Genomic DNA, 72,089 nt, shown 5'->3' with positions numbered 1-72,089 from the left:
GATTCAAATCTGATTGATTAAATGTCACTTATCAATTCTAGATTCAAGATCATAAGAATTGTAACAAAGAAGTTTTCAAGCTTTAATTCCTATGATTACATTTTCATGTTAATCATAGATATCAAGTGAGATTTAAACTATTTCCCAATAGATTTGAATCCTTGTGATGAAGAACGAAAACTCTCTCTTAGAACAACAATGCATAGATTTATAAGAAGAGAAACATCATTGATTCATTAGAATTTCACAGAGCTCCTTCCCTTAATGGAGAGAATTTAGCTACTCATGCTACAGAGCTAGAATTCAAAATAAAGAAGAGAATGTATCCAGAATGCCCCTAACAAAGTGATCTCTTTGGCCTTTTATACTACTAACCTAATTAATTAACTAAAATTGAAATTCAAATTCACTTCAAATTACATTCAAATTTACTCTTGCTTTTGTGGTGATTCCTCTTTAGTTGGATCTTCATTCCTTGTGTACTATGGGCTTTATTCTCTCTTGGACATTTTGATGCACATTGAAGGAGTATTTGACATGACTTTCAAGTGAAGCACATTTCAGATGTGGAAGGAGTGACATGGGCATGGTTTAGAAGTGAGCCACGTTTGCACGCCTTCAATATAACCAAAATAGCATAGCCTCTGGAGTTTGGCCTAGCGTAGCTCTCAAGTGAAGTTTGCGTGAGGAACGTCCTTGGGAGCAAACAATGCATGAAGAGTAGGAGAGCTGGCGTGAGTGGTCTCCTGGGCTAGTGACGCCTTCGAGCATGCCTTGGAGAAGGTTGTGCAAGCTTGATTCAAGCGTTTGGAATGCTCCTTGGGGCATGTGAAATGCCTCATGAGAAGCCAAATTGGAGCCCTTTTAGTGCCATGCTTGTAGCGTTTAGAAAGCTCATCCTAGGCGTGCAAAATGCTTCATGAATGGCCTTCCGAGAGGTATCCTTGTTTGGGTGTTTGGGACTTTATTCTCTAGGCATGTGGAACGCCCTTTTTGTAGCAAATTGAAGTACCTGGGTCTTGGCCCAATGTGACTCTAACGTGAAGCATGTGAGGATGTGAGAAACACTTTCGATGAGCTTCATGAAGGGGTGTGAGTGGTGTTGGGAGCATCTGGGACGCCTTCGAGCAAGCATGATGCAAGGGTTAGCAACCTTTGAAGAGACGTGAGTGACTCTATTGGAGGAAGGGACATTTTTGATGGAATGGCAAGGAAGCGTGAGTGGTATCCTTGGAGAGAGACGCCTTCGAGCACACCAACAAGGAAAGTCTGCATGGGCGTTCAAACGTTCTCTCTAGGCGTTTGGAACGCTCATTAGCAACTAAAAATGAAGTCTTGGAAGTGGGCTTGGCGTGTCATGGGAGTGAACGATGTGAGGCATGTTCTTGGGAGGTGAGCTAAGCTTTCAATGGCGTGAGTGGTGTCCCTAGGATAGTGACGCCTTCGAGCCTGCTAGTGAAAGAGGGTTGCAATAGGCATTTGGAACTCCACTTGAAGCGTGCAAAACATCCATGCTTGAAGTTTTGGTCTAGCATGAAAGTGTCCTCATTTAGAGCGTTTGGAACTCCCCTTTTTAGGCGTGCAAAACACTTTATTGGTTGCTCCCTAGGAGGTTGAATTGGTGGAGTTTGGAATTCCATCTCTAAAGTGCACAACGCCCTTCTTGCCTGGTTCCTTTATTTATGCTTTTTCTCCTCTTTTTTACCCTTTTTCTACAATAATCACTAAACCAAATCATTTCAAAGTAATATTCAATTTAAGCATGAAAACACCACATTATTAAGCAGGATTTATTAACTTTCTATATAGAATAACAAAGAAAAAGTAACTATTATGCACACGCATCAGGCTGGAGACCTCCAACACCCGACACATCAAATGGTCGAGGTATACAAATAAAAGCTCAACCTACTTTCTTCCCTTTAGGACAGGTCAAGCTTGGGGGCTATGATTCGTACGTCATACCTCGACCACAAACTGCTATAAACTCGGACATGAAAGCCATGACTCATGTAACAAACCAAATTGAGGTAACGGTAGAATTACAAAACTGATACGGCAAGAAAGGCGGAACCTATTGAGAATATCGACAGAGTTCGAATCAAGCATAACGGGCTCTTACTCTTTATACGGAGGGAGAAACAACGTGAAAGGAGAAGCTCCAGAAAAAAATCATACATTCAAACTTCTTATTTACTTATAGTTTGTTTTTTCATTAAGATTACTTCACTAATTTGAGTGCCGGAGTACCTTTTGCAAGTATTTTCGCTCGTTGTGTTCTACTTGAAGCCGACGAATAGTTCTTTCGACGGATCAACCCGCTACTCTAAGAAGGTGCTATAACTTAGTGGAATCTTCACACACAGAACACTATATACACATAACAAAAAGTTTAGAAAAAATATATGTACACCAAGATTTTCTAAATTCATATTATATATATAGTAACTAAAATTATATATGAAACTAGTTTTAAGAAGAATATTAAAAAGGAAATTAAAATTTCAATTTTCAGTGTATTAAATAAATGAAATTCCTCTTAATTGCTACTTACGTCATCATAGTGTGATGAAGTTTCATATTAGTTAAGCATAATGTCATTTAGGTGTGGGTCCCATTTGGTTTGTGGGTTGCAAGGTTAGTAATCAGTCGTCCCCGCCCCCACTCATATCACAATTTTTTCAACTATTTATTGTGTTCTTGATTTTGAATATGAATTTAGACTTGAATTATGGGTTTTACTTTGAAAAGTCAGTAGGATCAATAAATAACGACAGCTATGGCCCTAATGTGGTGACTTGCATCCACTCTCATGATGATCTCTTCTCCGTATAAAAATTTGAGTTGTTTTAAAATTTGAATTCTCAATTTTAAACTCTAAATTTTAATTATTAATTTTAAATTTATCAAAAATTAAAATTAAAAATATAATTTTATAATAAAAAATTTTGATAAATATTAATTAACTAAAACAATTTTCTATAGTTATTTTTTAATATTTAAAAAAATTAATAACAATAATTAAGAATAAGTACAAGTAAGTTACAACTTTAATAATCGAATTGAAATATTAAGATTACTTGTTTATTCTACTCTTCACACTTTAATAAATAATAAAAAATATATCTACATTAAAATTTAATTATTAAATTAATAATTATATATTAGATATAAATATATATTATTTAATTTATTTTTAATATATTTTTTATTTAATATATATTTTATATTAATAACTAATTAACTAATAATTAATTTTTAATTTATACATATGATTGATAAATAATATGTACGCTAATATTTTTCTAGAATAACGAGCCCGATTATTTGTATTTTTTTTTTTACTCAATGGAATTTATAAAAGTCAGGTGTGCTACATTGTGTTGAATTGACTTGCTGAATGTATGGATAAGTGATCTGCAAATTCAAATCCGGATAAGGAAAGTCACTCTAGTAATAATTATAAGTTACTGATGAGTATGGATAACGGATAGGTTCGGATTAAATGTCAAATCTTTATAGTTCTCTATCTTTGGAAATTTTAACAGATATTATCACAAAGAAATTTTATTTATAATATTAATGTAATTTATATTATTTGATATAATATATAAAATTAAAATTGAGATTTTTAGATGGAATTTAAACTGAGTAATATCTTATGTGTACGTAGTGGAGATTCTGTAAAATATTCAAAAAGCTTATTGAGCTGAAATTTTAAAATGTATTCTTATTTTAAGGGAAGCTATGTTAAAATTTTTAGAAAAACTAGTTAAAACACACTAAAAAATAAAATCAAGACACAATAAATAAAGCATAGCTTTAGTGACCAAAACAAATAAAGTATAGCTTTTTGGAATTCGTAGGTATCATTGAATTATGGCGGTTAGAAACAAGAGACTGAGAGAGTAATCTGAAAAGTATATTATTGAGTGTGTGATGAAAGATACAATATATAAGGGGTATTTATAGGTACTAGATGAATCAAAGTAATAAAGGCATAGAATCCTATAATTAATATACAGATATACTATATAAATATAGACGATACTAATTGATCTAAATTGATTCTAATGATTCTCTAACATCCCCCCTCAAACTCAAGTGGGAGCTAAGGATACCAACTTGAGTTTGGATAACAAAGTCCGGAAACGAGTCGGGTGATGAGCTTTCATGAAGATATCAGCAGTCTGATCTAGTGTTCCAACAGCAATGAGACGAACAGCATCAATAAGGATACGTTGCCGAACAAAGTGACAATCAATCTCAATGTGTTTGGTGCGTTCATGTAACACATCATTATGGGCAATCTGAATAGCACTACGGTTATCACAAAAAAACATCAGTAGGGGACGACTGAGGAGCACCCAGATCTTCGAGAAGCCAACGAACCAAGATAACCTCACTAGTGATGTCAGCGAGAGCACGATACTCAGCTTCTGTGCTTGAGCGAACAGTGAACATTTGCTTCTTAGCACGCTAAGAAATGAGAGCGTCGCCAAGGAACAAACAGTAACCAGTAGTAGAACGACGATCAGTGGGATCACCAGCCCAATCAGCATCAGAGTATGCCTAAAAGGTCAAAGAGAAATGGGCAGAAAAATAAAGGCCATGAAATAGAGTGCCTTTGACTTAGCGAAGAATGCGAAGAAATGCCGCATAGTGAGTAGTACGAGGAGCTGACAAGAACTGGCTGAAGACATGAATTGGATAGGCAATGTCTGGTCGGGTGACAGTCAAGTAGACGAGACCTCCAACTAACTGTCGATAGAGAGTCGGATTATCCAAAACAGTGCCATCCATAGGGGTAAATCGAACATTAGGCTCAATAGGAGTAAACTCAGTGCGACTATCTGTAATCCCAGCGCGAGCAAGAAGATCAGAAGCATACTTAGCCTGAGAGAGATAGATGCCATTGGTGCACGAAATTGTGATTCACACTTTTCACAACTCCGCACAACTAACCAGCAAGTGCACTGGGTCATCCAAGTAATACCTTACGTGAGTACGGGTCGATCCCACGGAGATTGTCGGCTTGAAGCAAGCTATGGTCATCTTGTAAATCTTAGTACGGCGGATTCAAATGGTTATGAGGTTTTGATAATTAAAAGATAAATAAAACATAAAATAAGATAAAGGTACTTATGTAATTCATGGGTGGGAATTTCAGATAAGTGTTTGGAGATGCTTTGTTGCTTCTGAACCTCTGCTTTTCTATTGTCTTCTTCCAACCATGCGTACTCCCTTCCATGGCAAGCTGTATGATCCTCTTGGATGAAACATACCAGGTACGGTCTCTGCACGGCTAATCAACTGTCGGATTTCTCGTCTAGGATGAAAAATACCAGGTACAGCTACCACACGGCTAATCATCTGTCGGTTCCCGCTAGCGTCGGAATAGGACCCTTGTCCTTTTGCACACTGTCACTGCGCCCAACATTCGCAAGTTTGAAGCTCGTCACAGTCACCCCTTCCCAGATCCTACTCGGAATACCACAAACAAGGTTTAGACTTTCCGGATCTCAGGATGGCTGCCAATGGTTCTAGCCTATACCACGAAGATCCTAATCTCACGGACTCGGTCCGTGTATTAGAGACCCAAGAGAATATACTCCAGCTGTCGTCCAATGACTACGTTGAACATCATGTAGACTGCTTTGTGGTTGTCAAGCACGCAGATCTTGGCTAAGCGAGTAACGAAGATAGTGGGTGATTGTCACGGGTCACCCCTTCATTCTGACTTAACTGAATTAAGTACAAGAGTATATCTTGGAGAAGAAGTAGGTGTGAATTGAAAGAAAAACAATAGTACTTGCATTAATTCATGAAGAACAGCAGAGCTCCACACCTTAATCTATGAGGTGTAGAAACTCCACCGTAGAAAGTACATAAGAGAGAAAGGTCTAGGAATGGACGTGTGGCCAGCCTCCAAGTCCAAGGATGATAATATCATAATCCTAATACAATAGTAAAAAGTGCTATTTATACTAAACTAGTTACTAGGGATTACAGAAAATGAATAACTAAGTGCAGATAGTGCAGAAATCCACTTCCGAGGCCCACTTGGTGTGTGCTTGGGCTGAGCATTGAAGCTTTCACGTGCATAGGCCACTCTTGGAGTTAAACACCAACTTGGGTGCCAATTTGGGCGTTTAACTCCAGTTTTGGTGCCAGTTCCGGCGTTTTACTCCAGAAAAGGGTCTCAGGTGGGCGTTTAGACGCCAGTTTGGGCCATCAAATCTCGGGCAAAGTATGGACTATTATATATTGCTGGAAAGCGCAAGATGTCTACTTTCCAAAACAATTAAGAGCGCGCCAATTGGGCTTCTGCAGCTCCAAAAAATTTACTTCGAGTGAAGGAGGGTCAAAATCCAACAGCATCTACAGTCCTTTTTCAGCCTCTGAATCAGATTTTTGCTCAGGTCCCTCAATTTCAGCCAGAAAATATCTGAAATCATAGAAAAATACACAAACTCATATTAAAGTCCATAAATTTGATTTTTGCATAAAAACTAATAAAAATATAATAAAAAGTAACTAAAACATACTAAAAACTATGTAAAAATAATGCGAAAAAGGGTATAAATTATCCGCTCATCACAACACCAAACTTAAATTGTTGCTTGTCCCCAAGAAACTAAAAACAAAATAGGATAAAAAGAAGAGAAAATACAGTAAATCTCAAAAATATCAATGAAAATTAGTTTCAATTAGATGAGCGGGACTAGTAGCTTTTTGTTTCTGAACAGTTTTGGCATCTCACTTTATCCTTTGAAGTTCAGAATGATTGGCATCCATAGGAACTTAGAATTCAGATAGTGTTATTGATTCTCCTAGTTCAGTATGTTGATTCTTGAACACAGCTACTTTATGAGTCTTGGCCGTGTCCCTAAGCATTTTGTTTTCCAGTATTACCACCGGATACATAAATGCCACAAACACATAACTAGGTGAACCTTTTTAGATTGTGACTCAGCTTTGCTAGAGTCCCCAGTTAGAGGTGCCCAGAGCTCTTAAGCACACTCTTTTTGCTTTGGACCACGACTTTAACTGCTCAGTCTCAAGTTTTTCACTTGACACCTTCACGCCACAAGCACATGGTTAGGGACAGCTTGATTTAGCCGCTTAGGCCAGGATTTTATTCCTTTGGGCCCTCCTATCCACTGATGCTCAAAACCTTGGATCCTTTTTACCCTTGCCTTTTGGTTTAAAGGGTTACTAGCTTTTTCTGCTTGCTTTTTCTTTTTCTTTCTTTTTTTCGCCATTTTTTTCGCAAGCTTTTGCTATTCACTGCTTTTTCTTGCTTCAAGAATCAATTTTTTGATTTTTTAGATTATCAATAACATTTCTCTTTTTTCAATATTCTTTCAAGAGCCAACAATTTTAACATTCATAAACTTCACTATAAAAAATATGCACTGTTCAAGTATTCATTCAAAAAACAAAAAGTATTGCCACCACATCAAACTAATTAGACTAATCTCAAGATAAATTTCGAAATTCATGTATTTCTTATTCTTTTGCAAATAAAAACATTTTTCATTTAAGAAAGGTGAAGGATTCATAGAACATTCATAGCTTTAATACATAGACCCTAGACACTAATGATCATGTAATAAAGACACAAACATAGACAAAACATAAAGCATGAAACCAAAAAATAGAAAAATAATAACAAAAAAATTAAAGAACGGGTCCACCTTAGTGATGGCGGCTAGTTCTTCCTCTTGAAGATCTTATTGAGTGCTTGAGCTCCTCTATGTCTCTTCCTTGCCTTTGTTGCTCCTCTCTCATGGCCTTTTGGTCCTCTCTGATTTCCTTGAGGATAATGGAGTGCTATTGGTGCTCCATCCTTATTTGCTCCATGTTAGAACTCAAATCTCCTAAAGAGGTGTTGAGTTACTCCCAATAGTTGTGTGGAGGAAAGTGCATCCCTTGAGGTATCTCAGGGATTTCTTGATGAGAAATTTTCTCATGCTCTTGTTGAGGTCCATGAGTGGGCTCTCTTGTTTTCTCCATTATCTTTCTAGTGATGGGCTTTTGAGATGAATCTCTCCATTTCCCATGACTCAGAGGTGGAAGCAATTGCCTTCCCTTTCCTCTTTCTAGAGGTTTCTCCGGTCTTAGGTGCCATTAATGGTTATGGAAAAATAAAAAGCAGAGCTTTTTCCCACACCAAACTTAAAAGGTTTGCTCGTCCTCGAGCAAAAGAAGAAAGAAAGGAGTAGAAGAAGAAGAAGAAATGGAGGAGATGGAGGGGGTAGTAGATTCAGCGAAAGGGGGTTAAGTGTGTATGATGTGTGAAATTGAAGGTGGTAAGGAGGAGTATTTATAGGGTAAGAGAGAGGGGGAATTCGTGTATGAGGGGTTGGGTTTGGGAGGGAAATATTTTGAATTTGAATGGTGAGGTAGGTGGGGTTTTGTGATGGATGGATGTGAATGGTGAAGAGATTATGGGGAAGAGGGTAGGATTTGATAGGTGAATGGTGTTTGGGGAAGAGGTTTTGATGTAATTGGTCAAGGGTATTTGGGGAAGAATATTATAGAAAGGTGTGAAGAAGAGAGAAGAAGAGGTGGGGTAGGTGGGGATCCTGTGGGGTCCACAAATTCTGAGGTGTCAAGGAATTCTGCTCCCTGCACCTTATTGGCGTTTAAACGCCCTCTGTGTGCCATTTCTGGTGTTTAATGCCAACTCTGCTACCATTTCTGGCGTTAAACGCCAGTCTGATGCTCCTTTCTAGCGTTTAACGCCAGCCAGACACCAGACTCCCTTTTCTGGCATTAAACGCTCATAATGCTGTCCATTATGGAGTTTAATGCCCAGAATGCTGCCAGATTGTGCGTTAAACGCCCATTCTGCTATCCCAGTAAGCCTGTCTTCCAGGGTATGCTATTTTTGATGCTGCTTTTGATTTTGCTTTAATTCTACAGCTGTTTTTATGACTTCACATGATCATCAACCTAAAAAAAACATAAAATGACAATGGAATATAAATAAATATAATTAAATAACATTGGGTTGCCTCCTAATAAGCGCTTCTTTAATGTCAATAGCTTGACAGTGAGCTCTTAGAGAGCTTCATAGAGACTCAGAGCTTAATGGTGGCCTCCCAACAACAAACTTAGAAGTTGAGTGTGGGGGCTCTGTTTGACTCTGTATTGAGAGAAGCTTTTCATGCTTCCTCTCCATGGTTACAGAGGAAGATCCTTGAGCCTTAAACACAGGGTAATCCTCATTCAATTGAAGGACTAACTCTCCTCTGTCCATATTAATAATAGCCCTTGCTGTGGCTAAGAAGGGTCTTCCAAGGATGATGGATTCATCCTCATCCTTCCCAGTGTCTAGGATTATGAAGTCAGCTGGGATGTACAGGCCTTCAACCTTCATTAAGACATCCTCTACAAGTCCATAAGCCTGTTTCATTGATTTGTCTGCCATCTCCAGTGAGATTCTTGTAGCTTGTACCTTAAAGATCCCTAGTTTCTCCATTACAGAGAGTGGCATGAGGTTTATTCCTGACCCCAGGTCACACAGAGCCTTCTCAAAGGTCATGGTGCCTATGGTACAGGGTATTAAGAATTTTCCGGGATCCGGTTTCTTCTGAGGTAACTTCAGTTGAACCAAAGCATTCAGTTCATTGATGAGCAATGGAGGTTCATCCTCCTAAGTCTCATTACCAAATAACTTGGCATTCAGCTTAATGATTGCTCCTAAATACTGAGCAACTTGCTATTCAATAATATCTTCATCCTCTTCAGAGGAAGAATACTCATCAGAGCTCATGAATGGCAACAATAAGTTCAGTGGAATCTTTATGGTCTTTGTATGAGCCTCAGATTCCTTTGGTTCCTTATTAGGGAACTCCTTAGTGGTCAGTGGACGTCCAGCAAGGTCTTCCTCACTGGAAATCACTACCTCTTCCTCCTCTATAGGTTCGGCCATGTTGGTTATATTTATGGCCTTACACTCTCTTTTGGAATTCTCTTCTGTATTGCTTGGGAGAGTACTAGGAGGAGTTTTAGTAACTCTTTTACTCATCTGACCCACTTGTGCCTCCAAATTTTTGATGGAGGACCTTGTTTCAGTTATGAAATTGAGAGTGGTCTTAGATAGATCAGAGATTATGGTTGCTAAGTCAGAGAGGCTCTGCTTAGAATTCTCTGTCTGTTGCTCAGAAGATGATGGAAAAGGCTTGCTATTGCCAAACCTATTTCTCCCACCATTATTATTATTGAAGCCTTGATTAGGCTTCTGCTGATCCTTCTATGAGAAATTAGGATGATTCCTCCATGAAGGATTATAGGTGTTTCCATAGGATTCTCCCATGTAATTCACCTCTTCTATTGTAGGATTCTCAGGGTCATAAGCTTCTCCTTCAGAGGAGGCTTCTTTAGTACTGCCAGATGCAGCTTGCATTCCAGTCAGATTCTGAGAAATCATATTGACTTGTTGAGTCAATATTTTTTTCTGAGCCAATATGGCAATCAGAGTATCAATCTCAAGAACTCCTTTCTTCTGAGTCATTCCATTATTCACAGGATTTCTTTTAGAAGTTTACATGAACTGCTTATTTGCAACCATCTCAATGAGTTCCTGGGCTTCTGCAGGCGTTTTCTTCAGGTGAAGAGATCCACCAGCAGAGTGGTCCAATGACATCTTGGACAATTCAGACAGACCATCATAGAATATACATAAGATGCTCCATTCTGAAAGCATGTCAGAAGGACACCTTTTGATCAATTGCTTGTATCTTTCCCAGGCTTCATAGAGGGATTCACCTTCCTTCTGTCTGAAGGTTTGGACTTCCACTCTAAGCTTGCTCAACTTTTGAGGTGGAAAGAATTTGGCCAAGAAAGCATTGACCAACTTTTTCCAAGAGTTCAGGATTTCTTTAGGTGGTGAGTCCAACCATATCCTAGCTCTGTCTCTTATAGCAAAGGGGAAAAGCATAAGTCTGTAGACCTCGGTATTAACCCCATTGGTCTAAACAGTGTCACAGATTTGCGAGAATTTAGCTAAGAACTGATGAGGATCTTCCAATGGAAGTCCATGAAACTTGCAATTCTGCTGCATTAGAGAAACTAATTGAGGCTTAAGCTCAAAGTTGTTTGCTCCAATTGTAGGGATTGATATGCTTCTGATGCCAGGGCATCTTGGCCAGTTTCACTGACCTTTTCTTTACTGTTTTTAGGATAGTTTCATGCATTTCTTTAGGAAATAAGCTAGTTTTGGGTAAATATTCACTTATGCCTTGACTCAAGCATACATTGTGCATTTCACATGATTTCATGAGGATTTTGCATAAGTTTAGTGACAAATATTATGTTGCATTACTCATGACTTGGACTAGAGCTTTGATGCATTTTGTTGCTTGATTTCAGGACCAAAAAGAAGCAAGAAAAGGGGGAGGTAACTTGCAACATTAATGAGAAAAGTGATTGCCAATAACACTCTCAAAAAAGCCATCAATGCCGACGTTAGAGAGTCACGTTAACCAAGTTAACGTGAACTCTAACGTGGAGAAGAGAAGTTGAGCCAACATTAGTGACACTCAACATTGTCACTAACGTTGGCAATCACTCATAAGTGGCCACGTTAGAAGCCACATTAACCTAGTTAACATGGCCTCTAACGTTAAAGGGGGGAAGAGAAGCCAACGTTAGTGACACTCAACATTGTCACTAACGTTGGCCTATGGTGCAAAGTACCACGTTAACTCCTACGTTAACTTGGTTAACGTGGGAACTAACGTAGAGGATGAAGAGTTGTCGACAACGTTAGTGACACTCAACATTGTCACTAACGTTGAAGCAACCACACAATCCCCAAGAGTCACGTTAACTTCCACGTTAACTTGGTTAACGTGGAAGCTAACGATGAGAAATGAAGGATGAGCCAACGTTATTGACACTCAACATTGTCACTAACGTTGGGATGGCTAAAAGATGGCCACGTTAGAAGCCACGTTAACCTAGTTAACGTGGACTCCAACGTGAGACCTAGGGGCACATTGGAACGTTAGTGACAATGTTGAATGTCACTAACGTTCTCGAAGGATGGCAAAGGCCACGTTAGAAGCCACGTTAACCTAGTTAACGTGAACTTTAACGTGAAGCAAGAAGGGGCACACTGGAACGTTAGTGACAATGTTGAGTGTCACTAACATTCTCGAAGGTTGACAAGGCAACGTTAAAAGCCACGTTAACTAGGTTAACGTGGGTTTTAACGTGAGGCAAATGGGGTGCATTGGAACGTTAGTGACAATGTTAAGTGTCACTAACGTTCCCGAACTTGGACTTTCACTAAATGATTAACACTCCTTACGCCCTGAGCTTAAGTCTCTGCCCACTTCGCACTTTCTCTCTGCAAGTAAAGCCAAGCCCAAATAAAGAAAGGAACTGCTTCAAACTCAAGATCCAAAGGCCCAAGACTTGAAGAGTGAACTAGAAGCTGAGAAGAGTAGTATATATAGGAGTAGCTTTGAATTGTAAAGGAGTTCTAGAGGCTGAAGAACCACTCTCTGTATTTTACTTTCTTTGCAATTTCTAGTTTTATGATGTATTCTCCATCTTTGTTTTCATTTTCAAGAGCTATGAACAACTAAACCCCTTTCATTGGGTTAGGGAGCTCTGTTGTAATTTGATGGATCAATACTAATTTTCATTGTTCTTCTTCTATCTTTCCTCTTGATTTTACTTGAAAGCTTTCGATCTTCATCCAATTGAGTAGTTATCTTGGAAGAGAAGTTATTCAAACTTGGATCTCTTTTGAACCTTGGAAGAGGAATGAAGAGATCAAGCTAGAAATGCTTTCTCATGCTGGACCAAATTGGGTTTGGATGGGTATGTGACTGTAACCCTCTCAATACTTGGTTTGGGAAATGCATGTAGTATAATCAGTGACCATACTTCATCTCTTCTCATGAGCAATTGACCAAGGAATTGGCTATTGATCAAGATTTGAGAGATTGAATTGCAAGGAATTGCAATTCAATCACTTAAGATTGCCAAGGAGATCAATGAGTGCATTGATTGAGGAAGAGATGAAAATGAACTTGATCCGGAGAATTACAACATCTCCTAAGCCCAATGAACTCCCCATCTCTAATCTTACCCATTCTCTTTAATTTCTGCGATTTACTTTTATGAGCAAATCCCCCATTCCCATTTATAATTCTGCAATTTATTTTCAGTCATTTACTTCCAGTCCTTTAATTCTAGCATTTACTTTTCTGTTATTTACATTCCCGCCATTTTATTTTTTGCAACTCTCAACCCAATTTCTGGATTCGCTCAACTAGAACATTCTTCTAATTAAAGTTGCTTGATCAATCAATCCCTGTGGGATTCGACCTCACTCTATTGTGAGTTTTTACTTGACGACAACTTCGGTACACTTGCCGAAGGAAGATTTGTTGAGAGATAAGTTTTCCCCGCATCAAGTTTATGGCGCTGTTGCCGGGGATTGATTGTGCATCAACAATGATTAGATTGGAAGATCACTAGATTGAGCATTTTATTTTGTGAATTTCATTTTTCTGTTTGAGTGATTTACTTTTTGTTTTAGCTAAACTTCTTCCCTTCTCCCTCTACCCGTTTGTTTTTCTTTGTTATTTTCAATTCTGTTTGCTAACCCACTAACTGTTTGATATATTGCATCACCCACAACTAAAAATAACTCTGACACAAATACTGTCTGCACCTATTTTCTTTGCTTGTACTTGTTGGTTGTATGACAAGGAGAAGAAGCGGGGCTTCAACTTCCTTTGATTTTGAACCAGAGAGAACCTTCCTTAGACTAAGGAGGGAGGCAAAAGGAAAATGAGTAGTTGGTGCTGAAGAAGAAGAGGAACAGTTTGAGGAATACTTTGAACCAAACATGGAAGAAAACATGGAAAATCATCATGAAGAATAGACTCACAACCATGGCAGAGGAGGTGGAGCAAATCATGCTGGGGAGGATAGAAGAGTTTTGGGCTCTTACATTAATCCAAACCCAGGCAATTGTAGAAGTAGCATCCAAAAGCCAACAATCCATGCCAACAACTTTGAACTTAAACCACAGCTTATCACCCTTGTTCAGAACAACTGTTCGTTTGGAGGAGGTGTTCAAGAAGATCCCAACCAACATTTGACCACCTTCTTGAGAATATGTGACACAGTGAAATCTAATGGTGTTCATCCTGACGCCTATAGATTGCTCTTATTTCCCTTCTCACTCAGAGACAAGGCAGCCAAGTGGCTGGAATCCTTCCCAAGGGAGAGCTTGACAACTTGGGAGGATGTGGTGAACAAATTCTTTGCAAGATTCTACCCTCCTCAACGAATCAATAGGCTGAGAGATGAGGTTCAAACCTTCAGGAAACAGGATGGTGAGACTCTGTATGAAGCATGGGAGAGGTTCAAAGACTTAACAAGGAGGTGTCCACCTGACATGTTCAACGAATGGGTCCAGCTGCACATTTTCTATGAAGGGCTCTCTTATGAGTCAAAGAAGGCAGTAGACCATTCATCTGGAGGGTCCTTGAATAAGAAGAAGACCATTGAGGAAGCCATAGATGTTATTGAAACAGTAGCAGAAAATGACTACTTCTATGCTTTCGAAAGAGGGAACACAAGAGGAGTGATGGAGCTAAACAATGTAGACGCTCTGTTGGCCCAAAACAAGCTCATTACCTAGCAGCTGGCTGACCTCACCAAGAAGATGGAGATGAACCAAGTAGCAGCAACCTCCACTTCATCAACAACACAAGAAGGAGTAAACCAAGAAGCAGAAGGGAGTCAGGAGCAAGCCAACTACATTGGGAATTCACCAAGTAAAAACTATGATCCATACTCCAAGACTTACAACCCTGGATGGAGAAATCACCTGAACTTTAGGTGGGGAAGTGAGCAAGAGCAAAACCAAGACCAGAGATGTTACAACTCCAACAACAATGCAGCTCACCAACAATTCACCCAGAGGACATCTCAACACCCCCACAACAACACTTCTCCACATACTTATCAAAACCAAAATAGCACATCTGCTCCGAACCACTCATCAATTGATGACAGGCTCTCTAAGATTGAAGCCTTACTTGAAGGAATATGCCAAGAGATTCAAGAAAATAAGGTGTTCAAAGAGGAGGTGCGAGCCAATATTAAGAGCCAGGGAGAAACCATTAGGAAGATGGAATTCCAGGTGGGATATTTAGCTGAGAAGATTCCCAAACCTACTGATAGCTTCCCAAGTGACACTGAGAAAAACCCCAAGGGAGAAGTAAAGAAAGTAAGATGGAAAGATTGTAAAATGGTCACTACAAGTGATCAAGAGATTAAAGACAAGCAAGGCAAAATGTGCAAACAACCTGAAGACAACTCAACAAAGGAGGAGGATAGAGATCACAAAGAACCAGAAATCTCACAACAAGAGCTGCTGAAGCTCTATGCACCATCCCCTCAACTGCTCAATGGTGCTGTGGGAAAAAGAATATACTCAAGGTTCCTAGACTTGTTTGCATCTCTGCATGTGAACATACCATTCATCAAGGAAATTCAACAAATGCCTGCATTCATCAAATATATGAAGGAACTTCTTCCCAGGAAAAGCTCACTCAAGGGAGGGCAGACTATAGTGATGAACAAGGAATGTAGTGCCCTTATTCAACCTGAGTTGCCTACAAAAAGAAGAGACCCAGGAAGTTTTCATATCCCTTGTGCCATAGGTGAAAATATGTTCGACAGAGCACTATGCGATTTAGGGGCCAACATCAACTTACTGCCCTTATCCCTGGTGAAGAGGCTGCAGATCAATGAGATAATGCCTACAGATGTCATTATCAGACTGGCTGACAAAACTCAAAAGCAAGCAATAGGAGTGGTGGAAAATGTGTTGCTAAAGGTTGGGAAGTACTTTCTCCCAACAGAATTTGTCATTCTGGACATGAAAGAAAGTCACACTCACCCAATCATATTGGGAAGACCATTTCTAGCTATGGCCAGAGCACTTATTGATGTAGAGAAAGGGGAGCTAATATTGAGAATCCATGATGAACGACTCAGCTTCAATGTTTTCAAACTCTCACAAGAAACAGATCAAGAGGACAAAGAACTAAGCACAAATGATAATGAGACACTGAAGGAGGAAACAAGCACTGAAGCACAGCCAGTTCATTTTGAGACCCCCTTAACTGACAAACAAGAAAAATAGCAATTGCCACAGCTCAAGGAAAAGTTGGAGGAACCCAAACCTCTAGAGGCAGGTGAAGACAGCATCACAACTCCTTGGAGAAAAGAGGTCACCAAGGGGAAGGCAACCTCAAAAGAAACAAAGAAGATGGTACCAAGGAGATGGAGGAACAAGAAGATCCCTACGGAAGACTTCTCTCCAGGGGATAGAGTTGTCTCAGCCTACTTCCCAGATATTCCCCCTAATCTCCCTACTGTGCCATCTCAATTACCCAAGGTCTTCACTATCAACAGAGTTCTTTCCCTGGAACATGTGGAGATCATTGATCCAACCAATGGGTACAAGTCCACAGCAAGAGGGGAGGACTTTAAGCACTACCAACCACCGTGATGAAAGAAAAACGTCAAGCTAGTGATGCTAAAGAAGCGCTTCATGGAAGGCAACCCATGTTTTATATACTTTCAGATGATAATGAATAAGTCAATCTTTATGAGCTTCAATCCAAACTTAACAAACAATTGGTGAAAATCTTCTTATGCAGAATATAGTGAGGAACAAGTTTGGTGTTCAAAGCAAACCAAGTTGCATGCTAGTCTTGGGAGCTTTGAACACAAAACTTTCATCACAGTGCTTCAAACTAAGTTTGGTGTCACCCCATGGTGCCACCAAAATGCATATAAGGAACCACCAATAGTTAGTTAGTTAGTTGAAATTCATAAACAAACAATCAAATCTTTTCTTTCATTTTATTCTAGTCGTAGAGTTTTAATTTTCTTATATATTAATTCCCTTATTTCAAATCTTTATAGGAAAGGAAAAGAAGCATAAAAAGGGATTGATTGGACACTTAAATGGGGGAAATTTCGCCACTTAAAGAAGAGGGGTTACACACTTGTTCTAAAGAGGGAATACGTTGAAAAATGTTGCCATGCAACATTGAAAAAAAGGGACCCCTAGAAGACCGAGCAATCCCCATCATAAAGTGATGATCCTTGTTTTCTAGCCACGCATAACCCCAACCGTCCATCAAGTGACCACTTCATCAATCTACACCCTCCATTCTCTCACAACTTCTCTATATAAACAACCCTTGTCCATACCACCCTTCATTGTCATCACACACCTTCACCACTCTTCATTTCGGTACAATATACCCCCTATCCAATTATAAACATTCCTCCCCTCACTCTCCTCAGTGCCATAAAACCCTAAACAACCAAAAGTCTCCACAACCTTGCCACCTTCACATATTAAATCATCATTCATGGCATCTTCAAGTTCTAAGAGAAGGGAGGGGAAGGAACCCATGGAAGAACACCCATATGATGAGAAGAGATTTAGAAGCTTGCATCATGCATTACAATACGGGTGGATGGTTGATAAGGAAATCATTTATGAGCTGGGATTTCAAGTTAAGAAGACTGAATGCCCCGAAATCACAGAGAAGGTAGAAAGGAGAAGATGGGAGCTCCTCACTGACCCGGTCACTAAGGTGAATGCAAATCTCATAAGAGAATTTTATGCAAATGCAGTCAGGTATGATAAGAAAGATGAGTCATATACAAGCTTTGTGAGAGGAACAATGGTGGATTTTGTTCCCATAAGTGTAATGGGGGCATTGAAGCTACGGTCTATACCATTTGAAGAAGAAAGTTACCACTCAAGATTGGACAACAACCCCAATTATGACCAGCTTTTACTAGACCTGTGTGTACCAGGAGCTGACTGGGAAAGGGGTGCAGGAAATAAACCAAAGTTCATTAAGAGAACATATCTCACTCCTGAAGCTAAGGGGTGGTTCGAGCTAGTGAGGAGGTCTATTCTCCCAGCTGCAAACAACTCAGAGGTGAATCTCGAGAGAGCAACAATGTTGCATTGTATACTCAAGGGAGGAGAAATCAAAGTTCATGAGATCATAGCTCAAGGAATTAGAAAGATGGCAGAGAAAAGCGACTCAAGAGGAACATTAGGTTACCCCAGCATTATTTACCGAATATGCAAGAAAGCTAGGGTGGTTTTTGAAGATGAGGACCCCGTTTTGATAAAGGAAGGCATTCCAATAACGGTCCGAAGGATGAATGCTGTAGCACTCCCCCTGCCTCAACGGAAGCAAAGAAAGAGGACAGCCCCTCCAGTAGTTGAAGGACAAGTCTTAGAGGGACAAGCACTACAGACCTTGGACATGCACCAATTACAGGAAGCCATTGATGGCTTATCTAGACAATATTTGGAAAGCCAAGGAGCACAGAAAGAGCTTCAACTACAGATGATGGGGCAGCAAGATGAGTGGCAAAGGCAAATGATGGAACAACAACTAAGCCAAGGACAACAATGGGGAGAAGCATTCAACAGGATGGAACAAAGGCAAAACGAGCAACCAGAATCCACCCAGAGGCTAATCAACATCCAAGCACATCAAGGGGCACACATACATGAGATGCATCGAAGACAAATAGAACAGGCAGAACTATTGGACGAGCAAAGGGCATTCGCAGAAGGAGTTTACATGAGTCAAACAGGACATCAGATAAATACTCAAGTCAGGCTCGGCTACTTAGTGGGACAGCTGCCAATATTGCATCCAGGAATAGCCAAGTATGATGAAATGAAGGATGAATTAGCACGAAAGGAAAGACAAAGGGTGGAAGAGAGTCATGAGTCAGTGAGGAAGGCACTCGAGGATTGGAAGCAAGCAAGATTGGCACGGATGCGAGGAAATGCAAGAGGAAACAAGGAGGACAAGCAAGGAAAAGAGCGTGGACACCCACAACAGTAAAAGGTGGTGGAGTTCCTTCTTTGTTCCATCTTTCTCTGTGTTTTAAATAAGGAAGATCTTGTATGAAATAGAACTTGCTTCCATGTTATGTTTAAACCTTTTTCAAATCATGTTATTTTTAGTTTTTGGTATTGAAGAGAGTCTATGTGCACTGGTCTTTATGTCACTGCATCATTCCCTTATTTACTTGTAAGCTTGTCCCTTTTTATCAAATGAAGAAGAGAATGTTTATGTTTTTAAAAGACCAGAGTAGGGTTCATATTGTGGAAATGCATTCATGAATCTTTGGGGTAGTCATAAGTTAGCTAAGTTGGTTCAACCACAAGACTAGGAGGACAACTATCTATCCTGAATACTTGACTTTGGATATACCCATGAGACTGAGCATATGACAAGATCCTAATAAGAGAAAAGGGAAAGAATAATGGAAGTGAAAAAAAAAAACAAAAGAAAAAGAGTAAGCAATAAGGCTAGGCATCAATGGTTTTAAGCTTGAGGCAAGTGTCTGTGGTGCTCCTGTGTGAGGGATCTACTTGGATGAATAAGCTCTTAGGGGTGCCTTATCACTTGGTAACTTGGGTTAAATAACTCGGGATTATCAGCTGAAAGTCCACTATCAAGAGTAACCTTCACTACAGAACACTTAGTAACCCAAAGAGGTGCTGGACACCAAGGTCTCAAGAAAAGAAAATAAATAAACTAAATGCCTGTAGTGTGTATGTATGGGGGATAGGCTTGAGGGAGTAAGTCCTTAGGGGTGTCTCAACACCTAGCACCTTGAACCAACTGGTTCGGGAGTGTTGGCTGAAAACTTATCTTAAAGAGTTGCCCCCTTACAGAGCACTTAGCCTAAATAACACAAATAACCCTTGAAATAACAATAAAAGGATCAATGAATAAAAGTCTCATGGGATATGAACAAAGTGGGTGTTTTAGGACAGAATAAAGGTCTGAAAGCCAGTAATGGAATGAACCTAAGTTTCTATGCATGAAACCACCATAAAATCAGTAATATGACTTCCACAAGGATGACTCATTCCTCTGGATATTCCATTCATCATTCTCTTGTTCCAGTACTTGCTTAGGGACAAGCAAGCTTTAAGTTTGGTGTTGTGATGCCAGGGCATCTTGGCCAGTTTCACTGACCTTTTCTTTACTATTTTTAGGTTAGTTTCATGCATTTCTTTAGGAAATAAGCTAGTTTTGGGTAAATATTCACTTATGCCTTGACTCAAGCATACATTGTGCATTTCACATGATTTCATGAGGATTTTGCGTAAGTTTAGTGACAAATATTATGTTGCATTACTCATGACTTGGACTAGAGCTTTGATGCATTTTGTTGCTTGATTTCAGGACCAAAAAGAAGCAAGAAAAGGGGGAGGTAACTTGCAAGATTAATGAGAAAAGTGATTGCCAATAACACTCTCAAAAAAGCCATCAATGCCCACATTAGAGAGTCACGTTAACCAAGTTAACGTGAACTCTAACGTGGAGAAGAGAAGTTGAGCCAACGTTAGTGACACTCAACATTGTCACTAACGTTGGCAATCACTCATAAGTGGCCACGTTAGAAGCCACGTTAACCTAGTTTAGGTTAACGTGGCCTCTAACGTTAAAGGGGGGAAGAGAAGCCAACGTTAGTGACACTCAACATTGTCACTAACGTTGGCCTATGGTGCAAAGTACCACGTTAACTCCCACGTTAACTTGGTTAACGTGGGAACTAACGTAGAGGATGAAGAGTTGTCGACAACGTTAGTGACACTCAACATTGTCACTAACGTTCAAGCAACCACACAACCCCCAAGAGTCATGTTAACTTCCACGTTAACTTGGTTAACGTGGAAGCTAACGATGAGAAATGAAGGATGAGCCAACGTTAGTGACACTCAACATTGTCACTAACGTTGGGATGGCTAAAAGATGGCCACGTTAGAAGCCACGTTAACCTAGTTAACGTGGACTCCAACGTGAGACCTAGGGGCACATTGGAACGTTAGTGACAATGTTGAATATCACTAACGTTCTCGAAGGATGGCAAAGGCCACGTTAGAAGCCACGTTAACCTAGTTAACGTGAGCTTTAACGTGAAGCAAGAAGGGGCACACTGGAACGTTAGTGACAATGTTGAGTGTCACTAACGTTCTCGAAGGTTGACAAGGCAACGTTAAAAGCCACGTTAACCTAGTTAACGTGGGTTTTAACGTGAGGCAAAAGGGGTGTATTGGAACGTTAGTGACAATGTTAAGTGTCACTAACGTTCCCGAACTTGGACTTTCACTAAATGATTAACACTCCTTACGCCCTGAGCTTAAGTCTCTGCCCACTCTGCACTTTCTCTCTGCAAGTAAAGCCAAGCCCAAATAAAGAAAGGAACTGCTTCAAACTCAAGATCCAAAGGCCCAAGACTTGAAGAGTGAACTAGAAGCTGAGAAGAGTAGTATATATAGGAGTAGCTTTGAATTGAGGAGTTCTGGAGGCTGAAGAACCACTCTCTGTATTTTACTTTCTTTGCAATTTCTAATTTTATGATGTATTCTCCATCTTTGTTTTCATTTTCAAGAGCTATGAACAACTAAACCCCTTTCATTGGGTTAGGGAGCTCTGTTGTAATTTGATGGATCAATACTAATTTTCATTGTTTTTCTTCTATCTTTCCTCTTGATTTTACTTGAAAGCTTTCGATCTTCATCCAATTGAGTAGTTATCTTGGAAGAGAAGCTATTCAAACTTGGATCTCTTTTGAACATTGGAAGAGGAATGAAGAGATCAAGCTAGAAATGCTTTCTCATGCTGGACCAAATTGGGTTTGGATGGGTATGTGACTGTAACCCTCTCAATACTTGGTTTGGGAAATGCATGTGGTATAGTCAGTGACCATACTTCATCTCTTCTCATGAGCAATTGACCAAGGAATTGGCTATTGATCAAGATTTGAGAGATTGAATTGCAAGGAATTGCAATTCAATCACTTAAGATTGCCAAGGAGATCAATGAGTGCATTGATTGAGGAAGAGATGAAAATGAACTTGATCCGGAGAATTACAACATCTCCTAAGCCCAATGAACTCCCCATCTCTAATCTTACCCATTCTCTTTAATTTCTGCGATTTACTTTTATGAGAAAATCCCCCATTCCCATTTATAATTCTGCAATTTATTTTCAGTCATTTACTTCTAGTCCTTTAATTCTAGCATTTACTTTTCTGTTATTTACATTCCCGCCATTTTATTTTATGCAACTCTCAACCCAATTTCTGGATTCGCTCAACTAGAACATTCTTCTAATTAATGTTGCTTGATCAATCAATCCCTGTGGGATTCGACCTCACTCTATTGTGAGTTTTTACTTGACGACAACTTCGGTACACTTGCCGAAGGAAGATTTGTTGAGAGACAAGTTTTCCCCGCATCAGCTTCTTCCATAGAAGTCGAAAGTTGGTGCAGTAAAGTCACCAAGCATATTCATTGCATCTCGACCATTGTTGTTATTTTCGGCTGCCATGTCTTCTTCTTTTTCAAAAAGTTCTGTGAGGTCCTCTCCAGAGTGTAGTGCTTTAGCTTCTCTTAGCTTCCTCTTCAGAGTCCTTTCCGGTTCAGGATCAGCCTCAACAAGAATGTTCTTATCCTTGTTCCTGCTCATATGAAAAAGAAGAGAATAGAAAAGAAGAGGAATCCTTTATATCACAGTATAGAGATTCCTTTATGTGAGTAGAAGAATGGAAGAATAAAAGAATGAGGTAGAGGGAGAATAAGAAGAATTCGAACACAGAGAGAGGGAGAGGGTTCGAATTTTAAGAAGAGAAGTGTTAGTGAATAAATAAAATAAACAGAAAGAGAGAGGAGGGAGAGAGAATTCGAATAATAGAACAAAAGAAAAATATTTTTGTTTTTTATTTTAATTATTAGTTAGTATTCGATATTTAAGAAAAGAAATAAAATAAAATTAGAATTTAAAACAATTAGTCAATTAAAAAGAATTTTGAAAAAGTGGTTAGGGGTTTTCAAAAATTAGAAAGAGAGAAAAGTAGTTAGGTGGTTTTGAAAAAGATAAGAAATAGTAAACTTTTTGAAATCAATCCAAAAAGTCAAGTAGTTAATTGAAAAAGATTTGAAAATAAATTTTGAAAAGATAAGAAGTTAGAAAAAGATTTTGAAATTAAGTTTTGAAAAAGATATGATTGAAATTTAAAAAGATTTGATTTTTAAAATTAAAGTTGATGACTTGACTTACAAGAAACTAAAAGATATGATTCTAGAATTTAAAGATTGAACCTTTCTTAATAAGAAAGTAACAAACTTGAAATTTTTGAATCAAAACATTAAATGTTACTAATGAATTCGAAAATTATGAAATAAAAATAAGAAAAAGATTTTGAAAATTTTATTTTGAAGAATTTTCGAAAAACAGGAAAGAAAAATAAAAAAGATTTGATTTCAAAAAAGATTTGAAAAGATAGAATTTTTAAATTTGAAATTTTGACTTGACTAGCAAGAAACAACTCAATTTAAAAATTTTTGACTAAGTCAACCCAAAATTTCGAAATTTATTAGTGAAATAAGGGAAAGATATTATTTTTGATTTTTTGAATTAATGAAGAGAGATAAAAACAACAAAATGACACAAGACATAAGAATTTAAGATCAAAACAACTAATTCATGCAAGAACACTTTGAATGTCAAGATGAACACCAAGAACACTGGTGCGTTATTTTTAAATCAGCTAACAAGTTCCTAAAGCCCGTGTCGGTGAATTGAGTGCCATTGTCTGTGGTGATGGAGTATGGGATCCCAAACCTTGTGACAATATTTCTATATAGGAACTTTTGACTTCTTGGGCGGTGGCAGTGGCCAATGGTTCCGCCTCAATCTATTTTGTGAAATAGTCTATTCCTACAATGAGGAACTTGACTTGCCCTGATCCCTGGGGCAATGGTTCGAGGAGGTCGAGCCCCCATTTTGCGAATGGCCAAGGTGAAGTGACACAGATGAGTTCTTTGGGTGGCACGATATAGAAGTTGGCATGTTTCTGGCATGGTGGGCATGTTTTAACGAACTATATTGCTTCCTTTTGCAAGGTTGGCCAGTAAAAGCCAGCTCGGAGTACCTTTTTGGAAAGAGCTTGTGCCCTAAGGTGGTTGCCGCACATGCCACTGTGAACTTCTTCTAGGACTTCCCTTATAGCGGAGGTCGGGACGCATTTTAGGAGGGGTGTAGAGATTCCTCTCTGATATAGGACGTCGTGCACTATGGTGTAGTACTGTGCTTATCGTGCTAGCCTTTTTGCCTCCTTTTTATCTGCGTGGCGTATTTCGGACTTGAGGTAGTTGATTATGGGAGTCATCTACCCTTGGTCCCGGCTTGATATAGTTAGGACCTTTTCTTCTTCCGAGGTTGATTGATTTTGCAGTATTTCTTGGATGAGGCTTCTACTATTGCCCCCTGGTTTGGTGCTGGCTAGTTTCGAAAGTGCATCAGCTTGAGCATTTTGTTCCCGAGGTATATGTTGGATCTCGTATCCCATGAATTTTTCGAGCTGTTCTGTGGTCTTGTCCAGGTATTTCTTTATGGTGGGATCCTTGGCCTGATAGCTCCCTTCTATTTTCGAGGTGACCACTTGTGAGTCGCTGAATATGGTGAGCTTTTAAGCTCCAACTTTCCTAGCCAGCTTCAAACCAGCCAGTAGGGCTTTGTACTCGGCTTGGTCATTCGAAGCGGGAAACTTGAACCTCAAGGAGAGTTTGAGCTGGGTTCCCTGATTACTTTCTAGGATGACACCCGCTCCACTCCCGACTTTGTTTGATGAGCCGTCGACATAGAAGTTCCAGTTAGTGGGGGTGCTTGGGGTGTCGGTGTATTCTGCGATGAAGTCGGCCAAGTATTGAGACTTGATGGCATTCCGAGCTTCATACTTAAGGTCAAATTCGGAAAAATCAATTGCCCACTGTAGGATTCTTCCAGCTAGGTCGGTTTTCTGTAGGATACCTTTTATGGGTTGATTGGTCCGTATTCTGATTGTGTGGGCCTGAAAGTATGATCGGAGTCGTCGGGAAGTAAGTATAAGGGTGTAGGCGAAATTCTCTAGCTTTTGGTAGTTTAGTTCAGCCCCTTGTAGAGCCTTACTGATGGAGTAAATGGGTTGTTGGCCATTCTTGTCTTCTCGGACCAGGGCTGAAGCTATCGCCCAACTTCCCATGGTGAGGTACAAGATCAGTTCTTCTCCTTGCCGGGGTTGGGTTAGGATGGGTGGCTACCCTAGGAATGTCTTGAAGTCTTGGAAGGTTTGCTCACATTCTCGGGTCCATTCAAACCTCTTTCCTTTCCTTATGTTGCATAGAAAGGGAGAGATTTCAAGGCCAACCCGGCCAGGAATCTTGACAGGGCCGCTAATCTTCCATTTAGCTGATGTACCTTTTTGACACAGGTCAGGCTTTTCATGCTGTGTATGGCTTCGTATTTATCTGGGTTTGCTTCAATTCCTCTCTGGGTGAGTATGAAGTCCAAGAATTTGCCAGCTTCTACCGCGAAAGTGCACTTTGCGGGATTTATTCTCATCCCGTGCTTTCTTATGGTGTCGAACACTTCGGCTAGGTCGGGTAATAGCGCTTCTTCTCTTTGTGTCTTTACCAACATGTCATCCACGTAGACCTCCATCAGCTTTCGGATGTGGTTGGCAAAAACTTTGTTCATCAACCTCTGGTATGTAGCTCCTGCATTTTTAAATCCAAATGGCATGACTATGTAACAGTAGTTTGCCCTTGGGGTTAAGAACGAGGTTTTCTCTTGGTCGGTTTGATAAATCAGGTTGTACCCCGAGTAAGAGTCCATGAAGGAAAGGTACTGTTATCCTGATGAGGCGTCGACTAGGGTGTTTATATTCGGGAGTGGGTATGGATCTTTTGGGCAGGCTTTGTTGAGGTTGGTGTAATCAGTGCACATCCGTCACTTTCCATTTGACTTTTTGACCAGTACGACATTGGCCAGCCATAATGGGTACTTGACCTCCCTTATGAATCGTTCCTCTAGTAAGGCATGTACCTGTTCTTCCACGGCTTGCGATCTCTCTGGGCCGAGCTTTCTGCACTTCTGTTGTACTGGCCGAGATCCGGGGTATACTGCCAGTTTATGGCACATTAGTCCGGGATCTATGCCGGGCATGTCTGCGGCCTTCCAAGCGAAGAGGTCAGAGTTGTCCTTTAGGAGCTGGTGCACGAAATTGTGATCTCAGGTAACGGCGCCAGAAACTCTGTACGCACGTCTTAATAAATTGTTTTTCATTCACAACTTCGATACAACTGACCAGCAAGTGCACTGGGTCGTCCAAGTAATAAACCTTACGTGAGTAAAGGTCGATCCCACGGAGATTGTTGGTATGAAGCAAGCTATGGTCACCTTGTAAATCTCAGTCCGGCGGATATAAATTAGTTATGAAGTTTTCGAACATAAATAATAAATAGATAGAAGGTAAGGATAGAAACACTTATGTATATCATTGGTGAGAATTTCAGATAAGTGTATAGAGATGCTTTCATTCCTCTGAACCTCTGCTTTCCTGCTGTCTTCATCCAATCAGTCTTACTCCTTTCCATGGCTGGCTTTATGTAAGGGCATCACCGTTGTCAATGGCTACATCCCATCCTCTTGTGAAAATGGTCCAAATGCTCTGTCACAGCACGGCTAATCATCTGAGGTTCTCGATCATACTGGAATAGGATTCACCCTCCTTTTGCGTCTGTCACTACGCCCAGCACTCGCGAGTTTGAAGCTCGTCACAGTCATTCAATCCCTGAATCCTACTCGGAATACCACAGACAAGGTTTAGACTTTTCGGATTCTCATGAATGCCGCCATCAATCTAGCTTACACTACGAAGATTCTGATTAAGAGATCTAAGAGATACTCATTCAATCTAAGGTAGAACGGAAGTGGTTGTCAGGCACGCGTTCATAGGGAATGATGATGATTGTCACGTTCATCACATTCATGTTGAAGTGCGAATGAATATCTTAGAAGCAGAATAAGTGGAATTGAATAGAAAACAGTAGTACTTTGCATTAATTCATGAGGAACAGCAGAGCTCCACACCTTAATCTATGGAGTGTAGAAACTCTACCGTTAAAAATACATAAGTGAAAGGTTCAGGCATGGCCGAGAGGCCATCCCCCAAAACGTGATCACAGGATCAAAAATATAATCCAGGATGTCTAATACAATAGTAAAAAGTCCTATTTATAATAAACTAGTTACTAGGGTTTACAGAAGTAAGTAATTGATTCATAAATCCACTTTCGGGGCTCACTTGGTGTGTGCTTGGGCTGAGCTTGAATGTTACACGTGCAAAGGCTCTTTCTGGAGTTGAACGCCAGGTTGTAACGTATTTCTGGCGTTCAACTCTGGTTTGTGACTTGTTTCTGGCGTTTAACTCCAAACAGCAGCGTAGAACTGGTGTTCAACGCCCTTTTACGTCGTCTAAACGCGGCCAAAGTATGGACTATTATACATTGCTGGAAAGCCCTGAATATCTACTTTCCAACGCAATTGGAAGCGCGCCATGTTGAGTTCTGTAGCTCCAGAAAATGCACTTTGAGTGCAGGGAGGTCAGAATCCAACAGCATCAGCAGTCCTTCTTCTACCTCTGAATCTGATTTTTGCTCAAGTCCCTCAATTTCAGCCAGAAAATACCTGAAATCACAGAAAAATACACAAACTCATAGTAAAGTCCAGAAATGTGAATTTAGCATAAAAACTAATAAAAACATCCCTAGAAGTAACTAGATTCTACTAAAAACATACTAAAAACAATGCCAAAAAGCGTATAAATTATCCGCTTATCACAACACCAAACTTCAATTGTTGCTTGTCCCCAAGCAACTGAAAATCAAATAGGATAAAAAGAAGATAATATACTATAAATTCCAAACTATCAATGAAACATAGCTCCAATCAGATGAGCGGGACTTGTAGCTTTTTGCCTCTTGAATAGTTTTGGCATCTTACTTTATCCATGGAAGTTCATAATGATTGGCATCTATAGGAACTCAGAGTTCAGATAGTGTTATTGATTCTCCTAGTTCAGTATGATGATTCTTGAACACAGCTTTTTTTATGAGTCTTGGCCGTGGCCCTAAGCACTTTGTTTTCCAGTATTACCACCGGATACATAAATGCCACAGACACATAATTGGGTGAACCTTTTCAGATTGTGACTCAGCTTTGCTAAAGTCCCCAATTAGCGGTGTCCAGGGTTCTTAAGCACACTCTTCTTTTGCTTTGGACCTTGACTTTAACCGCTCAGTCTCAAGTTTTCACTTGACACCTTCACGCCACAAGCACATGGTTAGGGACAGCTTGGTTTAGCCGCTTAGGCCAGGATTTTATTCCTTTAGGCCCTCCTATCCACTGATGCTCAAAGCCTTGGGATCCTTTTTATTGCCCTTGCCTTTTGGTTTTAAGGGTTACTGGCTTTTTGCTCTTGCCTCTTGGTTTTAAGAGCTTTTGGCCTTTTCTGCTTACTTTTTCTTTTTCTTTCTATTTTTTTCGCTATTTTTTTCTCTTTTTTTTTACAAGCTTTGTTCTTTGCTGCTTTTTCTTGCTTCAAGAATTATTTTTATGATTTTTCAGATTATCAAATAAAATGTCTCCTTATCATCATTCTTTCAAGAGCCAACATATTTAACATTCATGAACAACAACTTCAAAAGACATATGCACTGTTCAAGTATTCATTCAGAAAACAAGAAGCATTGTCACCACGTCAATATAATTAAACTAAGTTCAAGGATAAATTCGAAACCCATGTACTTCTTGTTCTTTTGAATTAAAACATTTTTCATTTAAGAGAGGTGATGGATTCATAGGACATTCATAACTTTAAGACAAAGTTACTAACTACTAATGATCATGTAATGAAGACACAAACATGGATAAGCACTTAACATAGAGAAACGAAAAACAGGAAATAAGAACAAGGAATGAGTCCACCTTAGTGATGGTGGCGTTTCCTTCTTAAGGAACCAATGATGTCCTTGAGCTCTTCTATGTCTCTTCCTTGTCTTTGTTGCTCCTCCCTCATTGCTTTTTGATCTTCTCTAATTTCATGAAGGATGATGGAGTGCTCTTGATGTTCCACCCTTTATTGTCCCATGTTGGAACTTAATTCTCCTAGGGAGGTGTTGATTTGCTCCCAATAGTTTTGTGGAGGAAAATGCATTTGAGGCATCTCCGGGATCTCATGGTGATGAGCTTCATGCGTCTCTTGAGATCCATGAATGGGCTCTCTTGCTTGCTCCATCCTTTTCTTAGTGATGGGCTTCTCTTCCTCAATGGGAATGTCCCCTTCTATGAAAGCTCCAGCTAAGTAACATAGATGGCAAATAAGATGAGGAAAAAGCTAGCCTTGCCATGGGGGAGGACTTTTCGGCTATTTTGTAGAGTTCAAGGGAGATGACTTCATGAACTTCTACTTCCTCTCCAATCATGATGCTATGAATCATGATGGCCCGATCCACAGTAACTTCAGATCGGTTGCTAGTGGGGATGATGGAGCGTTGGATGAACTCCAACCATCCTCTAGCCACAGGCTTGAGGTCCAGTCTTCTTAGTTGAACCGGCTTGCCTTTGGAGTCAATCTTCCATTGAGCTCCTTCCACACATATGTCCATGAGGACTTGGTCCAACCTTTGATTAAAGTTGACCCTTCTAGTGTAGGGGCATGCATCTCCTTGCATCATAGGCAAGTGAAACGTCAATCTCACATTCTCCGGACTAAAATCTAAGTATTTCCCCCGAACCATGGTGATATAATTCTTTGGGTTCGGGTGAAATGGTGTTAGGTGATATGTGAGTGGTGAAATGGTGATAGGGAAGAGTGTTTGAGGTGATTGGTGAAGAGTTTTGGGGAAGAGTGTTTATGGGATTGTGTGAAAGAGGGGTGAGAAGAAGTGAGTGGAGGTAGGTGGGGATCCTGTAGGGTCCACAGATCCTGAGGTGTTCAAGAATTTACAACCTTGCACCAAATTAGGCATGCAAAATGCCCTTGCACACAACTCTGGGCGTTCAGCGCCAGATTGGTGCTTGTTCCTGGCGTTGAACGCCTATTTGTTGCCCATTTCTGGCGTTGAACGCCAGAACCATGCTTGTTCTGGGCGTTCAGCGCCAGCTCTTCTCCAAGGTGCAATTCTGGCGTTCAAACGCCCAAATGCTGCCCATTTTGGGCGTTCAGCGCCAGAACCATACTCTGTTCTGGTGTTGAATGCCAGCCAGATGCTTCTTACTGGTGTTTAAACGCCAGTAAGGTCTTCCTCCAGGGTGTGATTTTTCTTCTGCTGTTTTTGATTCCGTTTTCAATTTTTATATTTATTTTGTGACTCCACATGATCATGAACCTAATAAAACATGAAAGAACAAGAAAATTAGATAAATAAAAATTGGGTTGCCTCCCAACAAGCGCTTCTTTAATGTCAATAGCTTGACAGTGGGGTCTCATGGAGCCTTACAAATGTTCAGAGCATTGTTGAGACTTCCCAACACCAAACTTAGAGTTTGGATATGGAAGTTCAATACCAAACTTAGAGTTTGGTTGTGGCCTCCCAACACCAAACTTAGAGTTTGACTGTGGGGGCTCTGGTTGACTCTGTTTTAAGAGAAGATTTTCATGCTTCCTCTCCATGTTTACAGAAGGATGTCCTTGAGTTTTAAACTCAAGGGAGTCCTCATTCAATTGAAGGACTAATTCACCTCTGTCAACATCAATCACAGCTCTTGCTGTGGCTAGGAAGGGTCTTCCAAGGATGATGAATTCATCCTCATTCTTCCCAGTATCCAAGACTATGAAATCAGCCGGGATGTAAAGGCCTTCAACCTTTACTAACACGTCATCTACTTGTCCATAAGCCTGTTTTCTTGAATTGTCTGCCATCTCTAATGAGATTTTAGCAGCTTGCACCCTATAGATTTCCAGTTTCTCTATTACAGAGAGGGGCATGAGGTTTATCCCTGACCCAAGGTCACACAGAGCCTTTTTAAAGATCATGTTGCCTATGGTACAAGGTATTACGAACTTTCCAGGATCCTGTTTCTTCTGAGACAATGTCAGTTGATCCAGATCACTCAGTTCATTAGTGAACAAGGGAGGTTCATCTTCCCAAGTCTCAATACCAAATAATTTGGCATTCAGCTTCATGATTGTACCAAGGTACTTGGTAACTTGCTCTTCAGTAACATCCTCATTCTCTTCAGAAGAGGAATACTCATCAGAGCTCATGAATGGCATAAGGAGGTTTAATGGAATTTCTATGGTCTCTAGATGAGCCTCAGATTCCTTTGGTTCCTCAAAGGGAAACTCCTTATTGATCACTGGACGTCCCAGGAGGTCTTCCTCACTGGGATTCACGTCCTCTCCTTCCCTTACAGGTTCGGCCATGGTGATTAATTCAATGGCCTTGCATTCTCCTTTTGGATTTTCTTCTGTATTGCTTGGGAGAGTACTAGGAGAGATTTCAGTGATCCTTTTACTTAGCTGGCCCACTTGTGCCTCCAAATTTCTAATGGAGGACCTTGTTTCATTCATGAAACTTACAGTGGCCTTAGATAGATCAGAGACTAAGTTTGCTAAATTAGAGGTATTTTGTTCAGAGTTCTCTGTCTATCGCTGAGTGGATGATGGAAAAGGTTTACTATTGTTAAACCTATTTCTTCCACCATTATTAAAGCCTTGTTGAGGCTTTTGTTGATCCTTCCATGAGAAATTTGGATGATTTATCCATGATGAGGTATAGGTGTTTCCATAAGGTTCACCTAAGTAATTTACCTCTGCTATTGCAGGGTTCTCAGGATCATAGGACTCTTCTTCAGAAGGCGCCTCTTGAGTACTGTTGGATGCAGCTTGCATTCCATTCAGACTCTGAGAAATCATATTGACTTGCTGAGTCAATATTTTGTTCTGAGCCAATATGGCATTCAGAGTATCAATTTCAAGAACTCCCTTCTTCTGAGGCGTCCCATTACTTACAGGATTCCTTTCAGAAGTATACATGAACTGGTTGTTAGCAACCATGTCAATGAGTTCTTGAACTTCTGCAGGCATTTTCTTTAGGTGAATGGATCCACCTACAGAAGTATCCAATGACATCTTAGTTAATTCAGACAGACCATCATAGAATATATCCAGGATGGTCCATTCTGAAAGCCTGTCAGAAGGACACTTTTTGGTCAGTTGCTTGTATCTTTCCCAAGCTTCATAGAGGGATTCACCTTCTTTCTGTCTGAAGGTTTAAACATCCACTCTAAGCTTGCTCAACTTTTGAGGAGGAAAGAACTTGGCTAAGAAAGCCGTGACCAGCTTGTCCCAAGAGTTCAGGCTATCTCTGGGTTGAGAGTCCAACCACACTCTAGCTCTGTCTCTTACAGCAAAAGGGAAAAGCATGAGCCTGTAGACTTCAGGATCTACTCCATTAGTCTTAACAGTATCACATATCTGCAAGAATTCAGTTAAGAACTGAAAAGGATCTTCAGATGGAAGTCCATGAAACTTGCAGTTCTGCTGCATTAGAGAAACTAATTGAGGTTTCAGCTCAAAGTTGTTTGCTCCAATGGCAGGAATGGAGATGCTTCTTCCATGTAAATTGGAATTAGGTGCAGTAAAGTCACCAAGCATTCTCCTTGCATTATTGTTGTTGGGTTCGGCTGCCATCTCCTTTACTTGTTCGAAAATTTCAATAAGGTTGTCTCTGGATTATTGTAATTTAGCTTCTCTTAGTTTCCTCTTCAGAGTCCTTTCAGGTTCTGGATCAGCTTCAACAAGAATGCCTTTTTCCTTTTTCCTGCTCATAAGAAAGAGAAGAGAACAAGAAAAGAAGAGGAATCCTCTATGTCACAGTAAAGATCTTCCTTATTGTTAGTAGAAGAAGAAAAGGAATAGGGGTGAAGAAGAATGAAGAATCCAAACACAAGGGTAAGGATAGGAGCAGTGATGTAAGATGAAGAGAAGTGTTAGTAGATGAATAAATAATTAGAAGGAGATGAGGGAGAAGGATTTTCGAAAATTATTTTTGAAAAAGGGTTAGTGATTTTCGAAAATAGTTTTTGAAAAAGGTTAGTAATTTTCGAAAATTAAGATTTAAAAATTAAAATAATTAGTTAATTAAAAAGAAATTTTGAAAAAGAGGGAGATATTTTCGAAAATTAGAGAGAGATAGAGTTAGTTAGGTAGTTTTGAAAAAGATGAGAAACAAACAAAAAGTTAGTTAGTTAGTTGAAACAAATTTGAAAATCAATTTTGAAAAGATGAGAAGATAAGAAGTTAGAAAAGATATTTTAAAATCGAATTTTGGAAAAGATAAGATAAGAAGATATTTTTGAAAAGATATGATTGAAATTAGTTTTGAAAAAGATTTGATTTTTAAAATCACAATTAATGACTTGATTCACAAGAAATCACAAGATATGATTCTAGAAATTAAAGTTTGAATCTTTCTTAACAAGTAAGTAACAAACTTGAAATTTTTGAATCAAAACATTAATTGATGATGTTATTTTCGAAAATTAGGAGGTAAAGATAAGAAAAAGATTTTTGAAAAATATTTTTAAAATTTTTGAAAATAACTAAGAAAATTGAAAAAGATTTGATTTTTGAAAAAGATTTTAAAAAAGATAAGATTTTCAAATTGAAAATTTGATTTCACTCATGAAAACAACTAGATTTTTAAAATTTTTGAGAAAATCAAATCTAATTTTCGAAATTTTAAGAGAAGAAAAACGAGAAGATATTTTTTTGATTTTTTAAATTTTTATGATGAGAGGGAAAAACATGAAAAAGACTCAATGCATGAAAATTTTGGATCAAAACAATGAATGCATGCAAGAATGCTATGAATGTCAAGATGAACACCAAGAACACTTTGAATGTCAAGATGAACATCAAGAACTTATTTTTGAAAAATTTTTAATGCAAAGAAAACATGCAAGACACCAAACTTAGAAATCTTTAATGCTTAGGCACTAAGAATTCAAGAATGCATATGAAAAACACCATACAACACAAAACAAGAAAACATCAAGATCAAACAAGAAGACTTACCAAGAACAAATTGAAGATCATGAAGAACACTATGAATGCATGAATTTTTCGAAAAATGCAAGATGAATATGCAATTGACACCAAACTTTCAACTTGACTCAAGACTCAAACAAGAAACATGAAATATTTTTGATTTTTATGATTTTATGATTTTTTTGTATTTTCTTTTAATTTTTTCGAAAATCATTTTGAAAAAGAAAAATAAGGATTCCAAAATTTTTAATATGAATTCCAGGAATCTTATGCTCTTTAGTCTAAAGCTCCAATCAAAGGGTCAGACATGGCTTAATAGCCAGCCAAGCTTTAGTATGTAACTCAGACATGACACGCCTGACATTTCCTACCCAGAAGAATTAGACATGGCTTTACAGCCAGCCAGGCTTCAACATGCTTCATGAAACACTAGAATTCATTCTTAAAAATTCTGAAGAAAAATATATTTTTTTGAAAACATTTTTATTTTAAAATTTTTTCGAAAACAAAGGAGAAATTTTTGAAAATTTTTTTTTTGAAAACTTTTTGAAAATAAGAAGAAAATTACCCAATCTAAGCAACAAGATGAACCGTCAGTTGTCCAAACTTGAACAATCCCTGGCAACGGCGCCAAAAAGTTGGTGCACGAAATTGTGATCTCAGGTAACGGCGCCAGAAACTCTGTACGCATGTCTTAATAAATCGTTTTTCATTCACAACTTCGATACAACTGACCAGCAAGTGCACTTGGTCGTCCAAGTAATAAACCTTACGTGAGTAAGGGTCGATCCCACGGAGATTGTTGGTATGAAGCAAGCTATGGTCACCTTGTAAATCTCAGTCAGGCGGATATAAATTAGTTATGGAGTTTTCGAACATAAATAATAAATAGATAGAAGGTAAGGATAGAAACACTTATGTATATCATTTGTGAGAATTTCAGATAAGTGTATAGAGATGCTTTCATTCCTCTGAACCTCTGCTTTCCTGCTGTCTTCATCCAATCAGTCTTACTCATTTCCATGGCTGGCTTTATGTAAGGACATCACCGTTGTCAATGGCTACATCCCATCCTCTTGTGAAAATGGTCCAAATGCTCTATCACAGCACGGCTAATCATCTGAGGTTCTCGATCATACTGGAATAGGATTCACCCTCCTTTTGCGTCTGTCACGACGCCCAGCACTCGCGAGTTTGAAGCTCGTCACAGTCATTCAATCCCTGAATCCTACTCGGAATACCACAGACAAGGTTTAGACTTTCCGGATTCTCATGAATGCCGCCATCAATCTAGCTTACACCACGAAGATTCTGATTAAGAGATCTAAGAGATACTCATTCAATCTAAGGTAGAACGGAAGTGGTTGTTAGGCACGCGTTCATAGGGAATGATGATGATTGTCACGTTCATCACATTCATGTTGAAGTACGAATGAATATCTTAGAAGCGGAATAAGTTGAATTGAATAGAAAACAGTAGTACTTTGCATTAATTCATGAGGAACAGCAGAGCTCCACACCTTAATCTATGGAGTGTAGAAACTCTACCGTTAAAAATACATAAGTGAAAGGTTCAGGCATGGCCGAGAGTCCAACCCCCAAAACGTGATCACAGGATCAAAAATATAATCCAGGATGTCTAATACAATACTAAAAAGTCATATTTATAATAAACTAGTTACTAGGGTTTACAGAAGTAAGTAATTGATGCATAAATCCACTTTCGGGGCCCACTTGGTGTGTGCTTGGGCTGAGCTTGAATGTTACACGTGCAGAGGCTCTTTCTGGAGTTGAACACCAGGTTGTAACGTATTTCTGGCGTTCAACTCTGGTTTGTGACTTGTTTCTGGCGTTTAACTCCAAACAGCAGCGTAGAACTGGCGTTCAACGCCCTTTTGTGTCGTCTAAACGCGGCCAAAGTATGGACTATTATACAATGCTGGAAAGCTCTGGATGTCAACTTTTCAACGCAATTGGAAGCGCGCCATTTTGAGTTCTGTAGCTCCAGAAAATCCACTTTGAGTGCAGGGAGGTCAGAATCCAACAGCATCAGCAGTCCTTCTTCTACCTCTGAATTTGATTTTTGCTCAAGTCCCTCAATTTCAGCCAGAAAATACCTGAAATCACAGAAAAACACACAAACTCATAGTAAAGTCCAGAAATGTGAATTTAGCATAAAAACTAATAAAAACATCCCTAAAAGTAACTAGATTCTACTAAAAACATACTAAAAACAATGCCAAAAAGCGTATAAATTATCCGCTCATCAGGAGCTTTATAAGCAGCTCTTTTAGGTCTCCTTTTAGATTTGCCCCTATGTTTGTTGTTTTTTCTTGAGTATCTCAGATCTGTACTTCTTCGGTCTCGCCTTCCGATTGAGGGCGGAGTTCTTCACGGGCTCGGGTTACCCCGAGTTCTATAATGTTGGTTGAAAATATGCAACCACACAATTTAAGCTCAAATCTCACTTGGTATTTGTTCAAGCTCTTTTCTATGTTTCATAAAAAGATACTTCAAGCAAGTTCAAAAATAATTTTCAAATCTAATTACATTCTCCATCTTGTTTACCCACCCTTTTCCTTATTTTTGAGTACCCCCATCTCCCTCCCTTTCTTTATCTTTTTTTATTTCTTTCTGTTGGTCGAGGACGAGCAAAAGTCCTAAGTTTGGTGTTGGGGTGCTCCGTTTTTCTTTTTTATCATTATCCATATGGCACCAAAAACCAAAGAATCCTCTTCAAGGAAGAGGAAGGAGAAGGCTCCTGCAATCGGTCCATTTGATGTGAACCAGTTTAGCTCTAAGACACACGAGGATCGCTTTAATGAGATTGTGAGCAAGAAGTAGGTGATCCCGGAGGTGCGATTTGATTTACTGTCGGATGAACATCCGAAGATCCAGGAGCAGATTTTGAGGAGGGGTTGGGAAGTTATGTGCAACCCCGTACTTGATATAGGCGTTTTGATGGTCTGGGAGTTTTACGTCAATGCTTGAGCGACTTACAAGCATGTCAAGGGTGTGAACCCCAACCGGAAGAACTGGCGCACTATGGTCCACGGGAGGATCCTAGAGTTCGGTCCAGAGAGAGTGAGGGATATACTTTAGTTAACGCCGACTAGAAATGACCCTCACTCTTACACTATGAGGGTCAACAGCGATCAGAGGCTGGACCAGATTCTCACTGACATATGCCTCCCCGGAGCACAGTAGAGGCGTGATGCAAGGGGGCAGCCATACTAGTTGGGAAGGCATGATTTGAAGCCGATTGCTTGGGGGTGGTTGGAGTTTATTCAGTCCTCTATCATTCCTACGAGTAACCAGTCCGAGGTTACTATTGATCGAGCTGTGATGATTCACTGCATCATGCTCGGTAATGAGGTGGAGGTACATTGTGTGATTCCTCAGAAGTTGTACGACATAGCCGCGAAGGCCTCCACTTCTGCTAGATTGGCCTTCTCCCACCTTATCTTCCGCCTTTGAGAGGCCGCTCGAGTCTGTGTTGATCGAGACACCCGTATCAACATCGATAGGCTGATCACTCAGAGAGGTATGGAGTACGTGAAGGAGTATGCCCGAGCACCGCCTCAGGAGCCAGTTCCTCCTCCTTAGATGGAGTAGCCTGAGATGCCTCGGGATATTATTTTCCTCCATGGGACTATTGGGATCAGTTGATAGCATCGATTGGGCAGCTGACATGATCAGTTGATTATTTAAGGATTGGTCATAAGAGACACTTTGCCCTTCTCCAACAGCTGGTAGAGGAGCAGCAGAGCCAGAGGTAAAATATGGGTGAGCTGAGGCACGACTTTGGAGCTTGGAAAGGATTTCCAAGAGGGAGCAGCCACCATGACTGAGGTGGTTGTGTTTTTTTATCTACTATTTTCCTTATTTTCTGTTTTTCAGTATTATGTCTTGTTTTCTGTTATCTGTTTAAAGCCTTTACATGAGTAGTAGTATCTTTAATTTTTCTAGTTTAGTTAATTAATTTAGTAAATTATGCTTATTTTGAAAAATGTCTCATGTATTGCTCATTGAGCTTGAAAATATAAAAAAGAAAAAAAAAGAAGTAGTATAATGCATGAGAGTTGAGTTATATATTTTGAGTTGTCTTGTTTACTTTGACGTAGCGGTATTATCTGTGATTCTGGATCTATGAATGAATAGTGCATAATTGACATTAAGAATGCTAATTGTTGAAGTACAGAAACTTAGAGAAATATTATGGATTATCAAAGATAAAAAAGAATTTAATCCTTGAAGCAAAACAAACAGCCAAAAGAAAAAGAATATAAAACGCAAGGTCTAAGGCTCTGAGCATCAATGGCTACGAAGGTCAAATATAATTAAAAGCTCAAAGAGTTGTTTTTCTAGCCATATGCTTGTTGTGTGAATGTGTCAAGTAATCCTTGAGACAGAGCACTAAGAGTCAAGACCAAGTACAATTACATAGTTTGCCAAAGGCTCTGAGCACCACTGACTTTGAGAAATCAAAAGAAAAATTAGAACTCAAAGAGTTCTTCAGTTAAGTGCTTGTGGTGTTTTTGTGTCAAGTTAAGCTTGAGACAAAATATTTAGAGTCACGGCTAGGCTCAAGGAGCAAAGAACCAAAGAAAAGATAAGAAGAAGCTGTGTTAAAGGATTAATCAGAGCTTAAAGAAGAAGAGAATCCATAATGTCAACGAGTTCTAGTTTGAAGGACATTGACATTTCTGAGCTTCAAAGGATAGTGAGATGCCGAAACTATTCAGGATCACAGTCTCATCAACCCCACTCAGTGAATTGACAGGAGCTTAAATGAACACTCCAGTCTTAGGCAATTTTTATTCTCAGTCCTATATTGTTTTTAGTTGCTTGAGGACAAGCAACAGTTCAAGTTTGGTGTTGTGATGCGTGAGCATATTTTCTCTATTATCTATTTATTTTAGATTTAAATTTATTGAGTTTTAATTGGATTTTAGTGTTTGAAGCCTATTTGGATGCTATTTTGAGTCGCTTTAGTGTTTTGGTTATTTTAGGTGAAGTTTGGATCGGTTTGGTAGAGTTAGTGTGCAAGAAAAGAGAAGAATATTGAATCTACCAAGCTGGCGCTAAACGCGGACCTGGGCGTTTAGTGCTAGCAAGTCAGAAACAAATAGTAGCCACTGCCATTAGGGCCAAGAAATCAGAATTGAAGTTGGAGTTTCTGCCATCTGGGGTGCTAAATGCCGAATTTAGCGTTTAGCGCCAGCAATACGGAGCAACTCTCCCAAAGGAGCATCTTTAATGGATTTGGCTTTTAATTATTATATTTTAATTTATTTTAAGTATTTTTATTCCCAAATACAATCTTTTGGGCTTTAGTAATTATTAGTTTATTTTATTTTCAAATCAAATTAGGTTAGATATAAAAGGGAAAAGATTTTGCTCTTCAGGGGATCTCTTTTCTCTTCCTCATTCCGCACGTTCACACTTTTGAACCCTAGTTTTCTCTTTGAGTCATGAGCAACTAAAGCTCTGTGGTTAAGGTTATGAGATCTGTTTATTTCTATGGATCACTTTTGCCACTCTGTTTTAATTAATGTATTGATTTAATTTCAAGGATTACTTTCGTTCTTCATCTTATGAATTTGAGTGTATTGGAAAATGACTCATATTCTACATGAATTCTTGTTGATTCTTGGAAAATTTATCTCACTTGAATACTAGCTTGAAAGTAAATTCCTCCTAAACTGCTAATTGCTTGGACTTAACGGGATACGTGATATATAATCCTCTTATATTTGGGTAATTAGGGTTTTAGTGGCTAATAAACTATAATTAAACCTAGCCCTCTAATCTATATTAAGTAACCAAGGAATTGGCGGTTAATTAGGTTAGAGGAGACTAAATCACTAAGCAATTAGGGTTTAATCATTTACAATTTTCCATGAAATAAATCTTGCATGATTAAAATAGATGGTAAGAAATATTAATCTGAAAGGATAAATAACTCCGAAATCTTAACTATCTTCTCACATACTTTTTACACCAAGTTCACTAGCATTCTTACTCTCTGAATTTCTGTTTAATGCTTTTGAACCACAAAACACCTTTTTCTGCTTGCCTGGCTAAGTGATTCATTCGACTATTGTTGCCCAGTCCATCAATCCTCGTGGGATCGACGCTCACTCACCTGAGGTATTACTTGGTACGACCCGGTGCATTTGCCGGTTAGTTTGTGGTATCTAAAAATTGTACCATGCCCTACTACCTTCATGTGGAGAGGTCGTGCCATATAAAACAAAGAAGAGTTCCTTTTCACCTTGCTACCTGTTCCGAGGGTTACCTGAAACTGAAGGTCGATCTCGGATGAGATCTGCTGCGGTGGCCGGAGCTGTCATGTCTGACTTGTTGGACTTGGTGGTGCTGCTGATCCTTCGTCACCGGAGGGTGGTGGTACCTGCAAGAGACTCCGACGCTTAAGTTAGCATGAGTTTAGAGCAGGTTTTTTTGTAGAATCAGAGTATGAGTTATACCTGGGTGCTCCAACGTATTTATAGTAGTGTGGGTTGACCTTTCTAGATAAGATAAGTTAGTTATCTTATCTTATCTTTTAGGCGAGGTCATCTTATCTCCAGGGGGAATTACCTCTATCTTTCTATGCTTTAGTTGCCTTTAGATTTGGGCTATGTCCCTTAGTTTGGGCCTTCTTGGACCTTCGTGGCTATTTGGCCGACCTCTTTTAGGGAAGAGGTCAGGGGAGCTGACCGGAAGAGGTCGGTTGCTTTGTCTTCGATCTCCCCAGGTTGGATAGCTCGACCCAGGGTATGAACAATACCCCTGCTCGAGCTCAATTTTTTAGGGTCGTTGGTAATGCGAAATTGTTACTCAGATTAGGTTGTAAAATTTGTTGTTCGTTCTCTCCCTGGCAATGGCACCAATAATTGGTGCACAATACCATGGTCTGAACATAACTTCACAACTTTGCACAACTAACCAGCAAGTGCACTGGGTCGTCCAAGTAATAAAACCTTACGTGAGTAAGGGTCGATCCCACGGAGATTGTTGGTATGAAGCAAGCTATGGTCACCTTGTAAATCTCAGTCAGGCAGATATCAAATGGTTATGAGGTTTTCGAAAATAAATGATAAATAAATAGAAAATAAAGATAGAAACACTTATGTAATTCATTGGTGGGAATTTCAGATAAGCGTATAGAGATACTTTCGTTCTTCTGAACATCTACTTTCCTGCTGTCTTCATCCAATCAGTCCTACTCCTTTCCATGGCAAACTTTATGTAAGGGCATCACCGTTGTCAATGGCTACATCCCATCCTCTTGTGAAAAAGGTCCAAATGCTCTGTCACACCACGGCTAATCATCTGAGGTTCTCGATCATACTGGAATAGGATTCACCCTCCTTTTGCGTCTGTCACTACGCCCAGCACTCACGAGTTTGAAGTTCGTCACAGTCATTCAATCCCTGAATCCTACTCGGAATACCACAGACAACGTTTAGACTTTTCGGATTCTCATGAATGACGCCATCAATCTAGCTTATACCACGAAGATTCTGATTAAGAGATCCAAGAGATATTCATTCAATCTAAGGTGGAACGGAAGTGGTTGTCAGGCACGTGTTCGTAGGGGAATGATGATGATTGTCACATTCATCACATTCATATTGAAGTGCGAATGAATATCTTAGAAAAGGAATAAGTTGAATTGAATAGAAAAATAGTAGTACTTTGCATTAAATCATGAGGAACAGCAGAGCCCCACACCTTAATCTATGGAGTGCAGAAACTCTACCGTTGAAAATACATAAGTGATGAAGATTCAGGCATGGCCGAATGGCCAGCCCCCATGATCAAAGAACTAAACATCCCAAGATGTCTAATACAATAGTAAAAAGTCCTATTTATACTAAACTAGTTACTAGGGTTTACAGAAGTAAGTAATTGATGCATAAATCCACTTCCGGGGCCCACTTGGTGTGTGCTTGGGCTGAGCTTGAAGTTTACACGTGGAGAGGTCATTCATGGAGTTGAACGCCAATTTGTAACGTGTTTCTGGCGTTCAATTCTGGTTTGTGACGTGTTTCTGGCGTTTAACTCCAGACTGCAGCATAGAACTTGCGTTCAACGCCATTTTGCGTCGTCTAAACTCGGCCAAAGTATAGACTATTATATATTTCTGGAAAGCCCTAGATGTCTACTTTCCAACGCACTTGGAAGCGCGCCATTTTGAGTTTTGTAGCTCCAGAAAATCCACTTTGAGTGCAGGGAGGTCAGAATCCAACAGCATCAGCAGTCCTTCTTCAGCCTCTGAATCTGATTTTTGCTCAAGTCCCTCAATTCAGCCAGAAAATACCTGAAATCACAGAAAAACACACAAACTCATAGTAAAGTCCAGAAATGTGAATTTAACATAAAACTAATAAAAACATCCCTAAAAGTAACTAGATCCTACTAAAAACATACTAAAAACAATGCCAAAAAGCGTATAAATTATCCGCTCATCACAACACCAAACTTAAATTATTGCTTGTCCCCAAGCAACTGAAAATCAAATAGGATAAAAAGAAGAGAATATACTATAAATTCCAAAATATCAATGAAACATAGCTCCAATCAGATGAGCGGGACTTGTAGCTTTTTGCCTCTTGAATAGTTTTGGCATCTCACTTTATCCATTGAGGTTCAGAATGATTGGCATCTATAGGAACTCAGAGTTCAGATAGTGTTATTGATTCTCCTAGTTCAGTATGTTGATTCTTGAACACAGTTACTTTATGAGTCTTGGCCGTGGCCCTAAGCACTTTATTTTCCAGTATTACCACCGGATACATAAATGCCACAAACACATAATTGGGTGAACCTTTTCTGATTGTGACTCAGCTTTGCTAAAGTCCCCAATTAGAGGTGTCCAGGGTTCTTAAGCACACTCTACTTTTTCTTTGGACTTTGACTTTAACCGCTCAGTCTCAAGTTTTCACTTGACACCTTCACGCCACAAGCACATGGTTAGGGACTGCTTGGTTTAGCCACTTAGGCCAGGATTTTATTCCTTTAGGCCCTCCTATCCACTAATGCTCAAAGCCTTGGGATCCTTTTTATTACCTTTGCCTTTTGGTTTTAAGGATTATTGGCTTTTTTTTTTGCTCTTGCCTCTTGGTTTTAAGAGCTTTTGGCTTTTTCTGCTTGCTTGTTCTTTTTTTTTTCTCTTATTTTTTTTCGCTATTTCATTTTTTTTCTGCAAGCTTTGTATTCACTGCTTTTTCTTGCTTCAAGAATCAATTTTATGATTTTTCAAATTATCAAATAACATGTCTCCTGTTCATCATTCTTTCAAGAGCCAACATATTTAACATTCATAAACAACAACTTCAAAAGACATATGCACTATTCAAGCATTCATTCAGAAAACAAAAAGTATTGTCACCACATCAATATAATTAAACTAAGTTCAAGGATAAATTTGAAACTCATGTACTTCTTGTTCTTTTGAATTAAAACATTTTTCATTTAAGAGAGGTGATGGATTCATAGGACATTCATAACTTTAAGACATAGTTACTAAATACTAATGATCATGTAATAAGACACAAACATGGATAAGCACTTAACATAAAGAAAACGAAAAACAGATAATGTAAGAACAAGGAGTGAGTCCACCTTAGTGATGGTGGCATTTCCTTCTTGAGGATCCAATGATGTCCTTGAGCTCTTCTATGTCTCTTCCTTGTCTTTGTTGCTCCTCTCTCATTGCTTTTTGATCTTCTCTAATTTCATGAAGGATGATGGAGTGCTCTTGATGTTCCACCCTTAATTGTCCCATGTTGGAACTTAATTCTCCTAAGGAGGTGTTGATTTGCTCCCAAAAAATCTGTGGAGGAAAGTGCATCCCTTGAGGTATCTCAGGGATTTCTTGATGGTGAGCTTCCTCATGCGTTTCTTGAGCTCCATGAGTGGGCTCTCTTGCTTGCTCCATCCTTTTCTTAGTGATGGGCTTTTCTTCCTCAATGGGAATGTCTCCTTCTATGAAAGCTCCAGCTGAGTAAAATAGATGGAAAATAAGATGAGGAAAAGCTAGCCTTGCCAAGGGAGAGGACTTTTTGGCTATTTTGTAGAGTTCAAGGGAGAGGACTTCATGAACTTCTGCTTCCTCTCCAATCATGATGCTATGAATCATGATGGCTCGATCCACAGTAACTTCAGATCGGTTGCTAGTGGGAATGATGGAGTGTTGGATGAACTCCAACCATTCTCTAGCCACAGGCTTGAGGTCCAGTCTTCTAAGTTGAACCGGTTTGCCTTTTGAGTCAATCTTCCATTGAGCTCCTTCCACACATATGTCCATGAGGACTTGGTCCAACCTTTGATCAAAGTTGACCCTTCTAGTGTAGGGGCGTGCATCTCCTTGCATCATAGGCAAGTCAAACGCCAACCTCACATTTTTTGGACTAAAATCTAAGTATTTATCCCGAACCATGTTGAGATAATTCTTTGGATTCGGGTTCTTACTTCATCATGGTTCTTAGTGATCTATGCATTGGCATAGAACTCTTGAACCATTAGGATGCCGACTTGTTGGATGGGATTTGTTAGAACTTCCCAACCTCTTCTTTGGATTTCATGTCGGATCTCCGGATACTCATTTCTCTTGAGCTTGAAAGGGACCTTGGGGATGACCTTCTTCTTGGCCACAACATCATAGAAGTGGTCTTGATGGGCTTTGGAGATGAATCTTTCCATCTCCCATGACTCGGAGGTGGAAGCTTTTGTCTTCCCTTTCCCTTTTCTAGAGGATTCTCCGGTCTTAGGTGCCATCAATGGTAATGAAAAAACAAAAAAGCTTATGCTTTTACCACACCAAACTTAGAATATTGCTCGCCCTTGAGCAAGAGAAGAAAGAATAGATGAAGAAGAAGAATAAAATATGCAGGAGAGGAGGGAGAGGTGTATTCGGCCAAGAAGGGGAAGAGAGGGTTGTGTTGTGTGAAAATGAGGAAGAATGGAGGGCTTTATATAGGGATGGGAGGGGGGTTAGTTTCGGCCATATAGGGTGGGTTTGGGTGGGAAATTGATTTTAAATTTTGAAGGCAAGTGGAGTTTATGAGGTAGGTTTATGGGGAAGAGTGGATGGATGTGAGTGGTGAAGTGGTGATAGGGAAGAGAGATTGAGGTGATTGGTGAAGGGTTTTGGGGAAGAGTGTTTATGAGGAAGAGAGGATGAACATTGAGAAGAGGGAAGAGAGTGAGTGGTGGTAGTTGGGGATCCTGTGGGGTCCACAGATGCTGAGTTGATCCTGTGGGGTCCACAGATCCTGAGGTGTCAAGAATTTGCATCCATGCACCAATTAGGCATGTAAAATGCCTTTGCATGCAATTCTGGCGTTTAAACGCCGAATTGATGCTTGTTCTGGGTGTTCAGCGCCCAGATACAACATATTTCTGGCGTTGAACGCCAGCCAGATGCTTGTTTCTGGCGTTCAGCGCCAGCTCTTCTTCACTGTGCATTTTTGGCGTCTGAACGCCAGGATGCTGCTTGTTTCTGGCGTTCAATGCCAGATCCATGCTCTGTTCTGGCGTTGAACGCCAGCCAGATGCTCCTTACTGTCGTTTAAATGCCAGTAAGATCCTCCTCCAGGGTGTGATTTTTCTTCTGCTGTTTTTGATTCCATTTTTAATTTTTTTTATTTATTTTGTGACTTCACATGATCATGAACCTAATACAACATGAAATAACAATAAAAATAAATTAAAATTAGATAAATAAAAATTGGGTTGCCTCCCAACAAGCTTTTCTTTAATGTCAATAGCTTGACAGTGGGCTCTCATGGAGCCTCATAGATGTTCAGAGCATTGTTGAGACTCCCCAACACCAAACTTAGAGTTTGGATATGGGAGTTCAACACCAAACATAGAGTTTGGTTGTGGCCTCCCAACACCAAACTTAGAGTTTGACTGTGGGGGCTCTGGTTGACTCTGTTTTGAGAGAAGTTTACTGTGCCTCTTTTTCATGTTTACAAAAGGATGTCCTTGAGTTTTAAACTCAAGGGGGTCCTCATTCAATTGAAGGACTAGTTCACCTTTGTTAACATCAATCACAACTCTTGCTGTGGCTAGGAAGGGTCTTCCAAGGATGATGGATTCATCCTCATCCTTCCCAGTATCTAGGACTATGAAATCAGCAGGGATGTAAAGGCCTTCAACCTTTACTAATATGTCCTCTACTTGTTCATAAGCCTATTTTCTGGAATTGTATGCCATCTCTAGTGAGATTTTAGCAGCTTGTACCTCAAAGATTCCCAGTTTCTCCATTACAGAGAGTGGCATGAGGTTTACTCCTGACCCAAGGTCACATAGAGCCTTTTCAAAGGTCATGGTACCTATGGTACAAGGTATTAGGAACTTTCTAGGATCTTGTTTCTTCTGAGGCAATCTCAGTTGATCCAATGCATTTAGTTCATTAGTGAACATGGGAGGTTCATCTCCCCAAGTCTCATTACCAAATAAATTGGCATTCAGCTTCATGATTGCAACAAGGAACTTGGCAACTTGCTCTTCAGTAACATCTTCATTCTCTTCAGAAGAAGAGTACTCTTCAGAGCTCATGAATGGCATATGGAGGTTCAATGGAATCTCTATGGTCTCTAGATGAGTCTCAGATTCCTTTGGTTCCTCAAAGGGAAACTCCTTGTTGATCACTGGACGTCCCAGGAGGTCTTCCTCCTTGGGATTCACGTCCTCCTCCTCTTTTGTGGTTTCGGCCATGATGGTCATTTTAATGGCCTTGCACTCTCCTTTTGGATTTTCTTCTGTATTGCTTGGGAGAGTACTAGGAGGGATTTCAGTGATCCTTTTACTCAGCTGGCCCACTTGTGCTTCCAAATTTCTAATGGAGGACCTTGTTTCATTCATGAAACTCACAGTGGCCTTAGATAGATCAGAGACTAAGTTTGCTAAATTAGAGGTATTTTGTTCAGAGTTCTCTGTCTGTTGCTGAGTGGATGATGGAAAAGGCTTGCTATTGCTAAACCTGTTTCTTCCACCATTATTAAAGCCTTGTTGAGGCTTTTATTGATCCTTCCATGAGAGATTTGGGTGATTTCTCCATGAGGGATTATAGGTGTTTCCATATGGTTCACCTATGTAATTCACCTCTGCTATTGCAGGGTTCTCAGGATCATATGCTTCTTCTTCAGAAGATGCCTCTTGAGTACTATTGGATGCAGCTTGCATTCCATTCAGACTCTGAGAAATCATATTAACTTGCTGAGTCAATATTTTATTCTGAGCCAATATGGCATTCAGAGTATCAATTTCAAGAACTCCCTTCTTCTGAGGCGTCCCATTACTCATAGGATTCCTCTCAGAAGTGTACATGAACTGGTTATTAGCAACCATGTCAATGAGTTCTTGAGCTTCTGCAGGCATTTTCTTTAGGTGAATGGATCCACCTGCAGAAGTATCCAATGACATCTTAGCTAATTCAGATAGACCATCATAGAATATATCTAGGATGGTCCATTCTGAAAGCATGTCAGAAGGACACTTTTTGGTCAGTTGCTTGTATCTCTCCCAAGCTTCATAGAGGGATTCACCTTCCTTCTGTCTGAAAGTTTGAACATCCACTCTAAGCTTACTCAGCTTTTGAGGAGGAAAGAACTTGGCTAAGAAAGCCGTGACCAGCTTATCCCATGAGTTCAGGCTATCTTTGGGTTAAGAGTCCAACCACACTCTAGCTCTGTCTCTTATAGCAAACGGGAAAAGCATGAGCCTGTAGACTTCAGGATCTACTCCATTAGTCTTAACAGTATCACAGATCTGCAAGAATTCAGTTAAGAACTGAAAAGGATCTTCAGATGGAAGTCCATGAAACTTGTAGTTCTGCTGCATCAGAGAAACTAATTGAGGTTTCAGCTCAAAATTGTTTGCTCCAATGGCAGGAATAGAGATGCTTCTTCCATGTAAATTGGAATTAGGTGCAGTAAAGTCACCAAGCATCCTCCTTGCATTATTATTATTTTCGGCTGCCATCTCCTCTTCCTGTTCGAAAATTTCTGAAAGGTGCTTGCTGGATTGTTGTAATTTAGCTTCTCTTAGTTTCCTCTTCAGAGTCCTTTCAGGTTTTGGATCTGCTTCAACAAGAATATTCTTGTCCTTGCTCTTGCTCATATGAAAAAGAGGGAACAGAAAAATAATAATAATAGGGATCCTTTTTACCCAGGTATAGAGGTTCTCCTGAGAAGAAGAAAAGAATGTAATATAAAGAAGGGAAGAAGAGAAAATTCGAACACAGATGGAAGAGGGGGTTCGAATTTGGGTGAGATGAAGTGTTAGTAGATGAATAAATAAATAGAAGGAGATGAGAGAGAGAGAGGATTTTTGAAAATAAAATTTTGAAAAGGGGTTAGTGATTTTTGAAAATTAGGAATGAAATCAAATTAAAATTAAAAATTGAAACAATTAGTTAATTAAAAAGAATTTTTGAAAAAGAGGAAAGAGATTTTCGAAAATTAGAGAGAGAGAGAGTTAGTTAGGTAGTTTTGAAACACAAAAAGTCAATTAGTTAGTAAAAAAAAAGATTTGAAAATCAATTTTGAAAACATAAGAAGATAAAGAAGTTAGAAAAGATATTTTAAAATCAAATTTTTGAAAAAGATAAGATTTTAAAAAGATATGATAAAAAGATATGATTAGAATTAGTTTTGAAAAAGATTTGATTTTTAAAATCACAATTAATGACTTGATTCACAAGCAATCACAAGATATGATTCTAAAACTTAAAGTTTGAATCTTTCTTAACAAGCAAGTAACAAACTTGAAATTTTTGAATCAAAACATTAATTGATGATGTGATTTTCGAAAATATGATATAAAAATAAGAAAAAGATTTTGAAAATATTTTGAAAAAGATTTTTGAAATTTTCGAAAATAAAATAAAAAAAATAGAAAAGATATGATTTTTGAAAAAGATAAGATTTTTAAATTGAAAATTTGATTTAACTCCTAAGAAACAACTAAATTTTAAAAAATTTTGAAAAAGTCAACTCAAATTTTCGAATTTTTTTGAGAGAAAAGAGGGAAAGATATATTTTTTATTTTTGAATTTTTATGATGAGAGAGAAAAACATAAAAAAGACTCAATGCATGAAAGTTATGGATCAAAACAATGAATGCATGCAAGAATGCTATGAATGCTAAGATGTACACCAAGAACACCTTGAAGATCATGATGAACATCAAGAACATATTTTTGAAAAATTTTCAAGAAAAGAAAACATGCAAGACACCAAACTTAGAAATTTTTCATGTATAGACACTATGAATGCAAGAATGCATATGAAAAACAAGAAAAGACACAAAACAATAAAATATGAAGATCAAACAAGAAGACTGGCCAAGAACAACTTGAAGATCATGAAGAACACTATGAATGCATGAATTTTTGAAAAATGCATAAATTTTTAGAAAAAATGCAATTGACACCAAACTTGAAATTGACTCAAGACTCAAACAAGAAACACAATAAGGATTCCAAAATTTTTTAATATGAATTCCAGAAATCTTGTACTTTTAGTCTAAAGCTCCAATCTGAGGGTTAGGCATAGCTTAATAGCCAGCCAAGCTTTAGCATGTAAATCAAGTGGATCAGGAACAGCAGCAGGTGGATTAGCAACAACTAGCTTGCTCTTGATAATGTTGGGTTGGAAGCCCCAGTCCAAATGAATTTAGACATGGCTTTACAGCCAGTCAGGCTTCAACATGCTTTATGAAACACTAGAATTCATTCTTAAAAAATTTTAGAATAATTTTCGAAAACAGATGAGAAATTTTTGAAAGATTTTTTTTTGAACAATGCCCCTGCTCGAGCTCAATTTTTTAGGGTCGTTGGTATTGCGAAATTGTTACTCAGATTAGGTTGTAAAATTTGTTGTTCGTTCTCTCTCTGGCAATGGCGCCAATAACTGGTGCACAATACCATGGTCTGAACATAACTTCACAACTTCGCACAACTAACCAGCAAGTGCACTGGGTCGTCCAAGTAATAAAACCTTACGTGAGTAAGGGTCGATCCCACGGAGATTGTTGGTATGAAGCAAGCTATGGTCACCTTGTAAATCTCAGTCAGGCGGATATCAAATGGTTATGGAGTTTTCGAAAATAAATGATAAATAAATAGAAAATAAAGATAGAAACACTTATGTAATTCATTGGTGGGAATTTTAGATAAGCGTATAGAGATACTTTCGTTGTTCTGAACTTCTGCTTTCCTTCTGTCTTCATCCAATCAGTCCTACTTCTTTCCATGGCAAACTTTATGTAAGGGCATCACCGTTGTCAATGGCTACATCCCATCCTCTTGTGAAAAAGGTCCAAATGCTCTATCACAGCACGGCTAATCATTTGAGGTTCTCGATCATACTGGAATAGGATTCACCCTCCTTTTGCGTCTGTCACTACGCCCAGCACTCGCGAGTTTGAAGTTCGTCACAGTCATTCAATCCCTGAATCCTACTCGGAATACCACAGACAAGGTTTAGACTTTCCGGATTCTCATGAATACCGCCATCAATCTAGCTTATACCACGAAGATTCTGATTAAGAGATCCAAGAGATATTCATTCAATCTAAGGTGGAACGGAAGTGGTTGTCAAGCACGTGTTCGTAGGGGAATGATGATGATTGTCACATTCATCACATTCATATTGAAGTGCGAATGAATATCTTAGAAGAGGAATAAGTTGAATTGAATAGAAAAACAGTAATACTTTGCATTAAATCATGAGGAACAGCAGAGCCCCACACCTTAATCTATGGAGTGCAGAAACTCTACCGTTGAAAATACATAAGTGATGAAGGTTCAGGCATGGCCGAATGGCCAGCCCCCATGATCTAAGAACTAAATGTCCCAAGATGTCTAATACAATAGTAAAAAGTCCTATTTATACTAAACTAGTTACTAGGGTTTACAGAAGTAAGTAATTGATGCATAAATCCACTTCCGGGGCCCACTTGGTGTGTGCTTGGGCTGAGCTTGAAGTTTACACGTGGAGAGGTCATTCTTGGAGTTGAACGCCAGTTTGTAACGTGTTTCTGGCGTTCAATTCTGGTTTGTGACGTGTTTCTGGCGTTTAACTCCAGACTGCAGCGTAGAACTGGCGTTCAATGCCCTTTTGCGTCATCTAAACTCAGCCAAAGTATGGACTATTATATATTTCTGGAAAGCCCTAGATGTCTACTTTACAACGCAATTAGAAGCGCTCCATTTTGAGTTCTGTAGCTCCAGAAAATCCACTTTGAGTGCAGGGAGGTCAGAATCCAACAGCATCAGTAGTCCTTCTTCAGCATCTGAATCTGATTTTTGCTCAAGTCCCTCAATTTCAACCAGAAAATACCTGAAATCATAGAAAAACACACAAACTCATAGTAAAGTCCAGAAATGTGAATTTAACATAAAAACTAATAAAAACATCCCTAAAAGTAACTAGATCCTACTAAAAACATACTAAAAACAATGCCAAAGAGTGTATAAATTATCCGCTCATCAGTCGTGTCTTCAGATTTTGACCCTTTTTGGAGAAGTCGAGTTTGAGCATTATATAACTTCTGCTGGGTTCTCTTGAATGCGGAGCATTTTCCTCCTCTTTTTAATTGTAGTGTGCATTGCGCTTTTCATGGAAACGTGTGAGGATTAAATGCTCATTAACTCCCCGTTTCCCTCTTTTCATTTCATTTTGAATTTTTAAGCCTTTTTCAGTTTCTCTTCCCCTTTCTTTTCTCTCTTCTCTTGCTTATGACGTTTCACTCCTTTTGCACCCTTCTGTTTTCACATCTCTCTTTGAAGAAGTTTGTTTGGTGTGGGTCTGTTGTCATCTCTTCCTGTCTTCCTAACAATCTTTGAAACGTCTGTTGCTTTTTTCTTCCTTAGGTTGGTATTTTCTTTCTCCATTTTTTCATTTTGATGACTTGTCTCAGTTCTTCATGTCTGCGAAGAATCCATTTTGAAAGGCTGGATCCTTTTTGCTAAAGGTTGCATTTTTTTATCATTGCTGTGCTTTCTTTGACTTGCCCCTAACTCTTTGTATTTTCACGTTTTCAGGCCTTCTAATTTTCCCTGTCTTGAAGCAACTGTTTGGTGTGGATTTTGTGCCATTCTTCGTTACCACTTTCTTCCCTACAGGTTAGTGTTTTCTATCTTTTCTCTTTTCACTTTCAACAACTGTGCATGCTTTTGATGTAAGGTTTTAAATTTGTATCTCGCTTTTGCTTTTCAAAAAACTTTGATTCTTCTGTGGAAAGATTGCGTCTTTTTTATGTCTTGATCCATGGCTTGTGATTTTTCCTTGTTGCTCGCTTTTTTGTGAAGACTGTGCGCCTTCTGGTGATTTTGTTTGTTTCTATCTTAACAATCTTTTTGATGATGAACTGTCAATAGGAAAAAATTGTGACTTTTGACGCCTTTTGAACTATCAATAGGAGAAATTGTGACTTTTGACGCTTTTTGTTGGTGATGATGATTTTTGCTTCGTGGAGTGTCGATTTCTTTTTGCGAGATGTTTAGGGCATAGGTTGTTGATTTCCTTTTTCCTGGTTCTTGCCTTGTTATTGCCTCCAAAGGGTGTCCCTGGGCTCTAGTGTGAATCATGGGGTTTCCCTTTTACCGCTGCTTCTGATTCTTGGTGATCATATATTATCATCCGAGTTTTTTCCTTATCTGCCCGGGATGTTTAGTAGTAACCCCATTTTTTTTCTTTTTTCTTTCTGTAGGAATAGTTGATCCATGTCTCTTCACAAGAACATTGTTGAAATGTCTACCAAGGTCTCGGAAGGCATGTCTGACTGGCTGAATTCTGTTGTATTGATGTGTGTCACTGAAAAACCCACATTTTATGGTTTATCTTGTGCTTAATTTGGGGGATTTTATCACCTTCTCCCATATTTATTCAATGAAATAGCATGGTTTTGCAATTCTCCCTTGATTTGTGCTTAAATGTGAAAACATGCTTTTTAGGCCTTAAAATAGCTAAATTCAATTCACTTTAATTCCATTCGATACCTTGATGTGTTTGTTGAGTGATTTCAGGTTCAGTCACAGTTGCTAATTCTAAGTATTGTGTGCGACTTAGGAGGCATCATAGGATTTGTAGTGATATGGATCATGTTCCGAGGGTTACCTGAAACTGTAGGTCGATCTCGGACGAGATCTTCTGTGCTGGTCGGAGATGACGTGTCCGACTGGTGGGTGGCGGCCTGAGCTGTCGTGTCCGACTTGTAGGACTGGCCGCACTACTGATCCTTCGTCACCGGAGGGTGGTGGTACCTGCAAGGGACTCCGATGCTTAAGTTAGCAAGGGTATTAAGTAGGTTTTTAGTAGAATCAGAGTATGAGTTATACCTAGGTGCTCCAGTGTATTTATAATGGTCGTGGATTGACCTTCTTAGGTAAGATAAGTTAGTTATCTTATCTTATCTTATCTTATCTTATCTTTGGGCGAGGTAAGCTTATCTTCAAGGGAACCGCCTTTATCTCTATAGGCTTGTACTGCCTTTGGATATGGGTCGTGTTCCTCTATTTGGGCCCTTTACTGGGTTTTTCTGGTGATTTGGCCAATCTCTTTGAGAAGATGTTGAACGGCCTGACCTAAAGAGGTCGGTCGTCTTGTCAGTAGAGCATCCCGGGTCGGATAGCTCGACCCAAGGCATGAACAGATCAGGAGAAGAATTACGAGCTAGTGTCGCCTGATCCTAAGGAGAGAGTCAGTTTTCCCTCTTTGGTTCAAGGGGAACGTCCCTTCTTCTATGCTTATGACTATTTCTTTAGTCAGTTGAATATTACCATTCCTTTTACCCCTTTTAAGACCGAGTTGTTGTGGTCTTGTAATGTGGCTTTTTCCCAACTCCTCTCGAACTCTTGGGGCCTTATAAAAATCTTTCAATTATTGTGTCAAGAATTGGATATCCGACCTTCCCAAACTCTTTTTCTTTAACTTTTCGTGTTGACGAAGCCTGGGGCAGCTAAGAAGAAAGCCTCCTGGATTTTTTTCCGATCCGCTCAAGGAAAAAAGATTTTCCCTATGTATGACGAGTCCTTTAGGGACTTTAAAAACTACTACTTCAAGGTCCGAGCTGTTGAGGGAGCTCGGCATTTCTTTTTGGATGAAAATGATGAGCCTACCTTCCCTTTAAGCTAGTAGAAGAAGGTGATAGTAGCTAGGTACTCTTGGGAGAGTCTTGATGAGGTTGAGCAAGCCTTTGTGAATGTGTTAGAGGATATTTGGGGAGAGCCTCCCCATCTTGACACAAAGAAATTTTTAGGAGACCCTTCTCTTCTTCGGACTGAATTGGGTAGTTGTCGACTTTATTTGTAGCTTTTCTTTGTTTGTTTATTTATTTGCCAATCTATCCCCTTCTTACTTATAATTTTGTTTTCCTTTTTCAGAGATGGTGAAGTCTGTAGATTCTATGAAGGCTTATCGTCGAGCCAAGAAGGCGAAAGCTGCCTCCAACATCTCAGCCAAGACTGTGGAGGGAGAGTCTTCTCAGGTTCCCCCCAAGAAACTGGTATCGAGTGCTTCTGGACCGAAGAAGGTTATTCCTACTCCTCAGGTCTGAATTATTCCTTCTGACACAGCTCGGCCATCCACTGGCACTGCCTCTTCTCCTACTGTTGGCCCTCCTCATAAAAAACAAAACACTGTTGAGCCTTTTGACTTGGATGCCCCAGATTTCGACGCGGTGGGATTTATTGATAACCAGATTGCTCCTTATGGTCGACTTCCCATGGACGATGTGTCCATTCTTCGTCATTTGAATTTTATTACTAGTAGTAGCATTTAGATGGCCCATATGGGTGCAGCCTTGTCTGGAACTATCCAGGGTTCCCCAGTTCATGCAACTAAGGAGTTTTTGGAGGACGAAAAGTCAGAATTTGATAGGATCAAAGGTCTGAAGGACGAGCTTGACGCCATGGTTATTAAGCTGGAGTTGAATTTGGAGAAGGAGAAGTCGAGGGCTGTCAGGGCTGAGGCAGCTGCAAATTTGGTAGAGGAGATGGCAAAAAATCATAAAGAGAGTTACACCCGTACTTATGCCGAGGTGTTGGAGCTGAGGGGAAAGCTTGAAAATGCTCTTGTGGATTATGCCGATTTCCAAAGCCATCTGGTAGATAACGTGACGGGTGCATATGAAAATCTAAAGGCGCAAGTCCGAGTTCTTGCTCCTGAACTCGACCTGACTTGACTCTCTTTAGTCTGGACAACATTGTGAAGGAGGGCAAGATAGTGCCTGCTCCAGATAATGAAGATGACGAGCCTCTTCCTGCCCCGTCTGCCAAAGCTTCTGCTGCCACGACTTCTTCAAATCCTTCTGCTGAGGTCGACCCTTCCCAGCCTGATCCGGATTGTGAAATTCTTAACCATGAGGATGGGACCGTGGATGCTGTCTCTGTTAATATCAATCCTCCTCCTTCGGCCACTGATGCTGCTACTGGGGAAACTTTTCACCCCCTGTGATTTATGTGCTTTTATCTCCACAGCCCGATTTGTGGGATTTTGAACTCTAGTTTTTGTAAATTTGTTTATAACTTGGTTCCTTTGACTGTTAGTTGCTTCTATGAAACTTTTAGTAGAAAAACAAAGTACTTTTGAACTTTTGAGGTCCTCCTCCAGGTTGCCTCTGAGACTTTTTAATGATTGATGTGTTTCTTTTGATATGCTGATTGTTCTTTTGCAACCTTTGCAAATTTTGTAGATCTTTATAGAGTGTTGGCAATCTGCTTGTCTGACCTCTTTTTGATTTAGATCTTTTTATATGTCTTCTGGTTGGGCGAGATGACCCATGGGGCTAACTTGCTCGACAGCTTTTTAATGTTCTGGCGAATCCTTTTTAGTTAGTCTTTGAACAATTTTGATAGCCTTGTTGTGGTGTTGTGGCTTTTTGGACAGAGCTGCGTATGCTTTTAGATAGTCGACTTTGTTTGTTTGAGATGCCTGCTTTTTATTGGTTGGTTTTGTCCGACTTCTTCTTGTCAAACCCTCTTAAGTTATTTTTAGTAATCCATTTTTACTTGGACCTTGCCAGGTCTCTTTCTATGGATTACTTTTTTTTATAACTTTTGCCTCTTTGCTCGGTTTAGTCCGACTTCTTCTTGTCGAACCCTCCTAAGTTATTTTTAGTAGTCCATTTTTAGCCAGGACTCATCAGGCGACTTTTTATAGATTACTTTTTATAACTTCCTACATTAATCTGTTTTGTTGCTTTCACCTTGCCGACTTCCAGGTAATCGGGTGATGAGTTTGGTTCTCATCTTGCCGACTTTGTCGTGATCGGACGATGAATTTGGTTTTCCTCTTGCCGACCTTGTCGTATTCGGGCGGTGAATTCTTGCACTCAGATTAATACGTCTTGGTAGATAACCTTTTTATGGAATCTGAAAAGCTTTATTCAAGTAGAAAAAATATAAAATAGACAACAGTATATACATATAAATTCTTACCCTTTTAAGTCGGGCAATTTTGTAGATCTTGGCTTGGTGTCTCATTAAAACACCTTTTCAGGAAAAAGAGTGCACCTTGACCAAAGATCTTTATTACTTTCTAGCTATAGTACCTCCTTAGGTTACAGGCATGCCATGACCTTGGTAGCTCTCGCCCCTCTAGTTCGGATACCTTGTAGTAGCCTTTTCTCAGTACCTCTACAACTCGGTAAGGTCCTTTATAGTTAGCTGCTAGCTTCCCCACTCCTGACCGGCCTGCTCCGATGTCATTTCGGATTAAGATGAGATCATTGTTGGCGAAGCTTCGCTAGACTACTCTCTAATTATAAATTGGAGCCATTCATTGCTTTAGCGCTTCCTCTCTAATCCAAACTCTTTCTCGGACTTCTGGGAGTAGGTCGAGCTTTTCCCTTTGAGTTTGGGAGTTGGTATCTTCAATGTAGAGGATTATTCTGGGGGATCCTTCCTCTATCTCTACTGGGATTATTGCCTCCATTCCGTAAGCAAGTCAGAAGGGTGATTCTCCTGTGGTGGAGTGTGGAGTTGTCCGATATGCCCATAGGACTTGTGGGAGCTCCTCAGCCCAAGCTCCCTTTGCACCTTGTAGTCTTCACTTTAACCTGGCTAGTATGACTTTGTTGGCAGCTTCTGCCTATCCATTAGCTTGTGGGTGTTCCACGGATGTGAATTGGTGCTTTATTTTTAAGTCGGCCACCAAGTTTCTGAAACCGGTATCAGTAAATTGAGTGCCATTATATGTGGTGATGGAGTAAGGGATTCCAAACCTTGTAATAATATTTCTGTACAGAAATTTCTGACTTTTTTGAGCAGTTGCATTGGCCATGCGCTCTGTCTCAATCCATTTTGTGAAATAATCCACCCCTATAATGAGGAATTTGACTTGTCCTGATCCTTGGGGAAAGGGTCCGAGGAGGTCTAGTCCCCATTTTGCGAACGGCCAGGGTGACGTTACACTTATGAGCTCTTCTGGTGGGGAGATGTGGAAGTTAGCATGCTTTTGACATGGTGAACATGTCTTGACGAAATTTGTTGCTTCCTTTCGCAAGGTCGGCCGAAAGAATCCAACTCAGAGTACCTTTTTAGAAAGAGCTCGTGCCCCCAAGTGGTTGCCACACATGCGACTGTGTACTTCTTCCAGGACTTCCTTTGTGTTAGAAGTCGGTACGCACTTTATGAGGGGTGTTGAGAACCCTCTCCTATATAAGATGTCACCCACCAGAGTGTAGTATTGTACCTCTCGTATTAGACACTTCGCTTCTTACTTGTTTGTGGGGAGTGTTTCTGTTTTGAGGTACTTGATTATGTGGGTCATCCACCCCTGATCCTGACCTGATATGGTTAGGACCTTTCTTCCTCTAAGATTGACGGGTTTTGCAATGTTTCCTAGATAGGGCTTCTATTAATTTCCCCTAGTTTGGTGCTGGCTAGTTTTGAGAGTGCATCAGCTCGAGTATTCTGTTCTCGCGGTATATGTTAAATCTCATATTCCCCAAGTTGTCCGAGCTGTTCTCTGGTTTTGTCCAGATATTTCTTCATGGTGGGATCTTTAGCTTGGTACTTCCCTTCTCTTTGTGAGGTGACTATTTGAGAATTACTGAAGATGGTGAGTTTTTGAACTCCTACATCCTTGGCCAGCCTCAAACCAGCTAGTAATGCTTCATACTCGGCTTGGTTATTTGAAGCAGGAAATTCGAACTTTAGTGAGAGTTCGATTTGGGTTCCCTGGTCGCTTTCTATTACCATACCTGCCCCACTCCCGGCTTTATTTGAGGCTTCGTCCACGTAAAGATTCCATTTTGTGGAAGTTCCCGGGGTATTAGTGTACTCAGCAATGAAGTCGGCCAGATATTGTGATTTGATTGGTGTCCGAGCTTCATATTGTAAATTGAATTCGGACAACTCGACTACCCACTGTAGTATCCTCCCGGCTAAGTCCGTCTTCTGTAGAATGCCTTTTATGGGCTGGCTAGTCCGAACCTTGATAGTGTGTGCTTGAAAGTATGGGTAAAGTCGTTGGGAAGTGAGTATGAGAGCGTAGGCAAATTTCTCTATCTTTTGATAGTTTAGCTCGGCCCCTTGTAGGGCTTTGCTGATGAAGTAGATGGGTTGTTGCCCGCTTTCGTCCTCTCTAACCAGTGCCAAGGGTATTGCCCGATTTTCTACTGCCAGGTATAGGACGAGTGCTTCTCCCTCCCGTGGTCGGGTGAGAATGCGTGGTTGCCCCAAGAAACTTTTGAAATCTTGGAAGGCTTTTTCGCACTCTTCAGTCCATTCAAACCTCTTTCCTTTCCTTAATGTGGCGTAAAAGGGGAGGGATCTTATGGCCGAACCGGCTAAGAATCTGGACAGAGCTGCCAGTCTTCCGTTGAGCTGTTGTACTTCTTTAACATTGGTTGGACTTTTCATTTTGAGTATAGCCCTGCATTTATCTGGGTTTGCCTCAATTTCTCTCTGTGTAAGCATGAAGCCCAGGAATTTACCAGCTTCTACCGTGAAGGTACATTTTGTAGGATTAAGCTGCATACCATGCTTTCTGATGGTGTCGAATACCTTTGCGAGGTCGGTCAACAAGGATTCTTTACTTTGTGTTTTTACCAGCATATCATCAACGTAGACCTCCATCAGTTTCCCGATGTGTTCTGCAAAGACTTTATTCATTAATCTTTGGTAGGTCGCTCCTGCGTTCTTGAGTCCGAACAGCATGATGATGTAACAATAATTTGCTTTGGGAGTTAAGAATGAGGTTTTTTCTTAGTCCGGTGGATACATCGGGATATTGTTGTATCCGGAATAAGCATCCAAAAAGGAAAGGTACTTGAATCCCGAAGATGCATCCACTAGAGCGTCTATACTTGGTAGTGGGTAGGGATCTTTTGGGCAAGCTTTATTGAGGTCTGTGTAGTCAGTACACATCCGCCACTTCCCATTTGACTTTTTCACCAAGACGACGTTGGCTAGCCATAGTAGGTATTTGACTTCTCTTACGAATCCTGCCTCTAGTAAGGCTTGCACCTGTTCTTCCACAGCTTGGGACTTTTCTAGTCTGAGCTTCTGATGACAAGTCATCTTATGCTAGCTTTTCAAACATTTTTCACTTGCTTCAATAGGTTTTATGCACTTTCTTGCATTATAAGTAAGTAATTTGGAGAAGGTTTGCATGACTATGTCAATTCAATCAACCATCATTCATTTAGCACAAAATCACATGGCTTAAGCTATGATTAGTGGATTTTTGAATGATTTATGAATCTTGTGAATTTGGTAATGCTTTGTTTGGTTGGTTTGATTGATTGTAGGTGAAGAAAAGAAAGAAACAAGGAAGCGTGCCCATAAAAGCGTGGCCTAGGGAACAAAAGCGTAGCACTCACTCAACAAGGCCAAGCAAAGCGCTCACTAACTGAGCGCCAGCGTTCACTCTTTAAACGCTAGAGCAAAGACCAAGGAAGCAAGGCATGGCGCTACATTGGTTTCCCTAACTGAGCGCTACAAGGAATCAAAGGAAGCAAGGGCGCTACGTTAAAACATTTACCTTATTCGTGCCCCATTCAAAAAAATCAAGGTGCAATATTAAGGAAGGATGAAGCAAGGATTCGAAATGGGGGCAAAGCACTACACAACAAGGCTATGGGCAAAAGGAAATTAGCAAAAGGGGGCAGCTATGGTTCGAAATGGGGACCTAGTGCTAGCAAGGAAGGATGCGCTAGTGTACAAGGCTTGTCATAAAAGAAATTGGCAAATGGCTTCACCAAGGATCGAAGAGGGAGGCGCACACAAGCAAGGAAGGATGCTACGTTTGTTCCCTTCACTCAACGCTACTTGCAAAAAAGAATTGGCCATATTGAAATGGCTTCACCATGGTTCGAAGGGGGAGTCCCATCCAAGGCTGGTAGTGCTACGTTATTTGAGTTAACTGAGCGCTATGAAGAATGCTTGGCACGAACCAAAATGAGCCAAGGTACAAGACAATTGAGCGCTACATGATTGGACATAACTGAGCGCTTCCCTGGGAAATGCCCCATGGTTCAATTTCAATTAAAAACCAATTCGGATCCAATTCTTCACCAATTTGAAAAGCCCAGTCCAAAGTCTGAAGATAAAAAATACAAAGTGTATAAATAGGACTCAGTTTGATTTAGAGAGGATCTTCTTCTCATTTTATTTTTGGTTTTACCTATTAGCTAAATTTTAGTTTTCACTTTAGCTTTCATTTTTGAATTTGGGAATTGGGATTGAGATCTTAGTTCTCTTTCTCTTGTCTTTACTTCTGCATTTTTTACTTTCTGTTTTCAAAATTTTAGATTGAGATTGAAGGAATTCTGCTTCAATTCTTGATCTAAAATTCATTTTTCTTCTTCTTCTGCATAATTCAGTGAATTGAGATTTGGATCTGAAGTTCATTTATTGCTTTCATCTTCCTTTCTTCTGTAAAATATTTTTTGTTTGATCAAGGAAGGAATTGAGATCTAGATCTACTTTTTAGTTTCATTGATCCCCTGAGATCTTCAATTTCTCTTTTAGATTTTGCAATTGAGCTAAGTTTACTTTTTGTTTTGTTCCTCAAGAAATTTTACCTTTCTATTTAGATTTTCTGCAACTTATTTCATCTTCTATTTCTCTGATTTACTTCTCTTCACATTCTCTTGTTAAATTCTGAATCCCAACTCCCACATCCCTTTACTATTCAAGCAATTTATATTTCTTGCACTTTAAGTTTCAACTATTTACATTTCTTGCAATCTAAACTTCAGTCATTTACATTACTTGCACTTTAAGATTCAGCTCTTTTACTTTCTTGCACTTTAAGTTTCATGCTATTTACTCTTCTGCACTTTACTTTTCTGTCAATTTCCCCTCTCCCTTTTATTTTAATGCAATTTAGCTTCTGCTACTCAAGTTTCAAACAAATCATCAACTGTTTGCTTAACTAAATTAACCACCTAACTAAAATTGCTGAATCCATCAATCCCTATGGGATCGACCTCACTCATGTGAGTAATTACTACTTGATGCGATCTGGTACACTTGCTGGTGAGTTTTGGTGTTGGAATCCGATTTCAACCCATCAAGTTTTTTTGGTGCCGTTTCCGGGAATTGATCTAGATTGACAATGATTAAGTAAGGTGGTGGTCTAGATTAAGCACTTTTTCTTTTTATTTTTCCTAAGCACATTAACTGTTTGAATTTTTGCTTAAGCTAACACTAACTTCACTCTATCAGTAGAGTGAATTATTTTTGTTTCTGGTTTTGTGTTTGTTTTTCTTGCTGTTGTATGTCAGAAGCAAGGAGAGAGATCCCTACCTTTTGTGACCAAGACGAAAGGACTCTTAGAAGACTAAGAAGAGAAGCAAGATGAAAGGGAATTGTTGGAGAAGAAGAGCCTTTTGAAGAAGAATTTAAAGAAATGTAGGAAAATTCAACAAATCCAACAGTGGGAGTGGCCAACAACAATGGTCAACCCCAGTGGAGGGTTTTGGCTTCATATACGTTTGCTAATCCAAGGCATTGTGGGAGTAGCATCCTTACCCCAAATGTCAATGCAAACAACTTTGAATTGAAGCCCCAACTCATCACTTTGGTACAAAACAATTGCTCATATGGAGGAAGCCCTCTAGAAGATCCAAATCAGCATTTATCTACTTTCTTGAGGATCTGTGACACAGTGAAGTCCAATGATGTGCATCCAGACATATACAAATTGTTGCTGTTTCCATTCTCATTGAGGGACAAGGCTGCTCAATAGCTTGAAGCCTTCCCACAAGGAAGCATCACTAGCTGGGAGGATCTAGTGAATAAGTTCCTTGCCAAGTTCTACCCACATCAAAGGATTATCAGATTAAAGACAGAGGTGCAAACCTTCACACAAATGGATGCAGAATCCCTCTACGAGGCTTGGGAGAGATACAAGGCCTTGATTAGAAAATGTCCCCCTGAAATGTTCAATGAATGGGACATCCTTTAAAATTTCTATGAAGGATTGACTCTGAAAGCTCAAGAAGCACTAGATCATTCAGCAGGTGGCGCACTACAATTAATGAAGACAGCAGAGGAAGCCCAAAACCTCATAGATATGGTGGCAAACAATCAATACTTCTTTGCTCATCAAAGGCAACGCCAACCAGCTAAAAGAAATTACTGGAGTTGGAAGGAGTGGACACTATCCTAGCTCAACACAAGGTTATACAGCAGCAAATCCAGCAACAATTTGAGCAGATGGCTAAGAGGATTGACAACTTACAAGTTGCATCAGTGAATGTCACTAGTCAACCGCCAACTGGGTGGGGACAAAATGAGGAAAATAGTGAAGATCAGCAGCAGGAACAAGTGAACTACATGCACAACCAAGGATCCAACCAGAATGAAGTCTATGGAGATACATACAACCCATCTTGGAAGAACCATCCAAATCTAAGATGGGGAGATAACCACACTCAAAACCAGCAGCCCTGGCAGAAAAATTCAAACCAAAATAACTCAAGAAATACAAACAACCACAACCAGCAAAACACTAACCACAATCCATATAGAAAACCCCAAAACAACTACCCCAATTCTAGCTATTATCTACCTAATAACCCAGCCACTAACCAAAACACCTGTCATGGACCTTCAACACCTCATAACCAGCCACAAATACCACAAGATACTCAAAGAATCTCAAATATGGAGATACTAATAGAAAAAATGATGAAACATCAGGAATTAACAAGCAAGAATCAGGAAGTTTCAATGAGAAACTTAGAGAGGCAAATTGGACAACTGTCCAAGCAAACAATGATTGAAAGGCCAACAAGCTCACTCCCAAGTAATACCATTCCAAATCTTAAAGAAGAATGCAAAGCCATCCAACTGAGGAGTGGAAAAACCTTGGTGAATAACAATGAAGCCAATAAGAAGCCGAAGGAGAATGACAAAGAGTCATCAGAGAAAAATGAGGCTAACAACAAGAAAGAGATGACAGCAAGCAAGAAAGACAAAGAGAAGCTTAAAGAGAAAAATGACCAGCCACAAAATTCAAGGGAAGGGAAGCAAGTAATGGAGGAACCATCTCCAGGAAAGAAGCAGGTGGAGAAGACTTTCACACCTCCTTTGCCATATCCTCAGAGGTTCAACAAGGAGATCAAGGATCAGCACTTCCCTAAATTCCTTGAAGTCTTCAAGAAGTTGGAAATTAATATCCCCCTAGCTGAAGCACTAGAGCAGATGCCTCTATATGCAAAGTTCTTGAAAGAGCTTATCAATAAAAAGAGAAGTTGGCATGAGAAGGAAACCATTATGCTCACTGAAGAATGCAGTGTTGTGATTCAAAGGGGCCTCCCACCAAAGTTCAAGGACCCTGGGAGCTTCTTCCTGCCTTGTACCATTGGTAGTCTAACTATTGATAAGGCACTATGTGACTTAGGAGCAAGCATCAATCTAATTCCCTATTCTATGATGAGAAGGCTCTGCATAGAGGAAGTAAAGCCCACACAAATGTCACTAGAGCTCGTGGATAAATCATTGGTATCTCCCAGAGGAGTGATTGAAAATCTCCTGGTTCAAGTAGTGACATTTATATTCCCAGTAGACTTTGTGATCCTGGATCTGGGAGAAGAAGGGAGTGACTCTATTATCTTGGGAAGACCCTTCTTGGCCACAGCAAAGGGCCATCATAGATGTTGAACAAGGAGAACTAACCCTAATGGTACATGATGAAAGTATTACTCTGAATGTCTTTCCAGAAGCACAGCATAATGATGAAAAAGAAAAATGTATGGAGATTGACAAAGAAGACTTGCAGTGGAAGGAAGAAACCAACAAGACACTCATTAATTCTCTTCCAGAGCAAGGGACAAGCAGCAAAGCAGGACAAAAGGAGAATGAGAGTTTAAAGAATGATGAGAAAAAGCAAGAAGGAAGTGAGGTGTTAGCCACTAAGAAGACATATTCCAAAACACAGCCAACCGTCAAAAGAAAAGAATCACCAAAAAAGGGAAAGAAAAGCAAGAAAAAGGGTCCAAAAGGGTGGAAAAATAAAAAGATCCCAACTGAAGGACTTTCAAAAGGAGATAAAGTGCAGCTAATTTATCAGCAGTTAGGGACAAATCAACAATCTGAAGATCACTACACCATCCACAAGATACTCTCACTGGAGCATGCAGAAGTTGAACATCAAGGTACTGGAAGGAAGCTTACTGTGAGAGGTGACAATCTGAGACATCACAATCATCAACCATCCTAATGAGGGTCCAATGTCAAGCTAGTGACAATAAAAGAGCGCTCCATGGGAGGCAACCCATGATTTAATATTCTTACTTTAGTTTTAATTTCAATAATCAATGGTCCTTCTAGCATGAATTTGAGTTCTCATGAGTATATTTGATAATTGCATACAGTGTCTTGAAGCATATACTAGATTTCTAAGTTTGGTGTGCCTGAAGGAACTCCAAAATAGCTTCTCAAGCTTTCTTAGGATATATGCTTACTCATTTTGATGGAGTGTATAGCCAAACATTAAGTTTGATGTTTACATATGCAGAGCATTTCAGAAAAATCATTTTTGTTCATAGAATCAAATTTATGAATAGATGGATCATACATTGCTTCATATCTTTTAGCTTATGGTATCATAGTAAGAAATAAAATGTTCTTTGTAATGAATGTGCCAATTGTGGCAAATACTCATTAAGTTTTACATGGATCCCTCAACAGAGAACAAGTTTGGTGTCCACCAAATCTTTGTTCAAAAAAATCTAAGGAGCATAATTGGTCATTTAGATAAGGAACATGTAGAATTATCTTTCTTTGTTACTCATCACCACACCACCGTACCAAAATTCATTCCAATGCTTACCATTGCTTTGATTTAATTTTGTAGGACAAGAAAAGATTGAGAAGAGGACAAAATGGATGCATGGCCATGACAAGGTGAAAAGAGAGTCACATGTGCTTAGGGAATGGTGCCTTCTTGGAGACAAAAATCTGCATGCATCAATGTCTTGGAGGCCGAACCACATGCATCCAATGGGAGAGCAATCCTTGTCAACCTTCAACTATGCATGCAAGCCGTTCATGCTATGAGCTCCCCACAATATTTTGCTCAATCTTCACCCTTCATTTGCCTAACCGAAAAGCTTCCCTCACTTGTGGTTTTGTTCAAAGATTCATGCTTTGACTATAAATAGGTGGTGACACTTCCTAGCTCACATATACCTTCCCATACAAGAATTAGTCATGTATAGGCCCTTGTTTTATCCACACCCTCATCCTAAACACGTTCCAATAAGCCTTCCTTACCCAACAGCAATGTCACTTTCCATTCCCTTCCATAACAAAACTGTGCCCAAGCTCATCCTTTCTTCTTTATTTCCTTCTTAATTCATGGCTTCTTCAAGCTCTAGAAGAAGGAAAGGCAAGGAGCCAATAGTGACCGAACCATCAACCTATGATACAAAGAGATTCAAGTCTCAATTCCATGAATCAAGGTATCATAGGCTCATGGAGTCAAAGCATGTCATTCCAGAAATGGGCTTTAGACTGAGGGGTGGAGAGTATCCTGTCATGAGAAGAATTACCACAGAAAGGAGGTGGGAAATTTTGTGTGAACCTTTAACAGACATCAGCGCAGTTATGATAAAAGAATTCTACGCCAATGCTGTGAAGCCAAGCCAAGACAGGTCCCCTTATAAGATCTATGTCAGAGGTGTTGAGGTAGATTTTAGTCCACCATCAGTCACGAGGGCCCTACAGTTGAGAGTAATAACCTATGGAGAGCTTAACTTTGAGGAAAGCTTGCAGGGTGAGAATGACCCTGATGAGATATTACATGGGTTGTGGTTTGAAGACAGAGACTAAGAAAGGGACTCAGAGGGAGCTCCAAGCCACCTGAAAAGAATAGACCTCATACCTGAGGCCAAAGGGTAGTATGAGGTGGTGAGGAGGTCTATACTCCCTACTGAAAACACCTCAGAAGTCACAATCCAGCAAGCTATCCTAACTTATTGCATCTTAAAGGGAGGAGAAATCAACCTCTCACAGCTCATATCAGACAACATTCAGGAAATGGCAGAGAATACAAGCAAATCAAGTAGGCTTGGTCATCCAAGCACTATTCTGAGGCTGTGCAACAGGGTTGGAGTGCTCTTTGAAGATGAAGATACAGAGAAGGTGAAATGGGGAAGAGGAATCACTAGGCGACTAATGGAAGGTGCCACTGATGATGACAACCAAGATGAAGGAAGAGCACAAGGAAGAAGAAGAAGACCACAAGTGGAGGAAGAACAAGCTCCTGGTGCTATAGACATGAGCCAATTTCAAAGATCTATTGAAGAAATATCTCAACAAAACATGAGAGTACAGGAGCAGTATTTAAGGCAACAAGAGCTATACTTGCAACAACAGGAGCAATATCTGAAAGATCGAGAGCAACAACAATATTGACAGCAATAAATGATAGACAAGCAAGACAATTTCCAACTCCAGATGCTGGAACAACAAAGGGAATTTCAAGCTAGTGTTCTAGAAGGGCAAAGAGAATAATCAACAAACTTTCACGAATCATATGATAGATTGTGCTTGTGACATGCCAAGTATGAGGAATACACCCAAAATTTGTATCAGCGAAAAAACATATATCATACCATTGGAGAACATAGGCACTATGATAGAATGGAGTATGATATAGACACCCAATCAAAGTTGGTTACTTGGTCCACAGCATGCCAGCATTGGAACCACAGATCAAGCCATTTGAGCAATGCCAAGAGCTAGTAGACCAGCAGAAAGCAAGAACCCAGAAACATATAGCACACATGCAGCGTGGGTTGGAGGAAGTTGGAATCTCAGGTCTTATAGACCCTATATGGGATAGAAGGTGCCCTGTTGAAGAACCTCAAGATGCAACCAAGAAGAGGAAGAAGAAGAAAGGAGAATCAAGCAGGAGCAAGGAGCATGACAACTAGGAGGTGGTGGAGTTTCTTTCATGTTTCTTTTTTAAAATTAAATAAAGGAGATGCATATCTGAAACATGAGATGCCTCCAAATGCCTTATGTTTTACACTTTCATGTTCTGAGTAGTTTTTCTTCTTACAAGTGATCTGTATTATGCTTGTCATAACTTATTAGCTTAAATTTTGTTTTGTTTCCCTTTCTGCATAAATAAAAGAAAAATGTTTGATTTAGAAAAGTGATTGTCCAATGTTGTAGAAATTAGAATGAGAATTCAGTGGTGGTACTTGTTTGATTTAATGAATAGCTCAATGACAAAAGCTGCATAATAACATGTTCTTTGAAGTATGAATTAGTTTGCTGCTATAAAGTCTGTTATCAATGAATACCCTTTGAGAATAAAGCCAAATAAGAAGAAAAAGAAAGAGAAAAGCCAAGAATTCGCAAAGAAACAAACAATAAGGCTAGACACCAATAGCTTGGACCCTAGGACATATGCTTGTGGTGTTTTTGTACTAGGATATGCTTGGGCAAGTAGGTTCTGAGGAGTATTTTGAAACTTGGCCACTTGGATCAACTGATCTGGGATTGCCAACCGAAAGTCCACTATCAAAAGCAACCTAGTTACAAAGCATTTAGTAATCCAAAGAGATACTGGGAATTAATGTTCCTAGGAAGAAATTGTGAGTCATATGTCTGTGGTGAAGAAATGTTGAGCAAAATTTAGCCAAAAGGCTGCTGCAACATTTGACACCAAGCCTTCATTAAAGAATAAGCTTTATAAGCAAAAGAAAGAAAGAAAAATCTAGTAAGGGATCAATAAAAAAGCAAGGGAATATAACAGCAACTCTAGTAAACCTTTGAGGAAACATTTTTAGCTATCAGCAAAGTAATAAATGAGCTACATTTGTCTGCATAAAACCCCATGAACCAAGTTCAATTGTCTGCTAAATAAGAACATGTATGCTTCTCTGTTTCATTTCATTTCTTCTTATGTTTAGTGCTTGCTTGGGGACAAGCAAGATTTAAGTTTGGTGTTGTGATGACAAGTCATCTTATGCTAGCTTTTCAAGCATTTTTCACTTGTTTCATCAGGTTTTATGCACTTTCTTGCATTATAAGTAAGTAATTTGGAGAAGGTTTGCATGACTATGTCAATTCAATCAACCATCATTCATTTAGCACAAAATCACATGGTTTAAGCTATAATTAGTGGGTTTTTGAATAATTTATGAATATTGTGAATTTGGTGATGCTTTGTTTGGTTGGTTTGATTGATTGTAGGTGAAGAAAAGAAAGAAACAAGGAAGCATGCCCATAAAAGGGTGGCCTAGGAAACAAAAGCATAGCACTCACTCAACAAGGCCAAGCAAAGCGCTCACTAATTGAGCGCCAGCGTTCACTCTTTGAACACTAGAGCAAAGACCAAGGGAGCAAGGCATGGCGCTACGTTGGCTTCACCAACTGAGCGCTACAAGGAATCAAAGGAAGCAAGGGCGCTACGTTAAAACATTTACCTTTTTCGTGCCCCATTCAAAGAAAAATGAAGGCGCAATATTAAAGAAGGGTAGAGCAAGGATTCAAAATGGGGGCAAGGCACTACACAACAAGGCTATGGGCAAAAGGAAATTACCAAAAGGGGGCAGCTATGGTTCGAAATGGGGACCTAGTGGTAGCAAGGAAGGATGCGCTAGTGTACAAGGCTTGTCACAAAAGAAATTGGCAAATGGATTCACCAATGATCGAAGAGGGAGGCGCACACAAGCAAGGAAGGACGCTACGTTTGTTCCCTTCACTCAACGCTACTTGCAAAAAAGAATTGGCCATATTGAAATGGCTTCACCATGGTTCGAAGGGGGAGTCCCATCCAAGGCTGGTAGTGCTACATTATTTGAGTTAACTGAGCGCTATGAAGAATGCTTGGCACGAACCAAAATGAGCCAAGGTACAAGACAATTGAGCGCTACGTGATTGGACATAATTGAGCGCTTCCCTGGGAAATGCCCCATGGTTCAATTTCAATTAAAAACCAATTCGGATCCAATTCTTCACCAATTTGAAAAGCCCACTCCAAAGTTTGAAGATAAAAAATACAAAGTGTATAAATAGGACTCAGTTTGATTTAGAGAGGAACTTCTTCTCATTTTATTTTTAGTTTTACCTTTTAGCTAAATTTTAGTTTTCACTTTAGCTTTCATTTTTGAATTTGGGAATTGGGATTGAGATCTGAGTTCTCTTTCTCTTGTCTTTACTTCTGCATTTTTTACTTTCTGTTTCCAAAATTTTGGATTGAGATTGAAGGAATTCTGTTTCAATTCTTGATCTGAAATTCATTTTTCTACTTCTTCTGCATAATTCAGTGAATTGAGATTTGGATCTGAAGTTTGTTTATTGCTTTCATCTTCCTTTCTTCTGCAAATTGTTTTCTGTTTGATCAAGGAAGGAATTGAGATCTAGATCTACTTTCTAGTCTCATTGATCCCCTGAGATCTTCAATTTCTCTTTTAGATTTTGCAATTGAGCTAAGTTTACTTCTCTTCACATTCTCTTGTTAAATTCTGAATCCCAACTCCCACATCCCTTTACTATTCAAGCAATTTACATTTCTTGCACTTTAAGTTTCAGCTATTTACATTTCTTGCAATCTAAGCTTCAGTAATTTACATTACTTGCACTTTAAGATTCAGCTCTTTTACTTTCTTGCACTTTAAGTTTCATGCTATTTACTCTTCTGCACTTTACTTTTCTGTCAATTTCCCTTCTCCCTTTTATTTTAATGCAATTTAGCTTCTGCTACTCAAGTTTCACACAAATCATCAACTGTTTGCTTAACTAAATTAACCACCTAACTAAAATTGCTGAATCCATCAATTCCTATGGGATCGACCTCACTCATGTGAGTAATTACTACTTGATGCGACTCGTACACTTGCCGGTGAGTTTTGGTATTGTAATCCGATTTCAACCCATCAACTTCCTGCGCTTCTGCTGCACGGGCCGAGATCCTAGGTATACTGCCAGTTTGTGGCACATTAGTTTGGGATCTATGCCTGGCATGTCTGCAGCCTTCCATGCAAAGAGATCGGCGTTCTCCTTTAGGAATTGTATCAGAGACTCCTTTAGGTCTCTTTTCAAGGTTCCCTCGATACTTGTCGTTTTATCCTGAACATCACCGATTTGGACCTCTTCAGTCTCGCCTTCAGGTCGTGGGCGGGATTCTTCGCGAGCTTGAATTCCCCCGAGTTCAATGGTGTTGACTTCCTCTCCTTTGGGGTTGCCTTTGAGGTTCAAACTTTCATTGTAATAGCGTCGCACAATTTTTTGGTCTCCTTTTATCGTGGCGATCCCTTCTGGAGTTGGGAACTTCATACGTAGATGTGGAGTTAAAACTACTGCTACGAGCTAGTTCAATGTTGTCCGACCTATTAGGGCATTGTAGGCTGAGCTCACATTGACTACTATGTAGTCTATGTTGAGTGTCCTTGACCGGGTTCCCTTTCCGAAGGTTCTATGTAGTGATATATATCCAAGTGGTTGGATTGGAGTATCTTCCAAACCGAATAAGCTATTCGGATATTCTCCGAGCTCTTTTTCTTGTAAGCCTAGTTTATCGAAGGCGGATTTGAACAAGATGTCTGCGGAGCTTCCTTTGTCTATTAGTGTCTTGTGAAGATTAGCGTTGGCCAATATGATAGTAATGACCATGGGATCATCATGTCCTAGGATGACACCTATTGCATCCTCTTTAGTAAAGGTAATTGTGGGGAGGTCGGCTGACCTCTCTCCTTCCCCAACATGATATACTTCTTTAAGGTGTCTTTTGCGAGATGATTTGGAGATTCCTCCTCCTGAGAATCCTCCATTTATCATATGGACATGTCTCCCTGGAGTGTGAGGTGGTCATTCCATCCGCCCGACCTCCTCATCCCTTCTTCTTTTTCTTGGTTCCTCGGTCTTGTTAGCTAAGTACCGATCTAGTCGGCCTTCTCTTGCTAATTTCTCTATGACATTCTTCAGGTTGAAGCATTCATTAGTGGGATGTCCGTAAATTCAGTGGTATTCACAGTACTCTGTCTGGTTTTCCCTCCTTTTTTGCTTTTGATGGGGCGAGGTGGAGGGATTTTCTCAGTGTTGCATATTTCTCGGTAAACATCTACAAGGGACACTCGAAGAGGGGTGTAGTTGTGGTATTTTCTTGGCTTTCCACTGGGTTGATCTTCTTTCTTCTTGGACTCTTTATCCTTGTCCCTATATGGGTAGGAGAATCCAAATTTTGAGGTCTCTCCTAATCATAAGTTTTCCTCCATGTTAATGTACTTTGCTGCTCGCTTTTGTACATTATTCAAGGACGTCGGATGCTTTTTTGATATGGAGTAGCTAAAGGGTCCTTTTCTTAGGCCATTGATGAGGCCCATGATGGCTGCTTCTGTTGATTGACTTTGTATGTCCAGACATGCTTTGTTAAATCTTTCCATCTAGTTACAGAGACTTTCCCATTCTCCTTGCTTGATCCTCAATAGGCTAGGGGCGTGTTTGGCTTTGTCCCTCTGGATGGAGAATCTGGCAAGGAACTTTTTAGCTAAGTCGTTGAAACTTGTGAAAGACCTGGGAGGCAGACTGTCGAACCACTTTATTACTGTCTTTGTCAAGGTTGTTGGGAAGGCTTTGCATCGAACGGCATTC

General features: G+C 39.7%; 4 non-coding genes across 4 annotated transcripts; 3 read left to right on the top strand and 1 right to left on the bottom strand.

Annotated features, from left to right (window-relative positions):
* Positions 1–10,711: 10,711 nt before the first annotated feature.
* LOC112724839 (small nucleolar RNA R71) lies at positions 10,712–10,819 on the top strand. The gene has a single exon (XR_003163983.1). It is a non-coding gene; the product is annotated as a small nucleolar RNA R71 (small nucleolar RNA).
* A 3,513-nt stretch (positions 10,820–14,332) lies between these two features.
* Positions 14,333–14,436, bottom strand: LOC112725936 (small nucleolar RNA R71). Its single transcript, XR_003165014.1, has one exon. It is a non-coding gene; the product is annotated as a small nucleolar RNA R71 (small nucleolar RNA).
* Positions 14,437–32,135: 17,699 nt separating this feature from the next.
* On the top strand, positions 32,136–32,242 carry LOC112724140 (small nucleolar RNA R71). The gene has a single exon (XR_003163319.1). It is a non-coding gene; the product is annotated as a small nucleolar RNA R71 (small nucleolar RNA).
* Positions 32,243–47,497: 15,255 nt separating this feature from the next.
* On the top strand, positions 47,498–47,605 carry LOC112724168 (small nucleolar RNA R71). Its single transcript, XR_003163345.1, has one exon. It is a non-coding gene; the product is annotated as a small nucleolar RNA R71 (small nucleolar RNA).
* The last annotated feature ends 24,484 nt before the right edge of the window (positions 47,606–72,089 follow it).

The sequence above is a fragment of the Arachis hypogaea genome, chromosome 11 (assembly GCF_003086295.3).
Source record: "Arachis hypogaea cultivar Tifrunner chromosome 11, arahy.Tifrunner.gnm2.J5K5, whole genome shotgun sequence".
Classification (NCBI taxonomy): Eukaryota; Viridiplantae; Streptophyta; class Magnoliopsida; order Fabales; family Fabaceae; genus Arachis; species Arachis hypogaea.
The sequence above is the reverse complement of the archived record's forward strand: the minus strand, read 5'-3'. Positions and strand labels throughout refer to the sequence as shown.